Raw genomic sequence first — 72,089 nt, forward strand, 5'->3', positions numbered from 1 at the left:
AGCAAAATATAAGAAAACCCAAAAGAAGGAGGAAAAGGACCCATAAAATCAATACCCCAAATATCAAATACCTCACAATATAGCATGGGTTGTTGAGGCATTTCATCCCTTCTTGTAATGGATCTGACTGCCCTTTGGCACTGCTCACAATTTTCATATACCCTCTGTGCATCTTTAAAAATGGTAGGCCAATATAATCCACAATCCAACACCTTCCTACCTGTTCTTTGTGTGCCATAATGTCCACCAAAAGGAGACGAATGACAGAACTCAAGCACATGAGGTATCTCGATATCTAGAACACACCTCCTTATGACTTGGTCACTACCAATGCGCCATAAGATTGGATCTTCCCAGATATAGTATTTTGCCTCACTTTTTAGCTTGATTCTTTCATATTTGGAGAAGGAAGGAGGAATAGTAGAAACAACCAAATAATTAACAATGTCAGCAAACCAAGGTTCAGGAAACATACCTTTCACAGCAGTCAATGCTAGGAGGACTTCATCAGGAAAGTCATCCTTAATAGGAATGTTATCTTCTCCATTTTCAATCCTGCTAAGATGATCAGCTACCAAGTTATGTGCTCCACTTCTGTCTAGAATCTCAATGTCAAACTCTTGGAGCAGTAGCATCCATCTGATCAACCTTGGTTTTGAATCTGCTTTCTTCAGAAGGAATTTTAATGCTGCATGATCAGTATAAACAATTACCTTGGAACCAAGTATATACGGTCTGAATTTGTCCAAGGCAAACACAACAGCCAATAATTCCTTCTCAGTCGTGGTGTAGTTAGCCTGCGCTATATCCAACGTTCTGGAAGCATAATATATCACATGTGATAGCTTCCCATCTTTTTGTGCAAGCACCGCTCCTACTGCAAAGTTTGATGCATCACACATAAACTCGAATGGTAATGTCCAATCAGGTGGCTGGATGATAGGAGTGGTGGTAAGCGCCTTTTTCAATGTATCAAACGCATCTTTGCATCTCTCTCCAAAGTCAAATACTACATCCTTTTGCAACAAGTTGGAGAGAGGGTTGGCTATCTTGCTGAAGTCCTTGATAAACCTCCTGTAAAATCCTGCATGTCCAAGAAAAGATCGAACCTCTTTCACAGAAGAGGGGTAAGGCAATTGTGAAATAATATCAATTTTAGCAGGATCTACAGATATACCATTCTTGGAAACAACGTGACCTAAAACTATACCTTGTTCCACCATAAAATGACATTTTTCAAAATTTAGAACAAGGTTAGTTTCTTCACATCTCTCCAAGACTCTAGCAAGATTAGACAAGCAATGATCAAAAGATGAACCATATACACTAAAATCATCCATAAAAACCTCAATACAATGCTCCAACAAATCTGTAAAAATACTCATCATACATCGCTGAAATGTTCCAGGAGCATTGCAAAGGCCAAATGGCATTTTCCTATAAGCATATGTACCGAATGGACAAGTAAAAGTAGTCTTATGTTGATCCTCTGGGGCAATACAAATCTGAAAATACCCAGAGAATCCATCAAGAAAACAGTAATGAGACTTACCTGCCAATCGGTCTAACATCTGGTCCATGAATGGTAAAGGAAAGTGGTCCTTCCTGGTGGCCTGGTTTAGTCTTCTATAATCAATACAGACCCTCCAGCTATTCTGAATACGAGTAGGAATCAACTCGTTCTTCTCATTCTTGACCACGGTGATCCCAAATTTCTTGGGGACCACATGTACAGGACTCACCCAAGTGCTGTCAGAAATGGGATATATAATACCTGCTTGTAGCAACTTGGTGACTTCTTTCTTCACAACCTCCATCAGCTGAGGATTCAGTCTCCTCTGAGGTTGCCTCACTGGCTTAGCATCCTCCTCCAAGAGTATTCTGTGCATGCAGAAAGAAGGGCTAATACCAGGAATATCTGCCAAAGTCCAGCCTATTGCTCGCTTGTGATCTTTGATAACCTGCAATAGCTTTTGTTCCTGCTCGTCAGTAAGCAAGGCAGATATAATAACAGGGAGTTTCCCATCCCTTTCAAGATAAACATATTTCAAATGAGATGGTAAAGGTTTCAACTCCAAAGTGGGTGGCTGTTCCACAGATGGCAACATTTTACTGCCTAAGGTAATTTCAGCCACCTCAGCATCACACTTGGATGCCACAGAGGTATCAAATAGTGACACCGCGTCCTCAACATCATCTGTTTTAAAATTTTCTCTTTCGTCTAAAATTGAGCCCGAAACATTCGAAAAAGAAAAATCCAAAGAAGAAGAAAAACCAGATAAAACGTCCAAAAGTCCAAAAGCATAATTGTTCACTACATTACTCAATAAATCAATGCAAAACAAAGAATGGTCTTCAATTGGGTGCTTCATGGCTTCTAGCACGTTGAACTGCACCTTCTCATCTCCTATCTCCATAGTCAAGGATCCTGCATGCACGTCTATCTTGGTACGTGCTGTCATCATGAATGGTCTTCCCAAGATGATTGTGGTTGAACTCATTCCTTCATCATCCTTCATGTCCAAGATATAGAAATCTGCAGGAAAAATTAACTTGTCCACACGGACAAGCACATCTTCTGGCACACCTGCAGGGTTAACTGTGCTACGGTTGGCCAACTGAATGACCACACCAGTAGACTTAAGAGGTCCAAGATGAAGTGAAGTAAAAACAGATAAAGGCATTACATTAATGGAAGCTCCTAAATCTAACATAGCATTGTCAAACTTAGTACTTCCTATAATGCAGGGAACAGAAAACATACCTGGATCCTTACACTTTTGCGGCATTCTGACTGCAGGCTTCTTGATTAAGCTAGAGACATTTCTTCCCATGTTCACTACCTCTTTGTCCATAATACGCCTTTTATGTGTACATAATTCTTTGAGAAACTTGGCGTATTTAGGAATTTGTCTCACAGCATCCAACAAAGGAATGTTTATCTCCACTTTCTTGAAAGTATTCAGGATTTCTTTGTCTAACTCCTTCATCTTTTTAGTTTTTGGTTTCAAACGGTTTGGATAGGGAGGAGGAGGAGAATAAGGAGAAGGATTTTCAGAGGAAGTATTAGGGGATACCAACCTGGAGTTATCACTGGGTGCAGGCATCTCAGATGTTGCTTGTGTTGTTTCATCTGATCTTCCTCTTTCATCATTAGGTACAACTTCATTGTCCTTATCTTCATCTTCTTGGGCATCCCCAAGGCCTTGTATTTGCTTACCCGATCTTAAAGTAATAGCACTTACATTTCTCGGGTTGATTACAGTTTGTGCAGGCAAATTGCTTGAGCCTTGTTGAGACTTCATCTGATTTAACTCATTTGCCATTTGTCCAATCTGATTTTGCAAATTTTGATTGGTTGCTTCCATCGTCTGTTTCAACTCATTGATTTGTCCCTTCATCATGTCAGCCATCATTTTCATCATTGCCTCCATGTTTGAATCACCAGAGGTTGCAGTTGGTTGTGGTTGTTGCCTCTGTTGAGGTGGAACATAGACTTGTTGGTGTTGAGGCTGTTGATTTCCCCATTTCTGGCTGGGATATTCCTTCCAATCTGGGTTGTACTTGTTGGAGGACAAATCATGGTTGTATTGCTGCCGAGGTGGTCTATTATTGCCATAGATGTTTGCAGCATATGCCTGAGGTTGTTCATTGTCTAACGTCCCTGTCTCTTTTAACATAGAACAAGCCTCTATAGGATGATTAGTAGAAGCACAAATTCCACATAAAGTAGAAGGGATAGGCTTTTTCTGTAAGTCTGTCAAGGTCCTTACCATGACTGCTAAGTCATCCAACTTCCCTTCTAATTTCTTGTGATCTGCAACATATGAAGCTTCTACTCCATGGGTTCCCTTCAATAGAGTTATAGAATTACTCCTTGTGGAAAATTGTTGATGGTTCGATGCCATAGTTTCAATCAATTGTCTTGCATTTGTTGGCGTTTTATCCACCAATGACCCTCCACTTGCAGCATCTATCATTTGTCTATCCATGATACTCAATCCCTCATAAAAGTATTGAATGAGGAGATGCTCGTTTATTTGGTGATGAGGACATGAAGCACATAACTTTTTGAATCTTTCCCAATACTCGTGAAGACTTTCTCTTTCTTGTTGCCTTATCCCATAAATATCTTTGCGAATAGCAGCAACTCTAGATGCTGGAAAAAACTTTTCCAGAAATAATCTTTTCAGAGTCTCCCAGGTATTGATGGATCCTGGCGGAAGGCAGTATAACCCATTCTTAGCGGCATCTTGCAATGAGAATGGAAAAGCCTTAAGCTTGATATGTTCCTCTGTCACTGTTGTAGGTCTCATGGACGAACAAACAACATGAAATTCCTTCAAGTGATGGTATGGGTCTTCTCCTGCTAATCCATGGAATTTGGGTAAAAGATGGATTAACCCAGACTTAAGCTCACATTCTCCATCTGGATATTGGATGCACATGTTTTGTGTAATTGCTGCATCCGGTGAAGCCAACTCTCTTATTGTTCTTTCTTCCATTCTATCTTCTTGAATTTCTGGTTTAGGTGATGGATCAGAAGATATGTTAATCACCGGAGGTGATTCTAGTGGTACACTTTCAGTGGTAGGTTCAGATGATGATGGTGCTCTTTCAGTAGAACACCTGAGATCAAGTCTCCTACGTGATTTACGCAAGTTCCTTTCAAGTTCTGAATCAAGTTGATAAAATTGACCCGGATTGGCCCGAGTCATGCACTATGCAAGTCCACCTGAAAGTGTTTCCCTGTGTGTTTTTTTTTTCTTCCTATTCTTGTTTTGGAGAAAGATTTCAAGAAAGAAATGAGTTAAGATGTCGTTGGATCTACTCCCAGGAAAGAGAGGTGCGTCACAATGGACAACTTAAATACCAAGTCTTTCCTAGACAGAGTTTTCCAAACTAGTCTCAAAAATTTCTTAAAAGAAATTCTTAATCAAAACAAAAATAGAACTTTGCTTGGAGTATATTAACAGAAAACTAGATACTACAAAATAACAAACTATATCAAACGTATATGCGTAAAATAAATAATAAAGAAAAATAAAAAATAAAAAATAAAATAAAATAAAATAAATAAAATAAATAAAAACAGAATCAAAATAAAAGAAATACTAACCGTATTCCCCGGCAACGGCGCCAAATTTGATATCGCTGTCGTTAGGCGATCAAATTACCACTACTTTAGCAACTTCAGTATTGCCAGTTTGTAGTGAAGAAAATAGTTAGGGCTAAGATAACCCTGAGTCGTCTCACAACGAATACGGAATTGATCTCAAATATTTGATTCTCAAAAATGCAATTTAAAACTAGCAACTATAAAAATAGGGGGTTTTGATATGCAAAAGAAAATGACACGGAAGATTGTAAACACAGTAATAGTAAATAGGTCAATTCCACTGCTTTTTCTAAATCAGATTCTTCATTGGTTATCTAGAGATTATTGTTAAATTAATTATTGTTGTTGATTTACAAATAAATCAATGTAAAGACTCAATTCATTTGTTAGCATCCTCACTTTTAATCAAAGTACAGTCTCAATCAAAAGTGAGAATTGTTAGATTATCCATAGTAAATTCAATCAAAGTACAGTCTCAATTAATTTTACTATGCCTAATCATGTCTATTCCTTTGTTTCTTTACCAAATAGAAAACTTAATTAATCAAAGTAAAGTCTTGACTAATTTTAGTTAAAGTAATTACCTCTAATCAAATTAAAGTCTCAATTATTGGCAAAAACTTATTTAATCAAATGAAAGTTTCTAAACAAAATCAAAGTAAAGTCTCAATTTAATTTAAAAACCTTTTAACTCATATGATTAGCATGCATGTAGATTTAAAATCATTATTTTCTATTCGATTAAGAAGCAAAGGACATAGATAAACAAAAAACCACAACAATAATCAAAATAACAAAACATATTAATTCATCTAACCTCAGAACCCATTTAAGAAATTACAGTGGAATCAACCCTTAAAGCTTAGCCCTCCATGGCTTTGATGAAATACATGATGATATGAATGAAAGAAAATAAAAGAAAGAATGAGAGATGTGGTGGAGATGGTATCTGCCAAAACCAGAGAGTTCTAAGTGTCTAAGCTGTCAGCTGTAAATCGTCAGTTCCCCCTCTTCTGCTCCCTTAAGTCTCTTTATATAGGCTTCCACTGGACTTTGGGCTTTATCTGTCAGTTGCTAAAATCTTTTATTTTTATTTAATTAATTAGCAACTTAATTCCTGTCTAATTTCCAATTCTGCCCTTCTCATTTAACCATATTTGCAGTTTTGACCAGAGTTGACTGCTGACTTTGACTAGTTGACCAGAGTTGACCAGTTGACCAGTTTGACTGTCTAATAGCAGCCTGACACGTGGCGCGTCTCTCTCCAGAACTAGGGTTTCTCTCTCACACTCTTCCTTGGCTGCGCGGCTGACGGCGGCTGCTGCCGTTTTCCGGCGTGGTGGCGCGAATGAAGGTTGCAGGCGCGCTCCTCCTTCTCCGACGAGTGCTGCTGTGCGTGACGGGGCTGCTGCCATGGTTGTGCGGATTAAGCTTCACGGTGTGCGATGCGAAACGGTGAGGAAGATGGTGGCGCAAGGTGCAGAGGCGTTGCTGTTCGTGGTGGTGGTCTGCGCGAGAAGATGGAGGTGTGGTTGCCGTGGTTTCTGGTGCGTCGCCGGCGAAGTGAGGAGGTGAACTGGTTCGTGCAGTGCAGCAGCGTGAGGTGCAGAGAAGACGGAGGCGCGATGGTGGTTCGTGACGGCGCGGTGGCTGGCTGCGGGATGGCGCTGGTTCGCGAACTGTGGCGGCCGGAGGTGCACTGCGGTGGTGCTCCGGCGAAGTGAGGAGGTGCGGCGGCAGCGTGAAGGATTCGCAGGTGCAGGCGCGGTGGTTGCAGCTTCTCTTCTCCTCTGGTGGTGGCGCGCCGCGGTGGCCGGCGAGATTGGCGGCGGCGGCTGTGTGGAGGGTGGTCATGGTGGTTGAAATTAGGGTTAGGGTTTTGGGGAGATGAAGATGATGACGTGGCAAGATCTGAGTGGTCAATTGGATGAGTGGAGGATTATGACACGTGGCGGCTTATGGTTGGCTAATTTTAAAAGGTGAGGATTGCCACATGGCATGATCTGGTTGAGTGGAGTTTAAGTGGTAGGAGGGGTGCAACTTAGTGAAAACTGGGGGTGCAGAACAGGTTTTTTGTGGTCCACTTGAGGGAGGAGTGTGCAAATAAAATCTGGGGGTGCATTTAGCTCCTGATTTATTCTTTTTCAGAATTTCTTGATTTTGGACTTATTTTGTAACTTTGAATATTTCAAAATCACATTATTAATTGACTAAAAATAAATTCCAGCTGCATTAACAAACGTTAAAATATCCAATAATATTTTATGCAACTAAAATCAATTTTTACGCCACTTTTACCAAACTTAGTCAATAAATCCAATAATCACAAATCCTAATTAAAACCGCACCTACTCCAACCCCAGAAGCATCACATTCTAGCTCAAAAGTTTTCTCAAAGTTTGGAAGAGCTAGAACTGGTGCTTGGGTGAGTTTAGCTTTAATATCCTCAAAGGCTTGTTGTTGCTTATCACCCCACACAAAAGGTGTGTCTTTCTTGACAAGTTCATTGAGGGGTGAGGCAATTGTGGAAAAGTGGGGTACAAACCGTCTATAGAAGCTAGCTAGCCCATGAAAGCTACGGATGTCCCCTACATTCTTTGGCACAGGCCATTCTTGGATGGCTTTGATTTTGTCGGGGTCAACATGTACCCCACTTTTATTGACCACAAACCCAAGAAAGATGACACTCTCTACACAGAAAATGCACTTGTCTATGTTGGCATAGAGTTGATGGTCTCGAAGGAGAGACAGGACTACCCTAAGGTGTCCTAGATGAACTTTGAAGCTGTGGCTATAAATTAAAATGTCATCAAAATAAACAACCACAAACTTCCCCAAACAATCCCGTAGGGCATGATTCATTAGTCGCATGAATGTGCTAGGAGCATTGGTTAGGCCAAAAGGCATGACTAACCATTCATATAGACCAAATTTAGTTTTGAAAGCGGTTTTCCACTCATCACCTTTGGCAATTCGAATTTGGTGATAACCACTTTTAAGGTCTATTTTTGAAAACATTTGGGCCCCATGCAATTCATCCAACATATCATCTAGTCTAGGGATGGGGTGCCTATACTTTATGGTAATGTTGTTGATGGCCCTACAATCACAACACATGCGCCATTTGCCATCTTTTTTGGGCACCAACAACACGGGAACAGCACAAGGACTAAGACTCTTTTGGACCCATCCTTTGTCTAACAACTCGATCACTTGAGTCTCTATCTCTTTAGTCTCAATTGGATTTGTCCTATAGGCTGGTCTATTAGGTAGACTGGCCCTTGGGATAAAATCAATTTTGTGCTCTATTCCTCTAAAAGGTGGGAGGCCTTGGGGACCATCCTTAGGGAAAAGATCCGCAAATTCATGGAGAAGAGCACGGACAGAAGGAGATAGGTCCTTAAGTGAAGGATGTTGGAGACATGTAAGGACAGCATGACACAGCAAAAGGTAGGAAGGGTGTTCAACATGAAGAGTTTGTAAAAGAGTTTTATGAGTGAGAAGCACTTCATGATGAACATCCTTAGAAGGAGAGACCTCCTCTACCTTTTTCTTAGAAGCCTTGGATAATTTAGTAGAGTTGGTGGAACTCTCTTCCTCCCTCCTAGCTTTCATTTGAGCTTGGTCACTAGCAACTTGAGTAGGAGTGAGGGGATGTAACACAAAAGTTTTCGAATGATGTTGGAGGGTGATCTCATTGGTATGGCCATGGTGGGTGGTTTTGCGGTCAAATTGCCACGGCCTACCTAAGAGAATATGGCAAGCTTTCATTGGAATTACATCACATAAAACTTTGTCTTTGTACTTTCCAATAGAGAACTTAACCAACACTTGATGCTTGACTTCGAGATCCCCATCTTCATTAAGCCAATGAAGTTTGTAAGGTTTGGGATGGGGTAACAAAGTCAAGTTCAACTTCTCAACCATTCTTGTGCTACAACAGTTGCAACAATACCCACTATCAATGATCAAAGAACAAGTATTGTTCAAAACGTCACAGCGAGTGTGAAAAATGTTTTCTCTTTGATCATTAAGAGGAAGGGTTGGTTGGTTATTGAGAAGCCTCCTAATCATTAAGAGAGACCCTTCTTGAGGGTAAGAATGATGTTTATCTTTGGAGGACTTGTCACTGTGGGAGTCACTAGAAGAGGAAGATTCCTCAGAAGACTCCTCTTGACTGCTGTAGAGGTCTTAGCCCTTTAGCACAATGGTGCGCTTGGTAGGACACTGTGATGCCACATGACCTCTACCTAAACACTTAAAACACTTGATCTCACTACCTCGCTTGGAGGCCTCACCCTTATCTTGACCTTTTGCTGGGTGTCTATGAGCGGTCTCCTTGACATGAGAAAAATCTTTCTTTTGAAAATCAGATTTTGAAAAAGAGAGTGAAGAATCCTTGCGAATAGGTTTCCTCAAGAGTTGTTGCTCCACTTTGATGCACATTTGAACAAGTTCATTTAAATTTTGATATGGGAGCAACTCAACTCTATCTCTTATGTTGTAGTTTAGACCACTCAAGAACCTAGCAATGGTTAGATCTTCTTCCTCATCTATCTCAGCCCGCAAGATGTATAACTCCATCTTTTGCCTATATTCCTCCACAGACATGGTTCTTTGTTGGAGCCGTTGGAGTTTATCCATAAGCTCTCTTTTGTAGTACGAAGGAGCATGACGAGCATGGAGTGCCTCTTTGAGATCAAACCAATATTCAATCTCGAGAAGGCCTTTTTTTCGCTTTTGGAGGACAAGGGCTGTCCACCAATTTAAGGCATGACCTTGGAAGCTGAGGACAGCAAGAGAGACATGTCTCTCTTCCTCAACCACGTGGCTGTCAAACAGTTGTTCAACTTTTGCCACCCAATCTAGATATGCCTCAACATTGTCTTTTCCATGGAAAGGAGGCAAATCTATTCTTGTTTCTTTGGGGTGAGGAGGAACACGCCTTTGTCTCCTAGTGTGAGGAGATTGCCTTGGAAAGGGGCGTTGTAAATCCTCCTCCTCGCCACTAAGATCATGATGATGTCTTGATGGGGGCGAGAAGATCTAGGAGAAGCACGGTGAGTGTGTGGAGGATTCCTTAATTGCTCAGATATGAAGTGCAAATTGGCTTGCATGGCAGCCATTTGAGCCTTGATGTCACTCACCTCTTTGGTGAGTTTGTGAAGCATACGAGGGGAAACATCACCCTCATCATCCGCACTAGTGTTATGTTGTGTTGGTTGTGGTGAATTTTGTTGGGTTTGCACCCTTGCACGTGTAACCCTTCTAGTGCTCATGATTGACACGATATAGCACTTGAGACAAAGTGTGAATAAAAGTTTTAAGAACACAAATGAACCTCCAGGTAGGCGAGGTGAGTCGAAAAAGACCACTTAATAACCAAAGCCAATCCTAGCCAAGGCACACTTGGGCAAGTTTGAAAGAATTTCACACAATGGCTAAGTGCTAAATGATGAGAATCACTAGACACTAGTTGTCAACAAAGAACAAAGAACAAAGAACAAATAAATCTATAAAACACTAAAGACGGACCCCTAATTGGCCAAAAATATGTAGAGACTTTGGTCTCAAAATTTTAAGCCACTAAACAACGTGAAAACTTGAATATAAGCTATGCGGCCTAATGTAAAGGAAAGCTAGTAAAATATGTGAACCATAGCAAGCAAGGAAATCTACAAATAGAGTGTAGAACACTCTTGTAGTCTCATAGTTGCATGGAATCAATGGAGAAACACAATATAATAGACAATGAATGGTAAATGTGAAAGAAAAACAAAGAAGAAGAAGAAGAAGATGAGAACAAGACGGAAAATGAAGGAAACACAAGACTAGGAAAGAACCTTACCAAACCTTGAGAGACCATGGTTTGATGGCTCTTGATACCATTATGGTGGAGCTCCAAAGGTGCATGAAGAGCTCCATGGGCAGCGAAAATGGATGAAGGAATGGAGGCAAGTTGGAAGGCACTTGCAAGCAATGGAAGGTGAAAGAGGTGATAGGATTTCCTAATCTATGCTAGCCTAAGGAAGGTGGCTAGAGGTAGAGAGAGGAAATCTCTAGAAAGTGGTGACTCTCAAAGGCAATAGAGGGAGGAGTGCTCTCAACTCAAGTTGCATCTATTGCATAAAATTTCAAGAGTGTCTACAAATGAGTGAAATTTTGGCTTTTATATGAAGCCATTTACACATGAGAAAGGAGAGCCATTGGATGGAGTGGGCCTTGATCTTGGCCCTTAGATCAAGCTAGGAGAAGGAGATAAGATCATGCCCCTTGGATCTTGGCTTGAAGAACAAGAAGGATTCTTAGCCTTTAGATGTGATGACCAACTTTAGTCAAACTATGAAGCAAAGGAGCCTCCTTGTCTTGAAAATCTTGGCCATGTATGAAGAGAATTGGGCCGAGCCCAATTTTAACCCATCCTATGTTCCTTTCATGTCTTATGTATTATTGGAAAGCAAAGCCCAAACAATGGCCCAATTTAAATCTACACTACTAGATTTACATGCACTTCTTCAAGTCTTTGTGATCTCTTTGGCCCATGTAAAGAATGTGAGAAGCCCATTGATTTTGTGATCATCTAATGGGAGGCCCTTTTGAATCTTTTTCATCATTGATCTTGTAATTGGGCCTTTTAATGGGCTTGGGCTTGGGCTTGGGCTTGAAGGTGCAATTGGGCTTGGTGGGGTCACATCATCTGGAGTTATTTCGAAATATTGGGGTCTCTTAAGGAAATGGGGTATCATAGCGTAAAGGGATTATGTTATTGTGTGGAGATGTTGTTGCACCCTTTGAATGATGACAGGGGTGCACTTAATATGCTTCATATTGCAAGACATTACGGTGAAGTGCATATGTTTGTTGTGCATGGAGTTGATGAGGCCCAGGTAGATGATAATATAGTGGAACCTGAAGGAGATGATGGGAGACCTGTAGAGAGTGGAGAAAACAGTCATGCTGTTAGTGAATTTAAGGTACTAGGAACTGAGATTGTAGTCTGGTCTGCTCCATCTGAAGATGTAACTTCTGCTCCAGTTGATGATGCTAGGAACGAAGACACTGAAATTGGATCAGATGAAGGTGAAGTGGTTGACAGTTTAAGGAGGTGTGGTGAAGAAGAAGTGGGAGTTAAGAATGTGGGCACAGGTGAAGAAGAAGTTGGAGGTGAGAATGTGGGCACAGGTGAAGAAGAAGCTGGAGTTGAGAATCTGGGTACAGATGAAGCAGAAGTTGGAGGTGAGAATCTGGGTACAGGTGAAGCAGAAGTTGGTGTTGAGAATGTGGGTACAGGTGAAGCAGAAGTTGGAGTTGAGAATTTGGGTACAGTTGAAGCAGAAGTTGGAGTTGATAAAGGGCTAGATAATGAAAGGGATTGTGATGATGAAAGGGTTGAGGTTGATAGTTGGATTGATTCTGATGCAGACTGTATAGGAGATAGTGATGGAGACGAATGGGGTTGTGGTAATGGAGGTACTGAAGGCGTAATTGATGTAGAAATAGATGTTGATTATGGTCAAGGCGAAGTTGGTCCTAGTTCATAAAACCATGATAGTGAAGACAGTGCAAGTCAATCAGAAAATGATGGTAGGAGTAGAGATAGAGGACTGTCTGATAATAGTTGGGAGTCAGAAGAGTTATGTAGCATTGAAGGCAGTGGTAGTGAGACAGAACATGATGGGATGAGTGGTTATTTTGGTACATTTAAGAAGCCTAAGTCCATGGCTGATTACAAATGGGAGGTGGGGACAACCTTTGTGGACAAGGAACAATTTGTTGATGGGGTACGAACGTATGCTGTTCATGCTGGTAGGAACTTGAAGTTTGACAAAAATGACAAGGAAAGAGTGCGGGTGAGATGTTTAGGGGCGCAAGGAAAGTGCGACTGGTCCCTTTATTGTGGATTTCTGGTTTCTTGTCAAACATGGCAGCTTAGGAAAGTTCAAAACCATCATAAGTGCAACAGAGAATTTAGTATAAATTTGATGAATTCAAAATGGTTGAGTAAAACCTTAGACAACACATTAATAGAGAATCCTAATTTGAAGCTGGTTGATATACGTAATAAAGCTGCAAGGAAATGGAATACAAAGGTGTTAGTTTCAATGGCTCATAGGGCAAAGCAACTAGCAGCGAAGGTGGTTGAAGGATCTTTTAAAGATCAGTATAGAAGGATTTATGATTATGCTCATGAGATAATCAGATCAAATCCCGGATCTACAGTTAAAGTTAAAGTGGAAGATGTTAATGATGAGAAGATTTTCATGCGAATTTACACATGTCTAAAGGCATGCAAGGACAGCTTTGTCAGCTGTCGACCCATCATAGGCCTTGATGGTTGTTTTTTGAAAGGACAATATGGGGGTGAGCTACTCACTGCTGTAGGTCGTGACGCAAATGACCAAATGCTTCCTATAGCCTCCGCAGTAGTTGAAGTTGAGAACAAAGACACATGGACCTGGTTTCTGGAGTTGCTGATTGAGGACCTGGGAGGTGATGATGTATGTAGGTTCTGCACATTTATGTCCGACCAGCAAAAGGTTATATGTTTCCATATTTTTTTGTGTTCATTGTTCTTCTATTTCTGTAATATGAAAACTAACTGACTAGTATATACACAGGGTTTGCTTCCTGCCATACAAGACCTACTGCCTGGCGCTGAGCAAAGGTTTTGTATGCGCCATTTGTACAGCAATTTCAGAAAGAAGTTTGGAAGCAAGCAACTAAAAAGCTTGATGTGGAAGGCTGCAACCTGCACGCACCCAAGAGCATGGGAAAGAGAAATGCATAACATTAAAGAAGTGAACGAGGAAGCCTTCAAATATCTAATAGCAATACCACCAAGGTTAGTTAGCAATATCACTGATTCTCCACATTAACAATGGATTAACAAATTTGTATTCGCAGATATTGGTCCAGGTCTAGGTTTACCATGCAAGCCAAATGTGACACGTTGGTAAACAACATGAGTGAAGCCTTCAACAGCGTAATTGTGGATGCAAGGTCCAAGCCAATCATCTCAATGCTGGAAGACATCCGTTTGTATATTATGAAAAGGTGGTCCAAGAATAGATCCAAGGTGCAGAAGTACGAGGGAGATATATGCCCTAAAATACGCGCCAGATTGTCCAAAGAATCTGAACAAACTAAGTATTGGATACCAAGGTACTTTCGAATGTGGTCCTACTTTAGGTTTAAAATTTTTCAATTTGGTCCTAGTTTAAGGTTAAGTTCTTTTCAATATGGTCCTAGTTTAGGTTTAAAATTTTTCACTTTGGTCCTAGTTTAGGGTTAAGTTCTTTTCAATATGGTCCTACTTTTGGTTTAAAATTTTTCACTTTGATCATCCTGCAGTTGGTCAGGTCAGAAGCTGTTTGAAGTTAGGCATGTCTCATTAATTGGAGACAAGTTCACTGTCAACATAGAAAGCCAGGAGTGCAACTGCAGGAAATGGCTCATTAGTGGGATCCCATGCTACCATGCAATTGTTGCACTGAACTTCCTCAACTTGAAGGCAGAAGATTACATTCCACATTGGTTCAGACGTACAACATATGAAGAGATATACAACTCCATAGTTCTTCCTGCCAATGGCCAACTTTTCTGGGAAACAACTGCCTTCCCTGATGTTCTACCACCACTTAAAAGAAGGCTGTCAAGGAGACCAAAGAAGAAGAGAAGGCTGGAAGCTTGGGAACTTACAAAAGATAACACTCAAATGAGGCCAGGTGGTCATAGAAAGAGATGTTCAGTTTGTCGTGCACTTGGGCACAAGAGGAACAATTGTCCAGCACTTCCTGTCCATGGCTGTGCAGAACGTCCCACTGAAGCTGCAGCAACACAACCAACTCAACCCACACAAAGTGAACCACAACCAACTCAACCCACACAAAGTGAACCACCACCAAGTCAACCACCTACAACACCCACTCCACCTGCAACACCAACCCCACCAATTGCAGCACCAACCCCACCAGCACCAAGACCACCACCCAACACTGCAGTACAACAGCCAAGCCAACCATCTTATGGAATTAGAAAGATGAGGCCAAAAATGCAAATAAGAAGGCCAGCACGTCCATCATGAGATTAATGAATGTATTTTGGGAGAGGGAATATTTTGTTATGTATTGTCAATGTGATAATTGGAAATGATGATGTACTTTAACAATTTCTGGATTTTGATCACTGATATTTTGATGGAATGCTTAAAAGCCTTAATTAGTAATGCATTATGATTTGCACTTTTCATAATTTTATCAACTTTTCAGAATTGTTCGTTTAGGAGTTCATTGAAATTAAACTATTTTCAACAGCTCAGAATATGTAATTAGAGATAAAGGAATATCATTCATTCATTGAAGTAATTATTCAACATAGTCAACGACAATTACAACCCATAAAACTAACTACAATCATTACAATAAGAACACCTATCACAGCTAATGACAGTTGCATCCGTTTTCTCCAAACAGTCAATGCATTTTCAATATAAGCAATCTTCTGCCTTTGCCTAGCGATAATGGCATCTCGCTCATCAGCACCCTCTTCGTAACACCACTTGAAAAAGTTGCATCCCAACACATCTTCACCACATCTCTGCAACACAAAAAAACCATGAAGATGAAAGTGAAAGACTGAAAGTGATAGAAACACCCAAACCCGAACAATGGAAAACAAACCTTAAAGTTCGCACAGCCCCAAAATTGTTTACCCAAATTCTTTGTAGTTCTAGCTGTGCGCACCACTGCAATGTCTCCACAATCGCAAATTGGGGGTGACCCTGAAACCCTAGAACCACCATGGCAGGAATTGCAACTCCGATGAACCCAGCTGTTGCAAGAAGACAAAGATGCCCCACGAGACATTGGTTTTCAGCTGAAATGGAACCCTAAACTACAATGAACACATAAACCCTAAAATTCAATTTAAAATCTGGGCAATGACAGTGCAAACGTCCAACTCACTGAACAGTATCCACGTCACACAACATCACCACGCTGGCACTGTTCCGTTAACGATTTTGACGGAGTTAACGAAAAGGAGTTGATTGAAAACAAATTACGAAAAGTAGGACCAAACTGAAAACATTTTCAAAGGTAGGACCAAAGTGAAAAAAGTGGTCCTAAACTAGGACCAAAAGACCATTTAAGCTTTTTCTTTTATGTATTGAAAAGCCTGCCAGACTGCAGGGCTATAGTTTGTTTTTGGAGCGGGATCGGGAACTGAGTTAATTTTTTATAATCCATTGTGGCACGTTGATTTTATAAGTTTTATTGAATTTGGTATTGATTGCATGTGCCCCATAGACTTATCATATGTCAAAATTAAATTGGAGATGAGCATGTTAGTGGCCCTACCTATTTCTTTCTCTTTCCACGTCTAATATTTTGTTAACGCATAGACCGAAACTTTTGTATACCTTTAATAAAATATTCATGATATATCCTGCACACCTGGGTTTATTAGAAACATAAATCCACACTCTTTTCTCTCTTTTTTTTTTTTTCTTTTCTTTGTAGTAAAATTTTAAAAAATATATATAATAGATAAAAGTAGTTACTTTTTTAAAATAGGTACAATCGCACACATGGTTGGGCTTTTAACTTATTTCCGAAAAAATAATTTTCAAAATAACAAGAATGCAGTAGAATAAAAGTATGGGTATTCATGCAACCGTAATCTTACTACTTAATATTTCTCATTTGTTTCAAAGTCATTCAAAAATACACTTTTTTTTTTATTTTTTTTAAAGATATAAGTGTTTATGTGACCGTTCACATCGTTTAAGTACTTTTTTTCCCATAAAATTATTAAAATATACAAAGTTTTATGTTTCTGCAAAAATAATAATAGATTATCATAAGACATAAATCTTGCATTATCCAATCTTGGAATCTCTCACACGAGTACTCTTCGATCTTGTTTGATATGTCTTCATATCTTGTTGTCGAATTAGACATTTTAGGAGTTACATGCAAAAAAGACTCTAACTACCAAAGTTAACATGAGCTCTTAAAAGTCAAATCTCAGAGTTTTAAGTATTAATGAATTGCGTACCTTTAATTGTTGAGGTCCACCTATATTTATAGAGTATTAATTACAATTTACCTTGTTTATGGGTTGGGCCCTTATCTGGGTTTGTATGGGCTTGGTTTAAGGCCCAAGCTTTAGGTTTGGCACATGGGTCTGGACGACTTAGCTGTTTTATTCCAAGTGGGGCCTTTTTTTGGGTAAGCGATCCTTTTTTAGTAAGCGACCTTTTCTGAGTAAGCAGCCTTTTCTGAGTAGAAGGGTTACAAGATCTATACACTTTAGTTGTTAAGCAAGTGTCCTTTGTACTTGATCTGTACTTCCAGCAATATTAGCCAACGACCAAGTTCAAGTATTATTTCATATCGGTCTTGTCCGAGTTTTGTATAGTACACTTTCAAAATAAAAAAATTAAATCAACAAATTTTCAAAAATGATCTTAAAGAACTATGTGACCTAATTCTCCATTATAAATGGAGATACAGATTAATCCTTGTCGGACAAAAAAAATGTTTGTTTCTTTTGAGTTTTTTTTTAATATTTTAGGGGAAAATAAACATTTTAAAAAAACCACTTCCATTTGTACGTTTAATTAAGAATATTGTCTTTAGGACGAACATTATAGGTACTAACACCTTCCTTATGTGTAATCGACTCACGAACTCAAAATCTGTATTCATAGACCTTGTTCTTATCTTTATAATTTTTTTAATCTTCTAAAATAATTATGGTGTTAACTCCAAACTCTTTTTTTATTATATTTTTATTTTTTGTTCATCGTCCCGTCGCGATTTTGGTTGTAATAATCTTCAACTTGACACTAAATACTTATCATTTGTTTCTTTGCTTTTAGAGATTGTATATATATTTATCAAGTCGCACGCTTTCACTTTTTGTTTGACAAAGTCTCAATACAATTAGTCGTTTGAGAGAATATTGATAGATCCATTTTGGTAGACCCTTTTGAAAGAATGTTATGCGTATATAACATATTTGTAATAATATACAATTCCCTATATTTATTTGTTTTCGAATTGATACTAAAATTCTAATTCGCATAGTTGACAAAAATTATTTCAACGGATAATTCTTCTTTTTCTATTGTATCCATCTTTGAAGGCGTTTGAGATTGAAACACCAAGTAATGGAAACCCTACGCAAAACCTTTTAACGTTCTCAAACTCAATAATTTACGATAAATTTTTTCTTATTGAAAAAAAATCTTATAATAGTAATTAATTAATAAAAAAAGAATTCAGTGTACAACATAAAAGAACGACATTCACCAAATGGATAAAAAAATACATGCTGTCCGATAGAGGACAAAGATCCTTATTCTACACAAACTACAAAGAATACAATACACGAAACTAACAATGACAAAAAATTTGGTGCGATGATTGAATCAGAAGCAACAATCCAGGATCCAGCAGCAACATAAAGCAGCACAACTACAGGTAAAGAAGGAAAAGAGGTTAAAAGAAAGATTTGATTTCCTGAAATGACAGAACTAGTTGAAGGGTTTAGTGATTTTGGCTATGAACTTACCATCCTTTCCAAAATCCATCTCCTCTGCTCGTAGTTTCCTCTGGAATCCTTTGTTGAGGGTACCCCACAGCTGCAGGTTCATCCTTGGAAGGATATCCCATAGGTGGTGGGGCACTAACATATGGAGCTGAAGAATAGGCCTGAACCTGAGGTGGATATGATACTGCAGCATCATAATAACATTCATTTCATTAATCCCATTAAGAATGATCTTCAACTTAAGCTTTATGTAAAAACTTAGAGGAAAAACCACGGATTAAGGTGCCAAAATACAACATTATGCTGAATGACACAATGAAACTTACCTGGGGCCTCTTGCTGATTGTTGAAGTGATTCATGATGAAGATGATGAAGTTACTGTTTTGTTATACTACGTAAGAGATTGTGAAGTTGGAAATATATGGAATGAAATATGCATGTGGTTGTAGTATATATAGATTATCTGGGCCATGGTTGCTTAATGCAGTGGAAAACGAAATTACGTGTGGGAAATATACAAACGCGTTGATGTTATTATCATTATAGACAACAGAACGAAGTCGGTGTTTGGATATGAATCTTCTGTGCCAGATGGGTTCTTTTCTGGTTGCCACGAATTGTGGCAAGTCTTTTTCATTCTATGTTGTTCCACATTCTCAACTTCCACGCGTATGCGTAATTCTTGACTGCGTCCTCATTGGTACTTTTCTTTATGCACACATTTTGAACCACATAAACCTATATGACTCAAAGAATGTGCCTTTTTTTAAAGCAACTCAATATTTATGGGTAACTCGGCTTCTTTATAAAGTTTGCTTATAATATTTTTATGGTATGTTTGATTGGATGGGAAAGGGAGACATAACAAAGTTCTTTTCTATTGAAGACGATGGAAAGAGAGTCGAGAGAAATTTTTTTTTTTCTTAATGAGATTCAGAACGTGAACCTTTAGAATAAATATGGTAAGATTCAAGTGGTGATGCTGAAATTGAATTTCTCATTATTTAAAAGAAAAGATTTATTTGCAAAAAAATCTTTGATATTGAAGTCAGTAAAAGAGTTTTAAAATTTATAAGTATAATAAGAGAGGGTGAGAAAATTGTGTGTTTATTTCCGGATGAATTACGGTAAGATTCAGTAAAATAATTAATATTCCAGGATATAGGTTAAACGTGAATGATATTATTTGAATTAATAAATAATAACTTATATTGGAGTGAAGATGAATAGTAGTACAATTGGTTACTGTAAAACAAAGGAAAAATTATTATCATTTCAAGGTATTAATTGGACGGGAGGTGTATTAATTAAATTAATAGTTAAACACATAAATAGAGATGAAAGGTAACATAAGTTAAAGCATTAGCTATGGGTTGTTAGAATTTTATAATTTATTTGGTCTGCTTTATTGTGAGGGTATTAGTTGTAATGTATGTGTGCGTGTAGTTGACAAGAAGTGGTGCTCATGGAAAGTTAAAAATAGATTATTGAATGTTGATTATTATTAGAGTTAAGTGGAATTAATCTTGAAAAGGGAGAGTAAAAGGTGTATTTTTAAAGTGGATTATTAGAATTAAGTGGAACTAGTGCTCATAATTTTTTTTAAGACTAGGAGAGCAAAGAAGGAGAGTCATCTTATGGTGCAGAAAGATTCTATTAGAAGAAAGAACCTCTGATCAGGAAAATTCAAGAGATTCAATAGGTAAGAGAAGCTAAACCTTTTATTTATTATTATTTTATGATGATTATGAATGGAGAATTGGTTACATTTGAAATTCAACGTTGAATCGAGATTCAAAAGCCCAAAGTTAGATACCGGATGGAAGAAAGATGGATTGCAGCTGCACACATTTATCATTATTCAAACAAAATACAATGAACCACGAGCCAAAATACAAGTCCAATTAAAGTTACTAATTACACCAGAAACTAAACCTATACAATTTTACATTTATTTATATATTTAAAAACAAGAAAACTAAAGTTGAACCTAGTTGTAAGTTCCTAAGATGATTGTCATCAAATTAAGTTGCATATTATAAAATTAATTAAAAACTAATTTATAATCAATATAAAATATTTGGATATCAATTTATAATTTAAAATAGGCTTAATTAAGTTTCAAACCTTAGTTTTGGAAAGTTTAAATTGAATCCTTCTGTTAAGTGGGTGTGACTGATATATTATTCTATTACCTAATCCATATTAATTTTATAATTATATAATTCAAAAGTGCATTATAAAGTTATAAATTTATAAACTTAAGAATTTGAGTTATAGCTATCGAGAGAGTTATGAAGTTATAGAATTTCTAGATTGTTAAATCATAGATTTATAGAATTATAAAATTAAAGGATTCTAAGATTTTAAGATTTATATAATTATAAAATTATAATTTATCATCCACTTAACAAAAAATTAAAATTAAAAAATATAATATTTTTTTAGTACAATAAATCATTAAAAATTTAATAGAAACTCAATTAAAAATCTATAAATTTATATGAAATTGAATAGTAATTGAAGTTAGAAATATATCTATAAAATAGAGTTAAGATTAATGAAAGTCTTATGAGTCAAATCCTAATTGACCCTTAACCTAACCCATTTTATATTGTGATTTTAGGGTGAGATTTTTTGAGCTCACTCATCTAATGAGTCGATATAAAAATTTATTTCAAGAATGAATTAGAATTAGCCCAGAGGTCATGAGTCAAAATAATGGATGTCCTCTATTTTGAGACGTTGGAAGCGGTTTAGCTTTTGTAGAGCTTGGGCTAATAGTTCGTATCCAAAGTCCTGTAGGACAAGCTTCCCAGATTTCATGATGTAAAATAGTGTATATATATATATATATATATATATATGTGTCAGAGATAGTATGCACTTTTGAGGATTTGATAACACTCTTCTAACTTAACAAATTATTTACTTTTTGTATTTTCTAAATTATATTATTTTAATATAAGAGAAATACATACAATCAATGAGATAATGCCTCTTGATATGCACAGCCTCTAATTTCACAATTATAATTGTGCAAAATAAGTAAACAGGTCAAGCTATAGCTGAACATAGCTCCATGACGAAATACAGCTCTACAACGAAAAGAAAAGGCTACAGTGTTATCTCACCACAACACTATCCTGTCTGCATTTCCTGGTAGCTTGACATAAATCAGGGATAGAAAGTTACGCCTGAACTTGTTGCGATTTGATAGCCATTGCATTCCTCCAGGTTGAAATAGTTCTATTGACCTGTAAAATGTATTCTTCATTTTATACATGGTTGATTGATAGTGGCCAGCAACACCTCCATCACCTTTAGAGCTGAGTCTACCCTTCATTTTGATTGGATTGGCGTCTAATAATCCAAAGAGTCTAAGAAATGTACAACAAACATCTATGAAATTCAAAACAGCACGTTTCTTTCAATCAACTGTTTCAAAAGTTGCATATATAGACAGCAGGCATAAAAGTCTAAAACCTAGCAACTAATAGGTTCAGAGCCCTCTTGAGTATAGGCCCATCTTCACAACCTGATCATATGTTGCCCATATGTTGGAAATCAGGGGGACTGATTCCTGCAGACACCAAAATATGAACATATTATGTTAAACTTAATTTGTCAAATTAATCATAAATTAACATAGAGAGTGAACTCCGTAGATGCTAGAGGATCTATTACCTGACAAATGAATCAGAATAGTACTACTCTACAAAATCCTAGAATCAAGGCAATGCATATCATTATATCTAAGTTACCCAACCACAACATTTTTTTGGGCTCTTCTCTCAGCCACTGAATCATTATATAACTAGATTTCATGTGCCCATCAACAAGCTTCAGCTTCAGGTTTTTTTATTTTTGACATTAAATAGCCAACGTATTTTATGTCTTAAACATTGCTATGTAACATAAGGCAATTTGGTTCACTCCAATTTTAGTAACTAAGTAAACACAACAGGAAGTTTAGTGTAAAGAACCACAGCCTCGCAGTCTTTGAACAAAAGGATATTTCAAAGTATCAGCAATCTCCATGGTTCTTTTCATGTGTAATTTAAAGAGCTTAACATTCTCCATGTTGCTAATCATAGCATTGAACACGTTGAAAGGGTAACAAGGAGACTTGGCTATAAACTACAATTATGTAAATTAATCATTTATGTTAAGCTTCAGCTTTCCTTAACCATTTCATCACTATGAAAAAATTATGCGTATTTTAGGCTTTAGATACACTACAACTATTTTACCAGACAATTTTAGATGAAATGAAGAATATGAATAGTCATATGGACATGAAACTTGTAAAAGGAGTTACAATTAAAGTTAGCCGAGTGTTGACTTGCCTGTCTGAGTTTAGATGGGCTTCTGTCCAACCAGGTTCATATGCTTCAAGAAAACCCAGCTTTGCCTTGTTAGGTAAATCATGAGGATGGACAAAAGGAACACCAAGAGGCCACCCTATCTCCATTCGTATATTTGCACATGGGCTGTCTACACTGTGAATGTGACTTTCACATTCCTTGAGATTACAGAACCGCAGCTTGATGCCTTTCTTGTCTGCAATATCCTGGACCCTTTCTTTCAAAACTCTCTGCGCCTCAAGCCTTAACCTCTTGGAAGGTGGCAAAGGCTTGCTTTTGGGAGTTTGCTTCCTTCTCCTCATCAAAGTCTTCATAGATCCTGTACCAGCATTTCATCGACCCAAGGACCTGCTGTTAAAAACTTTCCACTAAGGACTACTCTCAAAGTAGAATTGACACTAACTCAATTCAATACAGTCATACTCATGAAACAGAAAAATTCTCAAGAAAAACTAAATAAGGAAATTTTTGTTTAAACCTCAAACCATCAGGAAGCTGAAAAGGTACAGTTCTTCCAGAAAATTAATCCAAGTGCAAACTTTATGAATTCTTGACCTTTATCTTACTAATAAGCAAATAAGCATTTTCCCAAAAGCTCAACGTAGAATTCACACTAATTCAATCACAACAATATAGTCATACTCATGAAACAGAAAAATTCTTATGAAACACCAAATACTGAAATTTCTGTTTATGCTTCAAAGAATCAGGATGCCAAAAAGGTACAGTTCTGCCAGAAAAATAATCTAAGAACAAACTTAATGAATTATGGACTTTTTCCTTGTTCTTAAGCAAATAAGCATTATCCCAAAAGCAAATGAACATGTTACCAGCTCGTCACCTAACTTGTGTCGGGAGCTGATAAACAACAAAAGATAAAGTAATGCCATATTTGAGAGGCTTGGATATGATATAAAGAAAATGAAGTTGTACCAACTAATTTTATTTTCCTATTTTCTCTAATATAGTAATATTCCTAAGAATCAAGCAATATTGGGATTTTCAATTAAAGGAAAATTAAGGAAACCAACATGCACTCGTCTGGTGTGTAAGATACCTACATTCTTCACACAAGAAAGAGGATAAATGTTCTGCACATTCTTCTAGCAGTCAAATAATTTGCTGTGACATTAATTCCCCACCCCCAGGGAAAAAGAAAGCTTTAAAATTCATTCTAGTTCCTTGAATGATTAGGAGAGAACAGAATATAATGTGTTTCCTCACAATCTCAGTTGATAATAGAAAAAGGAATGGTAACTTTCCTCCAAATTATTATCAGAACTCTTGAAAGCTTACAGATATCACTAATTAACACAGGCATTATACAAAATTAAGCATGTTCCTAAATGAAGTTTTGAAAAGTACCATCATGAGTTGGTTGGAAATTGAAGCACTGGAAACTAGGCCGGTTAAAGAGATGATCTGTTGGATGAGATCTTTGCATAAAATCATCCACAGGGACAGGAAGCTGGAACTGAGCTTCAATTCCAAAACCTGCCGCTCGCATTTCAGAACAATCCAAGCTGGTCATTGATTTAGGCAAAAGCTTGAAGGCTAAAGAACATCGTCCATACATATTAGCCTCCATATTAATTTCGGTTTTGTGCAATGCAGGGTTTACATATCCTGCAGTTGCTTGATAAAGAGCAAGCCCTGGATAAACAATAGCTTCTTGAGGTCCCAGATCTCCATCCACAAGAATCCACCGCCCTTGAAAGTCTCTTACATGTAGACCTGCCCTGTCAGACTTGACAAGCGATAGCATGCTTTTATCAACCTGGTGATCATGGTCAGGATACATAATCAATTGACCATCCTCTTGAGTAGTTATATTATGATGCTGTGGCCCCTGGAATGATGGCCTTGCATGACAGCAAACAGACAAGACTGAAGATGAAATTTCCCTATTTCTCAGGGGAACATTATCCAGTATTTCTACAAATGGAGAGCTACGCAAATTCAAATGGTAGCTAATTGCATCCAGAATATCCCTTGCTGCTTTCCCAAATAAGGCAAATATGTCTGCCAAACCTGCCGGGGGTAACTCAATGGAATTATTAGGTTCTGAAGGCGTCAATCCAGGTCTATAGTCATACGTTTCTTGCCACCAATGAGGATCTGCGTAATAACCAGATGTTTTGCACCACTCACGAGATTCACTATTATGGATTATATCTTCAGGTGGGTATGTTTCCCTTTGATGAAAATAAAGGCGAGCAGATTCTAAACCAGATCTCAGAAGGGCACCTTCACTTGCCGGAAACTGGATGATGACTGCAGAAAACTGAGCCAGAGATTGTGACAGAATAGAAACGGATATTTTATAAGAATCAGACGGTAAACCGTCGGAAGGGACTAAATCAGTAAGCTTCACACGACCCAAAGATTGCAGGCCACTGCCTGCCATGAAATGCCTTACTCTGTGCCTGCTACCTTAATCTAGACAGGAACGAACCAAGCAAACTGTCAGCAGAGGAAAAAAAAACAGCAAATTTGACAAATTCATGTGCAATGCTTCAGCTGGAAATTTAATCTTGTGAGTAAAACAACAGCACACAAAAATTTATGATCAAGGGAAATTCAGGATAAACTGGGAGTCAAACCATAATGAGTCTTCAAATTCTGAAACGACAATGCAAACAGAAAACAGTAAATTGAGTTCACATAAGGGCAAAAAACAATAGCAGGTTCAAAGCTCTAGCTGGGACCCGAATTACCAACTCTTCTACTACATTAATAATACAGGAGACACTAATATGATCATACCCAAACTGCATAAGCATAGGAACTTGACTATATCAATAATAGCCCAATGAATATTTGAAATTGAAACAATTTCAGTAAAATTGGAGATTAATGAGGCTCTAAGACATTGACCAAAAACAAAATTAAAGCTTCAAGATATTGAATAAAATAATGTCAGAAGAAAGTAAAAGCTTTTTTGTATAATTATGTGATGACCCAAATGTTACCTCGCTGTATCTTCCTTCTTTAACATTCTGCAAATTTTCAACTTGTTCAGTTTCGGAAGCAGCGATCGCGAAGAGAAAAGCCAATTTGGGAATGAATGTTCTTCGAACGAAGCTTCCAAATGGAAAACCTAAACAGAAATTGCAGGGAAAACTGAAACATAGAGAGAGAAAGAGATACCGGTGGCACTGGCAGATGAGGAAATGGATTGGGCCGAAATATAGTTCCAAGTCTAGATTTGGGTCTTTCTTCCTACACCTCCAAGCATTTTTTTCTCCACCTCCAAACTTTTTTTAAATTTCTAAAAAACTCTTTAACCATTTAAAAAAACCCATGAACATCACACTCCCAAAATTTCATCAACTTCCAAAAATCAAAATATGTGACTTCTGAAAGTCAAAATATATAACCAAAAGTCGAATTCCGAAAGTCAAAATATATCACCGAAAGTTAAAATATATTACTGAAAGTCGACTTCCGGAAGTCAAAATGTTTCACCGGAAGTCGACTTTCGGAAGTCAAAAATTATTACCAGAAATTGACTTCCGAAAGTCAAAAAACATTACCGAAAGTCGACTTTCAAAAGTCAAAAAATATTTCCGAAAGTCGACTTTCGGAAGTCAAAAAATTAATTCTATTTTAAATATTTTTAATTCTTTTTAAAATTGAAATTAAAAAATAAAATTGAAATTATTATAATTTTACTATTTTAATTTAAATTATTTTTCAATTTTATTTTATTTTTTATTTTATTTATTTTATTGATATTATTATAATTATTTTATTTACATATTTAATTTGTATAGTATTTTATATTTTATTTGAATTTTTTGAATTTTATTTAAAATTTAAATATTTAATTTTAATCATACTTTTAAAATGTTTTCAATTATATTATTTTTTATATTTTTAAATTTAAATTTATTTTAATATAATTTATAAAAAATTTAATAAAAATAAAAAAAGAATAAAAAAATCATATTTAAAATTGTGTGTGTGTGTGTGCGTGCGTGCGTGCATGCGTGTGTGTTTGTGTGTGTTTTTAAAAAAAACGAATATATATATATATATATATATATATATATATTTTTTTTTTTCTTTTTTTTCATTTAAAGTTTTATTATTTTAAAATCAATTTAAATATTAAATAAAATTAAATGAAACAGAATAAATTTTTTATTTTTTGTTTTTTTTTATTTAAAGTTTAATATTATTTTAATTTTTCTTACTTTTATATTTATATTTTTTTTCAGTATATTAAATAAAAATAAAATTATATATATAGATATTAATATTTTTTTATTTTTAAAATATATATTAAAAAGTATGAAAACATAATAAATAAATAAAACAATAAATAATAAACTAAAAAAACAATTAAAAATTAGAAAACATAAATTTTAAAAAGAAGTAAAAATATTTAAAATAGAATTAATTTTTTCGCTTTCTAAATTCGATTTCGGTTGATATTTTGAATTTCAGAATTCGATTACGAATAATAATACGAGAGGGTGAGACTGCCAAAGGGGAAGCTTTTGCAAACAGAGGAGGAGAAAGAAACGTGCCAAAGCTGAAAAAGGAAGAAGGTGATTGGTGCATTGGGTTTCATCATTGAGGTAAGTGTGCCTAAATTCTGATAGCTTTCACCCATGGCCTAAAACTGATGATGCATATGTATGAGCTGAATTTATGTTGAGTTGAGCATTGTTCATGGTGTTTTTTATTTTGTTTAAATCTACTTAAGCTCATCATCATATATATCTTATGGACTCGGTCTACTTATTGGACCAATGTTCAACTTGGTAATATTTGCTCATTTCCTTATCATCTTCACCTTGCCGGAACTAGGAACTCCATCACTCACCAAAACTATTTTTTACCTCCAGTAAAAATAACTCAGAGAAGACACCACCAATAGTTTTAATCACCATACCCACATGCGGCTTCTTCGTTTTTTCTTGTCATCTCCAAAAGAAAAAATAGAATAGAAGCACAACAACCATCATCACTTCACTACTACCTCCATATTCTTCATCTTCAGAAACACATGTCCATAAGCATTCACGCCCCTATTACAACATATCCAAAGGACTTACTCAATGCAGTTTCTTAATTCTATAACACTCTTTGGTTCCGCCTTCGCATTCCATCCACTCATGATGAAGGATTCACCCCAACCAAGGATGGAGGCACATGCTTAAGAAGACTAAGCATGTTTAGAAAGGAAGTTCACTAATCCTTCATCCCTTTCATTTGTGTTTGTTATTTTTGATTCCCAAAGTTGACTTAGTTGAATCAACTTTAGTTGACTTGTTGACCTTTGACTAGGTTTGACTTGTTAACTATAGTTGACTTGACTTAAGTCAACATGCTAATCTATGTTTATTTGCTTTGTAGGTTAATTAGGAGTAAGAAAGCAATGCTAGGTGGTGCATGGTGATTGGGAAGCATAAATGATGTGGAGGAGAGAGTAAAGCAAAGGCATAAAGCATAAAGTAAAAGGCATGAAGCAAGTGTACCTATGTACCTTTGGTCTCCTTTGTTTTTAGCACACTTTGGCCACTTTTTGGATACATATGAGACACATTCTTTATCTCCTTTTGTGCTAGAACGAAATTAGCCTTGCACACACCATAGTTGGCTCTTTTGTCTCTCATTTTTGTAACCTTATTTGACCTAGTTTCTAGAAGCTAGGGTTAGGTTTTTTGTAGATACATCCTTAGGTATCTTTTATTTGCTTAGAGGCCCCTAAACTCTTTTATATAAAAGGTGCTCCTAGACATGTAAAAGGGTTGAACATTTTGAAGTAAAAACACTCTTGTGTCTCAACCATTTGTGAGAGTTTCCTCCCTTGGGAGTGAATACTTTTAAGCCTTATCTTGCATAACAAGTGGCGGCACACATCCACTCATCTTCAAGGTTGCCATGGCTTCTAGCCTAGCCTTGTAGTGGCGTGCTTCTCACATTTTTTACCATTTCTTTCCTTTCCATTTTATGTTTTCTTCTTCCTTTAATTGTTCTTGGTTTTCTACGGTTTATGTGCTTTCCATTTCCTTTTCATTTTTGAATAAATCCTTCATCTTCTTCTCTTGAGCTTTGTGAAAGGAACCTTCACATCTAGATAGCATGCTATCTTAATGTCCATTGGGGATTTCACTTAGCTTTCTTAATCAACTCACACCATATTCAATAATCTTAAAAAGGAACAAGATAATCCTTCATCAACTCATAATCACCATAACCATCTTCTTTTTCTTCCTCATTCCTGCTTGTTCATGACTACCTCCATCTCCATTTCCTTTCATCACATTAACTGCCCAAGCCTCATTTTTCACATTCCAAACCACTGACTCCATTCTCCTTCCTCATTCATAACCCATCAACACTTTCACCATTGAACGAGCCGTGAATACAACATAGAACAACCCTCTTAATTCGGTCTCAACACAATCATATAGAGAATCACTCGTGGTCCTCCATTCATCAACCCACGTGCAAAACAAAAATAACAAAACAGAGAAACCACAGGAGGAAGAGAAAATATCGTCAACGACAGGTCGAAGCTTGAGCGGAGAAACGTCTTCACGACAATGGTGCTGTGGTGGCGGTCTCGGTCACGGCTGTCTGAGCAGTGGCTCGAGGCTGATCAACGTAGTCAATGGCGGCCACAGGGTTAGTTTCAATGTTTTTTTGTGCAATAGAGGAAGAAGAAAGGGCCTCGCACATAGGAAGAAAAAACAAGAAAAAGAAGAGAAAGTGGGAGGCAGCGACGCTGGTGACCGACGACACCATCAACGGTGGCAGGTTCGACGATTGTGGTTCGTGGGTGCGTTGGTTGGCCTTGTGAGGAGGAACAACTGTTGTGCTTCATCACCAAAGAAGAACTGAAACCCTATTTGATTGGGCTCTAAAATGAATTTGGGTCTGACCATGTTATTTACTTGCACACCCTTTTTTAATCTCTGTGCACCCCTATGTCTCTTCTTAGTTTTGGACCTTCTTTTTACTTTTATGTTGCGTGTATAACGTGATGTTTACTAATCTTACACTCCTGCACACACCCCACATTAGTAAGTTTTGTTTATTTAATTTGGACTTGTTTTTTTATTTGACTCACTGCACACCTCCCATTCTCATGTACACCACACCTTTTATTTATGGGCTAGACGTTCATTTACTCATTGTAGTGCATCTTTCACTACACATATCTCCAATGGCTATCTCCTGCACCACCTTTTTACTATTTTGCACACCGTTTTTTTTATTTCTTTTGTCTTGCTTTTTGTTTTGGGCTTTTATTTTATTTTATTTTTTTTAAAATTCTTTTCATACTTTCACCTCACTTTCTTTTTAATAACTCACTTTTCTTACACTAAACTTTTGTTTTCATAATATAAAAATCACAAAATTATAAAATAAAAATAAATAATACTTTTCTTTTCTGTCTCTTTTGGGCTGCTTGTGTCGTGTGACATTGATTTTCAAATAATTCAAAAATACCAAAAAATATAAAATTTTTAAAATACAAAAATATCAACATTTTCAACCAAAAATTCTTTCTTAAGAACTACATTATTCTTGATTCTCCATTGTGAGCTACATAGAAGCAAGACCAATCTTTGTCAGGTTCACCTCCCAAAAATCCAAAATCATTTTCAAAATACTTTTCCAAATATCGTAAAGAACTACATAACCGTAATTTCTCATTTTCAATGAGAATATGTAGGACCAAAGTAAATCCTTATTGGGCCCAAAAACCAAAAAAAATATTTTTTCTTTTAGTATTATTGTCTTACTTTTAGGGAAAATTAACATTTTGAAAATCACATCAAATTTGCATGTTTAATTAAAGGTCTTGTCCTTGGGCGTGTTGTAGGGTGCTAACACCTTCCCCATGTGTAATCGACTCCCGAACTTAAAAATCTGGTTTTTCACAGACTTGTTTTATTTTCATGGTTTTCCATAGTTTTCCAGAAATAACTATGGTGACGACTCCAAAATCTCTTTTCAAACTTGTTTCTTTTTTGATTCGTCATCTCATCGCGATTTCGGTTACGACAATGATATAATTAATATTATATGTGATGTTTATTTGGTTAGCTCACTGTTAATTTTGTGTGTTGTTTATGTTTATGCTATGATCGTATAGTATGTGTGTGTGTGTTATACAGGAGCATATGTTGATGCAGATGTTAGTGGATATGTATAGTTGTGAGTAGCTTGTGGGAAAGCTTTTGGGAGTTTTTGTGAAAAGCATTTGGAAAATGTTTACTTTTGAATAAGATAAATGTAATAGTTGATTGGTTTTTAGTTTTGAACTTGGAAGAAATTGTCTTTATGTTTTCTTTTTATGAATTAAATTGGTTTGGTTTATTTTATTAATGTTTTATTTTGAATAATAAAGTTTTGTTCAAATGCCCTTTTTGGCAAGTGTTTTTTTGGAAAAAACAATGTTGTGAACTTTCCTATTTAATAGGTGGTATCAAAGTTTTATATTTTGGAAGTTTGGTGATTATAAAATTACACGTGATGTAAGATCCGTGAAAATTAATTAATTAATTAATTAATTAATTAATTAATGCGGATAATGGGAGCCTTTAAGGCATTTAATTAATACTTGTATGACGTGGAAAAGTACTAGTTCAAGTGATTGTGAGTACTTAATTGTGTGAGAGGACTTGGGTTTAAGTTCTATGTAAGCAAATTGTGTGTTATTTATTTGTTATTATCTTTAAATATATGTTGATCATGTTGAGAGATAATATAATCATTTAATTTATTAGTCATCACGAAAAATGAATTGGTTGAATGGTTGTGTATTGATTTGACATTAGCATGGTTTTGGGTTCAAACCTTGGAGACCCCAAATTAAACTTTGTTTTTGCTAAACTTAGTTTTGGCTTGAATATGAAAGGGTAGTGGAAACCCTAGCTGAAATAGCCCCCAAGAGGGGCTGGAAATTAGTCCATAATGAATCATTGAATGGCAATTATCATATACATTAAGCCATTTTCGTTTTGGACCAATCAATCCCAATTAAGGTGCAATTAAAGAGGGAAAAAATGAGTGAGAGAAGGGTTTTGTGAGCTGCCATTGATCTACAATTTTTTAGAGAGAGAACTAGCCCCCAAGAGGGGCTGGAAATGAGTCCACAATGAATCATTGAATGGCAATTATCATATACACTAAGCCATTTTCGTTTTGGGCTAATTAATCCCAATTAAGGTGCAATTAAAGAGGGAAAAAGGAGTGAGAGAAGGGTTTTGTGAGCTGCCATTGAACTACAATTTTTTAGAGAGAGAATTCAGAGTGGAAATTGGTGTTTAAAGTGAAGTTTAAAGGCTAATTTGGAGAGGACCAAGGCAAACCATTTGGGGAACAAGGAAGAATTGAAGAATATTCAATTTTTGCAAGGAAAATCCAGGTTAGGGGAGTTACTCACGTTAGTTTTATGTTAATCATGAATTGTATGCAATATGTATATGATTTTTATCCATGAACCTCTGTTGTCTATGCATTTTTGCGTTTTTGGAAAATTTGCAGAAACCGCCTAGCGGGCTATTCATAGCCGCCAGGCAGCACATGCATTTTATCCTATTACTGGGTTCTTGAAGAGGAACTTCTTGGCGGTAAAATCCCGACCGTCAGGCGACGCATAGCTGTTCACCCCGTTTTCTAGGGTTTGATGAAGGGCCTGGCGGTGGGGAATCGACCCACTAGGCGACGCAAGCCTTTTGGTTCAATTTTGACGTTTTGTGCACTCTGGGATGATTCTGATCGAAGGGAGAGTTGGTTTCAATTGAATTGTGAGATCAATTGGAGGTGAAATTCTAGCAGAAATTGGTAAGGTTTGAGTGTGGGTTGTACGTCAATCTAAATATAGGGAAAATCGTGTGAGAACTGAAGGAATTGGACAGAGAGAAGACAAACTGGTGAATTTTTGGGAGTCTCTCAAAATGGAGCAAATTCTGAGTTACCCAGAAATCTTATGCATCGCCAGGTGCCATCGCAGAGGTAGCTATCTTGGCGTGGCTGCGGGGTTGTGATGGCTCTGTGATTCTGGAAGGTTAGGGGCTTAATAAGCGCAAAGTTGGAGACAATATTTAGATATAGGCCTTGGAGATATCTTGTACAATTGCAAAGGGGGAATTAAATTCAGTATTTGGTGAAGTGTAAATGGTGATTTTGAGTGACTAGTTAGATAATATAGGGAATTCATTGCAAAGGTGCTAATGATATGGGAAGTAAGAGCTCATACAAGTATATATATAATAAATAGGATGAATCCAAGTAAACTTGTCAGACCTTAGAGGAGATTAATACCTTGAGATAAATCTGACCCATGGAGAACTGGGTTGATATCAGTAGTGGTTCAATTCTAAGGCAAGTGGGGTTCAAATCATTGATAGAAGGCATATGAGCGAGTTGGGAATAAGTGATACTAATGATTACCATTAACACAATTGGAATTGAGGAACTTTTGGATTGGTAATCCTGTTGGTGATAGAGTACTGTAGGCACTCATGATGTGCGCAATACATGACGATGGAACTAGTTAAGTGAAATTGTGAGAGAGTGTGTGAGAAAGTAAGTCAAAACCTAAACCAGAAATCATATTTTCTGCAACTACTGATATGGCGTCTGTCGGTGGTGTGCGAATCGCCAGGTGATAGCTTGGATTCAGAGAGCAACATGTATGCGTGGTGCCTAGCGGTAGAGAGTGTCCCGCCAGGCGATAGATGCAGGGCAGTGAGGGATGAGGTGCTTGGAGCTTGGCGGTACGTGTTCTCCGCCAAGCGGTTTGGAGGCATGATGCGCCTGGCGCTTGAGGTGCTGCGCTAGGCGGTATCGTGAAGCAATGGTGGTTGTTTGTTTTGGTGTACGTGATCTACAAGGCTTCTGGGATATCTTAAAGGTCGACCTGCTGGTGTTCCTTAAGTTGTGGCTCAGAACGTATCCCTTGAGTTGAGCTCGGGATAGGGGTTAAACATGTGGCGTTTCTAGAGTTGTGGCTCGGAATGACATCCCTCGAGTTAAGCTCGGGATGGCGGATGAACACAAGGAACCCTTGAGCTGAGCTCGGGTTGGCAAGTGTTGCTGGTGTGAGTGTGCTGGTTGTGGCCAGTACGGATGGGTCCAGATAGATTGCCCTCCTCAGTAATTAGTTGACGAGTTTGGTAGTCTTGGGACGTTACGAACTATTTTCGTATTTGAGAACTCCACTTGGCGTTACGATGTATGATCCGTAGCGTGGTTTCCTGCACATGCTCTATCGGCTGTGGCTGATAGGTATGACAACAAGACATCTTGAGATACTCACTAGAAGACGTAGAACACGATTAACATAGTGGTGGCCATGTGGTATGGAATCAAAGAATGGAAATCCTCGGGTGTGATTGTGATATATATATATATATATATATATATATATATATATATATATATATATATATATATATATATATATATATATATATATATATATCAGTGTGTGTCTGGTGAGACTTAGCGACAAAGCGGGGATAGCTTGGGAGTTTTATGTTTTATGATTTTGGAATAAATTGTAAACATCTATGGATGTTTTTATCATACTTCTAGTTTTATAATTTATGGATTTTGGACTATTTATTTATTTATTTAATAAAGTTATAATAAATGGAGCATATTTATTGTTTTCTTTATTTCATTATTTAAATCCGTAATATCCAGTCGGGATGTCGCACGTGACATCTTGAAAGGGGTATTACAATTTTGGGTACAACTCAACTAATACCATTTAGATAGTTTCTAGTTAAAACAATTGATTTAAATAAACAACATCAATAATATATTTTTTTCTTGGAAATTTTCATGAAGAGGTATATATGCAATTTCCACTAGGTCTTTGATAAGTCTCAATTTGATGAAATTTTTCTAGACCATTTGCACTTTTTTAGGATTGTTTTAGTGTCTAATTCATAGTTTTCAGTGTAGGTTTTTAGAGTGTCATTTTGCTAATTAGCTCTTTTTAGATCCTTTAGTTAGATATATTGTAGTTTAGTATAGGTTTTTATCTAGTCTACTTAGTTCTTATTTCAATTTTGGTTTGCATATTAACCTTTATGATTAAACTAATTGCATCTCAGAAGTTTTACATTTTATTTTTGGAAACTTTAATATCTTTCATAGAACATATTTGCACTTAGGTAGATTGTTAAATAAATTCTAGTGTGTAGTTTAATGGTTTTGGTTTTGTATTGATATTGATATTGAATTATGTAAAGGTGTAGCTGATGTGAAGTGATTAACTAGTGAACGATAAAGACGTTTGTCAAGTTAATTTGTCTATCCAAAGCTTGTTGAAGTACTTTAAGGTAACCAACTACTAAGTTGGAAATCAATGTGCATTTGTTCCATGCTAGAGTTAAAATGCCACACGTGAGTTGGACAAGTGACATGCAATTTGAGTCATTTGGCGTGCTTACCTATTGTTAGCACAAGTGACCTTGGTGCATGGATTTGATGAAGCAAGTGCATGATATCATGTGTGGTTGATGAAGAATTGATGAGATTCGTTATGATCAATCTAGGGGTCTGTTAAATCTGGACATGACTTGAAGATCACAAAGCTTGGAGTTTGATTGTATTTGTAGAGTGTATGACATAGTGTAGATGTCGTTTTGTCTTATGTGTGCCCTTTTCAATTTGATAAAAATGTTTTTAATGGGTTAAAAGGCTTGTTGCATTTATCTACTATAACTATAAGAAAACAAACTGGTAGGGATAATACCTAAATACCCCTATTTAAATTTTTGACAGTTGTCCTTTTTTCTGGTTTTTTCGTCATTTCACAATTTTGTTTTCCATTAATGTCCTCATTGCAAAAGCTGTAGGTTCGAGTTTTTCGTCATTTAAGCTTTCTTTAGTTAATTTACTATCTTACCCTTCATTTTACTCTTTGAAGAATTCAATTTTTTGGTTTTTCGGTCTTTCTCCTTACAAAGTAATAAATGCAACACTGTAACGTATCTGAGACGATGTTACAGAATTTTCAAATTCAAACTAGCATGAGACCCATGCGTACGCACGAGTCGTGTTTTTGTTTTTTAAAACTTTTGTTTAGAAAACAGATTTTAATATTATTATCAATAAATCAATAATTTAATTTAAAAGTTATAGATGTTTTAATTGTCAATTTAAATATATTCAAACGATAAATTCATCTAACAATGATATAATTATATATTTACGTATAATTAATTATTGATATGTATTATGTGTTATATGTTATGTGTTTTTAAGTAATTTGGAATAATCTATTTGTGATGACATAGATTGTTATTTTGTTTAGATTAAGAAATGTCAGTATCATGTTTTTTAGAAGTTTAATTACAAAACATTGTTTGTGATAATAAGTTTAGAGTTTTAGTCAAGATTAAAGAGTAAAAAACAGGTGTTAATTTTTTTGTTTTGGATTTTCTTGTCAGATTTCAAAGTTATTTTTTATAAACGAATTACTATTTATATTTACATGATTATAAAGAATATGTAATAATTATATTCCTTAAATAAATATAATTTTGATATAATTTCTTAGAATTAATTACGGTTATATATTAGTGTTGTTATATTTGTAATATTATTCTCTTATTGCTTTATTAATTTGACAATTAATTTGAATTTAAGGTCAATTTCGGTTAATTGTTTTATGTTTTGGTATTATGGTTTCTTGTTTGACCTAATAGTACATCATTAAAGTGCTATGGTAAACGTTTTTACTACCAATTTAATATCATTAAAATAAATATAATATTTCTATCAGAATACGAAAAGATAGCGGCAATATGAACTTATTACATGTCTTATCGGGGTGATATTTATTTTGCACGTTGATTGGTTTCGTCAAGGGGTTTCATTTCGTGCAGACGTTACGTTTTGTTTCTTTAAAAGGTAAGTTGGATCAGTGTGCGTGTGTTTGGTCAGAAACGAAGAAAGAAACCATCATCCCTCTCGCAGTTACAACAGCGTCCAAACCTGAAAATGTCTTCATCAAGGGCTATCAGCTTCACAAACTTTTACCAGAACTTAGTCATGGTGATGGAGCCCGCAGAGGTTGGTGCATTATTTTGTTTCGTTTATTTAAAGTTTGGTTTTTTGGATAGGAATACCTAGGTTCTGGCGTAAAGTTCATATTTTTTTGTACAATGGTGTTGTGGTTGAAGTGTTTGTAAAATTTTTTGTTCAAAGTTTTGATTTTTATGAATGCTTCTGGTTTTGTATATGTCAGGAGTGTCTCGAGTTCGAAGTTGGTTTTTATGAACAATGGGGTAAATTCTACTGTTGGGGACCAACTTTTTTAGTGATCTGAAAGGAAATACAATAAATATAGAGTTTGAGGAAGGTCTTTTGGGTCAGAGACAGATTCATGGTGTTGAGAAGATTCAGTCCTTTTATAACCTCAACGATGTTTACTATGTCTGTACTGTTTATTGTGGAGACCGTTATTTTCGTATAAGGCTTTTTGATTTGGACTGGACCGAGTTTGAGTATCCTGGTAAAGCAAAGAATTCCCTTAGATGTAACCCTTTGTCTTCAATAAGGTTTTTTCAAGCGTTTAGGGTGCAGTTCATCCCAACCATGGTATGCAATATTAATCCATTTTTATTACATTTACAACTGCATTTGTATGGCATTGATTCTAATATAGTTCATATGTTGATTGTTGTCTTAGATGTTGATTATTGTCCCAGATTACTTCCAAATATTCTGTCAGGATAAACTTGCGTTTAATTATGCGGTCAAGTTGTATGACCCTCTGTCGAAGATGTTTGAAATATATGTGGATACAGATGAGTCTTTGAGGATGGTTCTGTTTGGTTTTAGTATGTACATTCCATATTATGGGTTGACTGGTTCGTGTTACTTACATTTAAACTATGTAGGAAACAATGTATTTCTTCATAGGATATTCTCGGCCGAAGGAGTAGAAATGGATTATAACAGAGATTCGGGCAATGCTGCAAACAACCAAGTTCCAGTTGCTGCTCCTGATTTTGAGAAAGTATTAAGCAATTATGATGTTAAAGCATCTTCTTTGGTAAGACTGATATGTATAGTCCTGTTTTTATACTTGAATTCATATCTATGATGGCTTAACATATTTTCTTCGAATGTAGTATCTGAATTCCAAATTTGCAAAAGAATGCTTGATCAAGGGACGCAAGAGCTACACACTGACGAATGGTCAATCTCAATTCTGGGACTGTAAAATACGTTGGACGGGCAGAAGTTCCTATGAGTGTTACTTGACCTGTGGTTGGAAGAAGTTTTGCAAAGAAAATGGATTGGCTGCTGGTGATCGGATAAGATTTGTTGTAGAGGATGAAGAAAATAGCGTAATCCATATATTGAAGAATTAGCTTATTGTAATCTTTTGAATATTTTGTCTGTCGAAGTATTACGTAGGACCTATGAACACTTAGTTTAAGTTTCTTTTTTATGAACTGTAGATGTTAAATATTTAGTATATCAACATTAATGTATTTTGGAATGTTGATATACATGTTTATATAGAACTGCTTATTTATATTGACTATGTCTACTTAATCATAAATATGTACATGTGCCTTGTGATTATTATACCAAGTTTCAACTTTCGTTATGTACATTTTTTTATTAAGTTAAAAATTTGAATTAATATAAATTTAATTTAGCGAAAACTTTGAATAAATATAAAGTATTATTACCAAATATTAAATTATTTTATAATTAGTAAAACTATATTTAAACCTTAGTATTCTTATTGCTAATATGATTTCATAAACAACATTATTTACCTATATAACTTTTACTCGATAAAAATGGTTCCAAGTGAAAATTAATATAAGTATTCCAGTTTGGAATAATATTACCTAAGAACAATTGACTTCATATATTATTGTTATTATGTATAACAAATTAACCATTTGTTTCTAGCATTTAACTTACTATAATATTACGTTAATATAAAAAACAAAATAACTTCTATATTTGTTTCTATATAATATTACTTATATTTATGTTTAAAAAGTCAATTTTATAAATAATTATAATGTTCATAATTTGTTGGATTTAATATAGTATGGATAGTTGTTAATAAATGAACACGGATCTTCATTTGCATCAGCATATTTGATTAATAATATTAGACATCTGGGAGGTGCGTTTGATAATTATGGTAGTGTGTTTAGTTAAATATTCAGTATTACTTGGGCTGCTCATATGACGTTGCAAGGTCTTGTTGGGGTTCAAAACATTATTAAACTGAAAATTGTGGGAGGTCAACTACATATTTAAGGTGGTGTGTCAAGTAAAGAGATTCAATATCAATTGGGCTAATTATATGGCTGCAAAGTAATACTCTATATAAGGAATTGCTATATCAACCTACATCAGGAGTTATTTGAGAATATTATCCCAAGGGTACCGAAGAATTAGGATGTTTTCCGTAATAAGTACAAACATCAGTTGGTTGAATGTTTGCATATAATTAATTCTTGTTTTCTTGTTGGTGTATGGCAGTTTGCATATTTAATGCACTATGCCCAATACGATTTTACCATAATGTAATTGTCAGTTCAGACATGATAAATGCAAGGGATAACATCAAAGTACCACATCTTCATTTATTACTGCAAGGCATTGTGACAAAAAATTTATACATTACGCCAGAACATCATATTTAAGCACATCAGTTAAGCATTCTTACTCTGTAACTTTTCCACATATGCATGCTTAGCAAAAAAAAGAACAGGTATGCAATCGTTAATTACACATTGTTGAAAACTTCTTTGAAAACTACATTTGTGGTAGCAGTCATAGGGTTATTCTCGGTGTCATGGATTAAAATCTTTAATCCTGACTTGCTTTTAACTCTGGAAGCTGCAACATATAACTGACCATGACTAAAAATTGGTGTAGGCAGATACAATCCAACACAATCTAAAGATTGACCTTGAGATTTGTTTATGGTCATAACATAGGATAGCATGACTGGGAATTGTCTTCTAATCATCTTGAATGGCCACGGTGACTGAGATGGGGACATAGACATACGCGGGATGTAAACTTCTGTTCCTTTGTTTTTCCCAGTTATAATTTTTGCACTAATTACATGCTTTGCTAGTCTAGTGACTATTAATCTGCTTCCATTACAAAGACCTTCAGATTGATCTAATCTCAAAAGCATTATTGGTGTCCTAACTTTGAGTGTTATACTATGGTTTGGTAATCCTGATGTTCTCAATGAATTTAAAAATTCTGGTGTAATACCGTCATATACATCAACGTCCATGGTATCTGAAGTATCAATGCAGTCTGTGTTGAGGTATTCTTTTACTTCACCTAAAGTTTAAGAATAACAGTTGTTAAACTTTTAAAATATGACAAATGTATGAAAAAATGATAAGTATGAGTTAAGCATCACCTGGAATAGAATCCAAAACAAATTTATTGATTTCATCCACTATTTCAATTCGACTGGCTAGAATAGCTCTTGATATAGAAAACATCTCATCATTGAATTTTTGGTGTAGTTGTGGATAAGTGCTATTGATTATAGCTTGGATAGGGTCTTTGTAGTTCTTGATTAGAAATTCTGGAGGGATTTCTATATCTACTAAGCCGTCATTAGGTTCATTCAGTAAACCATCACCAATTTTGATTATCCAGGAAGAAAACTCTTCAATTTCAGCAATAGTAGAGCTGTGCAATCATTGTTGTAACAGTCGCATGTTTTTGGTCAAGTTCAGGATCTGGCAATGCTCCCAAAGATAGGATGAGTTGATAGTTGCATGAACAATATCAGATATGCTTCCTTGAGGGATAACAGGAAGAATTTGTCTAAAATCCCCTCCAAATACTATTACTTTGGCACCAAAAACGAAATCTGATTTGTTGTGTTCTTTCATGATATCTTTTAAAATTCGGTCCAGTGCCTCAAAATAAAACTTGTGTGCCATTGGTGCTTCATCCAAATTATGAGGTTGGTCAATTTCATGAAATCTGATAGTTCACTACCTTTTGTAATGTTGCAGACAGAGTGTTCAAGTGTTGGAACTGGAATTTTAAATTTTGAATGAGCTGTTCTACCTCCAGGCAATAACAAAGAAGCCATACCACTTGATGCAACTGTTAGAACTATTTTTCCTTCAGAACGAAGAGCAGAAGATAATGTGTTCCACATAAATGTTTTTCCAGTTCCTCCATATCCATATAAAAAGAACATACCCCCTTTTTCATCATGCACCGCATTTATAATCTTTTGGAAAATATGTCTTTGTTCATCTGCATATCAATAATAATTTAGATAAATTGCAATGAGTTGTATTGCAAAAATATTTAGAAGAAATGACTAACCTGTCATACTTGTAAAATTTGATTGAAAGATATGTAGTTCATGATCCTTGTTATAATCAAGTTCATCATACATTAATCGGTTGCCACAGTAATTTACTGCAAAATCATTAGGATAAGGCATGGAGGGAAATTCCTTTAATGATCTCTTATTGTTCTATAAAAGCTTCTCAATTTCAATCAAAGTCAAATTTTTCAACAATTCCAAATTCAGGTTGAGGCCTGCAACAAACAACTTAAGTTAACATACTTTCATATCCAAAATTGAGATTAATATTGTTAAAAACTATTTCACCTGGATTTCGTGCAATAATTCTTTCATTATATAGAATTCCATTAGAAAGCATTTCCCATGTTTTCTTCCAAACTTCTTCAGGTTTGTTGATACTATTTGACATGAGCATAATTACGAATAATCTCCTCAAGAAGTTTCCAAATCCCCATTCATTGGCTTCCTTGATAGCTTCGACATATTGATAACGATGTCGTTGACGCGATCAAATTAATACTACTTATCTATAACAACTTCAGTATTGTTAAGAAAGTAGTCAATAGAATAGTAAGGGTAAAGTAACCCAAAGTCATCTCCCAACGAACACGAAATTGATTTTTAACAAATTAGTTCTTATAATCTCTATACAAAAGAGTTAGTCAAATAAAATAATAAAAATATAGGGGATTAAGATAAGCAAAGATAGAAATAAAATTTAAAAGATAAAAAGAAATAAAAACAATAGTAAAGAAAATATATTGATTCCATTGCTTTTTCAAAATAGATTCATCATTGGTTATCTAAAGATTATTGCTCAATTAATTATTGTTATAGATTTACAAATTAATCAATGTAAAGTCTCAATTAATTTGTTGGCGTTCTCACTTTTAACCAAAGTACAGTCTCAATTAAAAGTGAGAACTTTTAGATTATCCATAGTAAATTCAACCAAAGTACAGTCTCAATCAAATTTACTATGCCTAATCATGTCTATTCTTTTATCTCCTCACCAAATAAAAAGCTTAATTAATCAAAGTAAAGTCTCAATTAATTTTAGTTAGAGTAAATACCTTTAATCAAAGTAAAGTCTCAATTATTGGTAAAAACTCATTCAATCACATGAAAGTTTCTAAATAAAATCAAAGTAAAGTCTCAATTAAATTTAAAAACCCTCGAACTCATATGATCAACATGCATATAGATTTAAAATCATTACTTTTTACGTGATTCAAAGATAAAAGACATAGATGAATTAAAACCTCAACAATAATAAAAAGAACAGAGAAATTATTTCATTCTAACCTCAGAATCCATAATGAAATTACAATGGAATCAACCCAAGAAGTTTAGCACTCCATGAAATACAAAATAGAAATAAAAGAAGAATAGAGAGAGAAAGGAAACGAAATTAGGCCCCCTTAAGGGTTCCTAAACTCCGAAGTCTCAAGCTCTTTCTTCTACTTCTCCCATGGTCTCTTTATATAGGAATTGGACTGGGCTTTTCTGTTGCTAAAACCTCTCAAATATCTTTTAAAATAAAGATAAAAATAAATATTCAAAGATATTTCGAGAGATATAGACTATTTAACAAATATAGTTGGTTAATAATTTATGATATAATTAAATAAATAAATTATTTAAATATATCTTATAAATTATCACCAAATAATATTTGTATTAATTTTCTAAATAGCCCATTTTCAATTCTGTAGTCCAATTTTGCAGAGACATCCAAAAATATCAATATTTGCAGTTAAACCCCTCTCCTTTGACTAGTCTTTGACCAGAGTTGACGGTTTGACCAGCTTTGACCACATTTGACCAACTTTGACCATTTCAGTGTCCATTGGGAGAATGACACGTGGCAGCTCCTTCTCTCTTCCAAATTAGGGTTTCCGCTTCCAATGTTGTTGTTGTCGCAGGTGATGGTTTTGTGTGGCTGCCGATCTGTTGGTGCACTATGTTAGAGGTTCAAACTGGCCTCGTGATGACGCAATTTCAGGTGCGCTGCAATGACGTTCATGGTGCGTGGATGACGGTGGTTCTAGTGAGGTGCGCTGCTGCGGTGGCTCGCTATGCAAGTGGTGCAGATCTGGTGCGCTAATGGTGGATGCGACGCAGTTGCAGGTGTTGTAGTGGCCGACGATTGACGAACAGATGCGGTGATAGTTGACGGTAATGGTGCAGGTTCGAACTGCCATTGCGGGCTTCACGGAAGCTGTAGGAACTCGCGTTGCGGAAATGGTTGTGTGAAGGTGGGAGAACTCCTACGAGTTGACGGTGGAAAGGCGTTGCAGATGCAGTGTGAAGGATTCGCAGTGCAGATGCGCTCTGATTTGCGAATCTAGTGCGTGCTGGAGCTGCGGTGGCTGCTGGTTCTGCAATGGCTGGTGGAGCGTGAACCTGCTGCTGTCGAGATTGGCGGTTGCCGGCGAGATCCATGGTGGCTGCCGTGATGGAATGTGAGGCTAGGGTTTCTGGTTGTGTGGAGATGAAAATGATGACGTGGCAACATGTTATTGGCTCAGATTCTTTAGTGGAGATTAAACCCACGTGGAATGTTTTAATTGGACAGATTTAGAAGTTAGGGATTGCCACATGGCCTGATCTGAGTGAGTTGGATTTAAGTGGTAGGAAGTGTGTAAATAGAAATATTAGGGGTGTAGAAATATTAGGAGTGCATATGTAATTTAAGGGGTACAGAAGTGATTTTTCCAAAACTTGCTAATTTCAGTCTTATTTAAAGGTGGTTTGCAACTTTAATCAATTTATTTTCCCATCTTGAATGAGCTTAATCTTAACTTCAGCTGCATCAACAAACGTTAAAATATCCAAAAATAATTTATGCAACTAAAAATCACCTTTTAAGACATTTTTATCACACAAGCTCAAACAGCCTAATTATCAAAATTATCAATTAAATCACTCTTTAAGCACACAAATTCAATTAAATACCCAGAATTAAACATTAAATGAGGGCAAAAATACACACTCATCACATATTCTCTATCATCTGCCAAGAATCCAGAAGCTTCACATGCTTCTCTAAATGTAGGATAAGTTATGTTTTCAACAGTTCGCAGATCAATGTAGGATATTGGACCTTTAACAATGTTTAGCATCCTCCTTAGGTAGAAAAGTTCACCAGTTGCTGGGGGAACCCAAATAAGTCTTCCAATGGTATTTCCTTTTGTCCTTGGTTTCCAACACCTTTGATTCTTATTATATACATACTTAGTAACAAATTGTTGATATGTTAGTTCCCTTGCATATGAATATTTCTTATTGGACTCCATCCAACTCGTAAACATGGACTCCCTAACTGTCGGTTTTGCCATGATTTCATCAATGACATCATCATCCTTGAAGTACACTGATTGCTCGCCTGGTAGATGAAAAAACAATCGTTCAACAACTGGATTTCTTCCATGAATTGGAAATGAAAATATTCTCCAACATGCTTCGCATGGAGATATATATCTGTAATCAATATATTATTTGATTCCATCCCTTGGAATATCAGTTGAAAAATCTTGCTTCTCATTAGAAACAATGGCAGCAGTAATTCTATCATAGCCCTTATTGATGTACTTAAATAAGTACTTGATTGAATTAGAACAGTTGCACCATTATACATTGACATGAGCCTGATATTTGACTAATATGGTAGGATTGTAAGCAACCACAAATTGGTTGTCTAGTGCAATATCATTCTTCAGAATGCTAAGACCATTGTTTCTTCAACGATAATGAGGAAAACCATCTTCTGAAATTGTTGTAGTATCTTCAAATTTCTTTGGATAAAATCGAGAACATGATCCATTTTTCATGCATGGAGATGATGTCTTAGAGATTCCACATGGGCCGTGAATCATATGTTCTTTTACACAGTTATACAATTCTACATCTTCTTTGGCACATGGTATTTCAACTAAGATTACTTTGTCAATATCCATGGCTGTCGGGTACTTGCTTGATGGATGCAAAAATAACAACAAATGAGCATGTGGCAAACCACGTTTCTGGAATTCAATACTATACATGTCTGCAATCACAAATTAGTTACATGATTAGAATAATCAATTAAATGAAATAAGTAAATAGTTAAGTATATGAAGTATACAGACATGTTATGACCCTTCCCAATATGTTCTTTTTTGTTAAATATGATAATAGTTGGTCAAATTTGATTCTGAAAACTCTTGCAATGATATCTGGCCTATCTGAAGGAGTTAATTTTAAAGGGTTCAATATTCTGGAAATCTCTGGCCATTTTGGATTGCAAGTAAAAGTTACAAAAAGATCTGGGAATCCTACATGACCACATATTGCCATCCCATCAAAATATAATTGATCCATAAATCTCCTACCACCAACAAAGCTAGATGGAAGCACAAAACGTTTTCCTTTCTGTGAAGCTTCTGTGTAGCTATCATTGCTTGGTTGGCAGAGTTTACTGTATTTGTCAACCCTGAGCTTGGACTGATTGTTTCTGATGAATGATAGCCTTTCAGACTCAATCATTGTATATCCATCTACAACAAATTGTTGGAATAATCTTCTTGATTTAAGGATGGTCATTGGCTCACATTGTCGGGTTTGAATTCTGAAACAAAATCATTCCCTAATTGTTAAGCGGTTACGTTTGAGTGCCAAAGAATCACGATGACTAATATCATGCCTATATTCATCTTCACCATAGGGAAACAGCAGCGGATACTGATATCCCAAGTAGCTTGTGTGCAACTCGTTTATTCTTTGTAATTTTCCTGTTTTGCTTTCCATAATAATATCCCTAGGAGATGCAGTGTCAACATCTCCTACTATTAATGCAACAACCTCTGAAACGGTGGGGATGTTGTATATACGTCCATCGTTTTGCCTATCAGCAATAAGTTTCAATTTAAGATCATGACATGGCTGCTTCGCATATTTGTCCCTTGTCATACGAAAAGATTTAGCGTGCACATTGTACTTATCTAGCATGTTTGTTAGTGTTATAACAATTTCAGCATCAATATCATTGTTGTTCATACATTGAATTTCAGATCAATACAAACATGCAACATAATATAATAACAATTGTTAAGACGAATGAATTGTACCTCAGAGATTGAATTCTTTTGTGTATCTCGTTTTCAGTATCATAAATATATAATTGAGCAAACTTTGGCTGTTGTCCAATTGCTGGAAGAAGACTACCAATTTTGTGGCATGATTGTTCTTGGATTCTCAAATTTGGTGGACCACCTCCATTGTTGTATTTATTGTCAATTTTTGCTCCAGGTGATGTAAATGCAAACATCATGTTGTATGTTCTAATATTCTTCTGATAAGTTCTGCTCTGTTTTGAATCTGATTGAATTAAAAGTTGACTTAGCTCATCCGGGGTTTTTTCAACATTGGCAATTCAACTTTTCCATTTGAGCAACATAGCTGAAAGTTCGGATTAATCATATGATGAGATTTGCCAATGCGTTCTTGATACCACATATATGCTTTGCAATGCTGACAAAAATAGATCAGATCTCCTATATCTCCATACAATTTGAAAATTAATATAATTATTAGTTCAACTTCCCATATATCATAACAATTAAGTTCATGAAAAACTTTTTAGATTACTTATCTTGCATTAGCCTCCGTGCTTTGATGGTTCCTATCATGTACTTCATCAATGACTGCTTAATTAATAATAATGAACATATCAGTAATAATGATGAACTGTTAATTTGATTTCCAAAATAAAATTACCTTCTATTGTTTGACCAAGCGATTCAGACTTATCTGAATCTGATTCTAGTTCATCAACATCTTCCAATACAAATGATTGACTTGGTATATTCCCTTGACAAATGATTGACTTGGTATGTTAGTCACATTATTCACAGTGCTTTCAAACTTGTCAAGCAAACTTTGAGGCTTCTTTCGTGAGGCTGTAACATTTCTTTGAACATTCCTGAATCTAATATCAGAAGATTGAAGTTGTGATTCCATATGCAATGTATCTTGATTAACAAAATCAGTTGTTACATCAGCTAATGGTGTACGATCTGGCATTTTGTTTTCAATGCGCTTCTGATGTTTGTATGTAGCTTTCATCCTCTTCTACTGCATTATCAGTTTTCTTTTTATTCTTGCACTTGAACTGCAGATTCTATTTTCATCGGCCATCATTCTACATTAAACAGCGCACACAATGATAATTATTTCAGAAATAACAACATTTGCATAATATATAAAGGTTATATTTGAAGATGATAGAAAAACTTCTACACGAAATTTTCAGAACATTACAGATATAGTTCATAATACTGCTTTGTGAACAGATAAATGAAACAATTCCAATTAATGAATAACAATAGTATGATGTGCTTCAACTATTTACAACAGATTTGATTTACCAAATTCTCATCTGCTTAACCATTAAAGGTTGTCTTAACATAAGCTAATCTAAAGATTTTGGCAGTTGCATGATACTCGATAGATGAATCGTGAAATTTTTACCGCCAAAATTAACACCACTATAAAGTCATGTCAATGGGAAGCATGATTTGGGGTTCTTAAATGCAAGTCTTTTCATCTTAATGTGTCTAATCTGCCAGCTTTATACAATTACATTTCATTATATTATATATAATATTGTACATGCACATTGCTCTTACACATTGCTTGTAGCGCAGGAAACAATTATCAAATTCATTGGTTTAATGGAATACAATATTGTACCATCAACTTTAACTATTGCACGTTTTTGGCTTTATTAAATGCCGGTCTGATGATTGCTTTAATGAATTATGATATCCTACTGCTCTATAAACTTTTACGTATCTTTATTAAATGCATGTCTAATCAATCTAGAGAACATGTTATAAAAAAGATATGAAAATGTTAAACTGAATGCATAGGTTGGAATGTAACAAAAGTTCGAATTAATATACATGTTAAGGATCATATATCAACGCGTATCATGGTAGTATACTTAAAAGAATATTCATAACACGGTCTGATGTTAGTCTTCTTTAATTTTGATTATGGTAGTATACTTAAAACAATGGATAACATGTTGAATTCTGATTATAAATACATAAATGTATCGACGGTTACAATTTTTTTTTATAATAGAGCTTAGTGCTTAGTATTAATATACATGTTATGATTTATGAATTGCTAAATATGATCCCTAAATATATCATTGAATTAAACATTTAAAGGACACAACATAAAAAAAGTGTACAAACTTTCTTCTAGGTAATCACAACCAAAACTATTTAAAATACTAAAGAAGTTTCCCCAGTACAATTTATCAAAACAGGATCAACGAATGTAGCCTTTGAAGGAGCCAAAACATTTCTAACAAAACTAACATAAAGTCTTAAGCAACATTTACTACAATAATTTCCATAGCTTTTATAAATTAAATATCATTTCTCCTTCTTGATAGTCTTCATTTTCTTTGTAGCTGACAATTAGGCTAATGGCAGGTCCTCCAAAAGATCAAAATCCATGAAATTTTCTGGAATATACTATATGTCTTCATTGTTTCTGGTAGTACAAAGATCTTTTCTGGACGTGACACATAAAACAACATCCGGATCAAGATCAGCAGTCCTAGAAAGGCACATCTGCTTTGAATCATATGTTTAGTCAAATTACATCTTTAAACTGTCCAGTAAAATTAGGACACTAAATGTATCTACTTATATACTTACAAATGAACTATCAGTATCAGCAGATAAGTCGCATGCTGCATTATCACCACATTCAGCAAGTTCCATTGCCTGAAAATTTAACATTTAAAATTATAAATTTTGATCACACCACAAATCAGACCGACTTTAAAGTACTTACTAAAGAACTCCCAGTATGAGTATAGACATCAGACTCACTGACACTCATACGTTTCCCAACCTCAATTGCCTACATTACTCAATATACATTAAAACATACAATACATCAAAATGGGTATTAATAAAACCAACCAATTTAATAAGTACTCACTATGGACTTGTCTTTATGAAGCTCTAATTCATCAGAACAATTTTCCTTAGCTTCAACAATTTCCATTACCTGCAAAATTTGATTTGTTTAGTTCCATCTCAAAATACATGACATAATCAATACACAATAATTAAAATTACGACCTGAGTTTGTCCAAGAAGACTACTAATGTGACCTATAATTTCACGATCAGTTGAAACTCTCATTACTGAAGCAGGTCGGTTATTTCCTTGTGGCTTGACCTTGAAAGCCAAAGTACAACCCAAAAGAACGTCTAGATCCTCTGGAAAACACTTAGGATCCTCCTCACCATCATTATATATTTTGAAAAACAAAGATGAAATGAAATGAGTACTATTATGCCACTATTATATTACTAATGGAAAAGTAAACATGTACAACCTTAATCATTTTCTTTCGCAAATCACCAGCAGAAAGACTAATTAAATTGATGTAGTCTTGGTCCCAAAGCATGAAGTTAGCAACCTTTTTTCCATCAGTCACTTGAATTTCAAGCTTGTACTTGAAAACATATATTGAATCATAAATAAGATTATAACATACGTAATCTACTAAGCATTCATTACTAATTAGTAAAATAATTTGACTACACAGCTATTACTAACCTCATTTTTGGATACTCATTATAACCATCACAATTCAAACACTTAAAAGAACCAACTTCATATGTTCTTTTTGCGCATAAGTTACAAACCGAGTAACTCCATCCATCATTTCCTAAGTTAAATTTAAGTGTATGTGCAACAGTAACACATGAAATCTCTTACAACAATAAACGAAGGGTTAATAATAACAAAAATCGATTATAAAAGTATACAAAATCAAAACTACCTCTATCACAGTCAGGATCTCTGAAACACTTTTAACAATAGTTTTATACATAAACCTATCAACATGAATAATCTGGGAAGATCCACTATATTGGCTTCCCTCCTCGAAAATTTCATGAGCAGTAGTTCTACACAATAAACATTAGTTAGTACTTATCAAATACAAAGAGTTATAGAATAACATAGTCGTAATATAAAACTATTACTTTGAAAATTCCTTCCTAAATTCAATCAGTTCAGATATATCATCTCCCATAATCAACTTCGATCCATTCCAACAATTAGACAATGACACCGGCCATGGACCTATATACAAAATAATTGAAATAAATTTCCAAATAACGTAGACTAATAAATATAACAAACATTTCGAAATACAATGAAACCTGAGGCAACCTTTATCTTTGCCTTAGTAAGAATAATAGCCGGATAAGGTGTTTCACGACTTTCCCTCCAATAACTAACCAACCGCATACAATATGAATCCCAAAGAGTGCAACAGATTGACGCACCACTGCAATATAGAAAAAAAAACAAATTCAAAACAGCATTAAAATGAAATAATAAACTTAATCTGTGACAAATAATAACATTACAATCAATTGTACCTCAAGTCCTTTAGGTCAAAGACAACATTTTTGGAACTTGGTTTCTCCTCCACATTATCCACCACACTAATGACATCTAAAATGAAAAAAAAATAGTAAGTAAACACAACAAAAAAATAGCAAACAAATATGAATCAAGGACAAAAAACTTACCAACCAACAAATCTACAGAATAGTTTCCATCAATGATATCTTTTATACTCTTGAACTTCCAAACTTTTGTAGGAATACTGGCAATTGGTTGTCGTCGTACAAACGTTGCTCCAATAAATAATAGCTTAAAGGGGTGGTCGCAAACTCTATATTGAGCTCTGTTGTTAAGAATTTTGAAGTTATGCATTATATAACTTTCTCCCTCCTTTAGCTTGTCTTCCCACGTAGCAATGTCTTCCTTCTTAATCATAGTAGGGATAACATCACCCTGACTAGCATAATCATCCATAAACATCAAATATATACACATAGACAATACACTGATATAATGACAATACAATCATGCATTACCTTTTGATCTGTCAGAATCATCTCCATATTTCGTTTGGAATCCCATGACTCAACAAACCACAAATCCACAATTCGGACAGCAAGTTTCAAAGTCTCCCTTTTTCCATCAATATCCTTGATCATATCAAATTTCCTTGCCATCTAATACATAAAAATAAAATAGGTCAACTACTTTACAGGAAAAAAAAACTATACAACTTCAAAATAACAAAACACATGAACAAAAAAGAAGAACGGCTTCAAATAAAAGTTGTGCATCGAGTAAGAAGAAGAACAAAAAAAAAGAACAACAACAACAACAACAACAAAATTATAAAAAAATAACTACAACGAAAACGACTTCTGCAAACCTTCAAAAACAAAAATCACAAAAAAATAAAAAACACGAATAAAAAAATTTTAAACTTAAACAACTGTTGGTACGAAGAAGAAGAAAGATGAAGAAGAACAAAGAACATGCAATGAACTCGAAGAAGAAGAAAAAAGAAAGCAAATATTTGTTCGAACAAAGCTAACGTAAGAACAAAAAAATAAAAAAAAAAGGAAAAATGAGGCTTACGTTGGTATGAAGAAGCTTCTGCAAACCTTCAACAAAAAAAACAGCAGAAGAAGAAGAAAGCATAAGAAGAAGAAGAAGAAGAAGAAACAACCATCAAACAACAACAAAAAAACAGCCAAAAAAAATTAAAACTTACGTTGGTATGAAGAAGAAAACAGCTTCTGCAAACCTTCAACAACAATAATCACAAAGCAATAAAAAATAAACAGCAGAAGAAGAAGAAAGTAGAAGAAAGAAAAAGAAGAAGAAGAAGAAGAAGAAGAAGAAACAACCATCAACCAACAAAAATAAACAACCAATAAAAAATTAAACTTACGTTTTTATGAAGAAGAAGAAAGAAGATGCAATGAAGTGTCGAAGAAGAAGACAAAAGAAACGCAATATGTTTTTGGACAAAGCTAACGGAAGAAGAAAAATTGAAATGCCTCCGCCAAATGCAATGCCTTGAAGAAGAAGCTTTCGTATGTCAGCAACCATCAATCAACAATTAATGCTTTCAGCGGGAAAAAAAATAACCCAAAAGAGGAAAATACCCTCTATTTGAGACACATGTCAGTAAGTTAAGATGTCCAATTCAGTAATTTACCTATACTAAGAATTTCTTAGATATATAGTAGATTTCAAAATTTCAAATTGCAAAATACATTCTAAAATTTTCCTCATTTAAAAATTTTCTCTGCATCTCAAACCCTTTACGACTCCTCCTATTTCCAATCTTTTTGGGTGCTAAAGTTTAGATTTCTTTTATTTGTAAGTTTGGGTTCTTCTTCTTCTTCTCTATCGAAAGTCCTATTCTTCTTCATCATCAAAGGTTTTTCCTTTACATCTTCTTCATCAAAGGTTAGGGTTTCTTGATTTTGTTTTCGTCTCTTCATTCGGAAATAAGTTTTTTTTTTTTGTATGTTTTCTTCTTCTTGTTCTTCATTGAAGGCTTTATTCCTGTTCATCATCAAAGGTTCTTGCTTTACATCTTCTTCATCAAAGTTTAGGTTTTCTTGATTTAGTTTTTGTCGTCTCTTCATTTGGGAAAAAAATTGTATGTATGTAATAAGAACATTCAAATTATTTTTTCTTCTCCATTGTTCAGGCCAAAATGCAAGTAACTTTTTTTGTCGTTTTATTTTCTTTTTCTGAATTATTAGTTCTTTGTTGATTATTTTACTGTGATTGTTTTGTTTGCATGTCCTATTATCGTTTGTCCTTTCATCTTCGAAATGGGTTTTTGATTTGTGATTTGTGGTTTTTTTTTTATTTGGACATTGTTTATTTAGCTTGATGGGTTTTGTTGTTAAGGTTTTGTTTTTGTTCATGGGATGATAGTTTTCTTTCCATTTCCGCCATTGTTTTGGCTTGATGGTTGTTATGGTTTAATGGTAAAGTTTTCTTAAAATGTTTTTGTGTTATCATATCTCCTCTGAATCTTTGAAATGACTTTGTTGTTTGTTAATTTTTTTTTTACTTTTGTAAACTATTGATGGTTTTCTAAAGTATGGTTTGTTTACTTTTTTGTAATTTTTTATTTTCTTTTGTATATTTGAAATGACTTCAATTTTTATATGGTTTTTAAAGTTTCAGTTTTTATTTTTCTTATTTTTTGAAGGTTGTAATAGCTTAACTTTGTAGAGATTGTTGTGATCTTTTCAGGGCTGAATTTTTGTTATTAGAAATATAGGAAATTAATTTGTGTTCCTGTTACTAGAAATATAAAAAAATTTATGATTTGTGAGAAAGAAAACAAAATTTTCTGTACTACTAATGTCATGTGGTATTATGATTTCTGACATTGCTAGATCTTTTTCCATTTTCTACTTAGTTCTCCTTCTTTGGTCTCAAGCACGAATGTGATAGCTGATTGATGTCATGTTAGGCTCAAGTGCAAAGTTTTTTTAAACTTTCATCAAGTAAGATTTTAGTGTTTGATTCGAGTGCATGACTATTACATTGAATTTTAGTATTAGTTCCTTCAAATACCGGCTAAGTTGTGTTCCTTTGCTACGTATATTCCCTCCCAGATCTTCATTGCAGATGAAGATGAAAGTGAAGGTTGTGTTTAATTTTTTTTCATTTGGTTCATAAATCAACCTCAAATACTCTTTATTTCCTTGATTGAAGAATTAACAAATGTATAGTAATAAAGAAACAAAGCATCTGTTATCTGTTGTTAACATAGTGTGGCGATGAGTGCAGAAGTGGTTTAATTTCTATGTTGAAATAGTCAGCCACACTCATCCATGGAAGTTGAAATAGTCCCATCAGAAGCCAAAGTTTTGCTCCTCAAGCCAAAGTTTGAGGCTTTGAAACCTCATGAGATTAAAAGCTTCATATTAGATCAGATTAAAAGTTTGGGTATGTGTCGCTAATTTTTTTTAAGGTGTGAGATTTAATCTTTTACATTGAATTTGTTTAAGGTGTGAGATTTAATCTTTAAGGTATTAGCTTCACTCTTTTAGTCATATTATTGTCAAGGTGTGAGATTTAATCTTTTACATTGAATTTGTTTACTTTTTGTTGTAGTGACAGGAGCTCCTCACTATTATGTTTTTCCTTGAATTTGAAACTGAAAGGTATATGAAACTAGCATATATGGCGTTGTAAAATTGTTTAATTTTTAGTTTATGAAAGCAACATTTTATGACTCCACAACAAATTAGAACAGACCATTTTGAATGTTTAATTTTGAGAAAAAATAATATAGTGTAGGTTTCATATATGTTTTACACTCTTTTACACTCCACCATTTTGAATTGAAATGTTTTTTTTACTGTTATATCGCGAGTACTAATAATTGGAAGCAAGCATCGTAGAATCAAGAAAATGTTATTGTACTCCAACATTATCTACTTTATTGCGAGAATGCTTAATACAATTATTGTGTTAAGTTAACAAATACTGTTATTAGCTATATTAATATTGTTATTTACTTCCAATTTTATTCACCTTTTAATTATGCATATTAATTTTAAATATTTTTAATGACGTTGATATTAATATTTTGTACGCATTTAGTTTATTTATCTAAAAATGTACATGCATTTAAATTTTTTAGAGTTATTTGGGATTCTAAAATTGTAGTTTATTTATCTAGAAATGTGTACGCATTCAAATTTTTTAAATTTATTTAGATTCTAAAATTGTTTCTAAGTTGAATGCATTTTTAATAGTATAAGTTTTTCTTTTTATTTAAATATGATTTGTCAGCTGATGTTTTGATGATTTGGAAAGTTTGGCAGGTTTGTTAAGACAATTTATTCAAATTGGTGAGGCATACATTTTTTTGTCTTTATTATATACTAATAGGCCTTTTGTTCAAGATAATTATATATGTTAAGATTATCTACGAGTATTCTTTCTCCATATCTTTCTTTAAACTATTCAATTTTTATTGAGGTGTTGGTTGATAATGACATTTCTTTATTTCACATACATCCATAGCCTTATTTCTTGCATAGTTCTCTGATTTCATTGTTAAAATATATAAATTTGAAACGATACAAATAATCATAGTAATTAATGTGTTGAATATCTTGAGTTGTCATTTTAAGGTTGAGATAATCTTTCTACATCACATCATGGAACTGCATAATACTATGGATTGTGATGATGAAACAAGGTTTTAGCATTCAATTTGCTTTATAATTTTAATATGGATTTTGATCCACATTAATTTTAATATGGATTTTTTAAGCAAGCAAAGATAAGAGCAATTGTTGGTTTTAGCCTGCCATATTTATCTAAAATTTTGTATGACTTGACCATGCCTAAATAAGGTGTTCATTTTTTTCAAGTATATTTATTGATCTTTAACGATTAACATATAATTATTTGAACATTGTTTTTTCAGACTGTATTCAAGACATCAGAAACCATTGGAAAGCCTGTTGATGAGCAAATACCACAATATAAAATTGATTCCTTGCTACCAACATTTTAAGGTTAGTTTACGGGGTTGTGATGCCATTTTTAAAGATTATGTGTAGTAACATATGCTTGCATTTTTTCAACAAGAAAATCATTTCTTATATGGTGTTAAGTTCTTCATTAATATAGAAGACATTTCACAAGCTTAAATTATATTATTAGGTTAGTCATAGAAATTTTCTTTAGTACTGTGGTACGTTGTGGTACGTTGTGTAGTGAATCGTTCTTTTTGTTAGCAGGACATTGGAAAGTGTTTGGAGTAGGTGTGGCCATTTTGGGCAACATGGAAATGAATTTAGTAAACACCTAATCTTGAATTTTTTTTTGCTCATTGGAAAAGACAATTTCTGTGTCAGTGTTGTCCAGGTGTAATTAAAGCAATGTATAAATGGATTTGGGGTGTACTGATTATTTAAATGTTTTTAAAATTTGAATTTAATCCCTGTTATTTTCATCTTTATTGCAATTGAGCTATTGACAACAAACAAATTGTTTGAATTGGCGTGCTTGGCATTATATCTTATGTATGAGAAAAAACAGGGGAAGAAGTCTTTTTGGTATCCATACATTAGGGAGCTTGATCATGAACGAGGTAGGGACCAGCTTTCGGTGGAATCACCTCTTCTTTGGTCAAAATCTAAGCTGGACTACCTGTTAGGTAGTCCAGTCAAGGTTAGCCCCCTTGGTGGAGCTCCAAAGGTGCATGAAGAGCTCCATGGGCAGCAAAAATGGATGAAGGAATGGAGGCAAGTTGGAAGGCACTTGCAAGCAATGGAAGGTGAAAGAGGTGATAGGATTTCCTAATCTATGCTAGCCTAAGGAAGGTGGCTAGAGGTAGAGAGAGAAAATCTCTAGAAAGTGGTGACTCTCAAAGGCAATAGAGGGAGGAGTGCTCTCAACTCAAGTTGCATCTATTGCTTAAAATTTCAAGAGTGTCTACAAATGAGTGAAATTTTGGCTTTTATATGAAGCCATTAACACATGAGAAAGGAGAGCCATTGGATGGAGTGGGCCTTGATCTTGGCCCTTAGATTAAGCTTGGAGAAGGAGGCTTGATCTTGGCCATTGGATGATGCCTTGGAAAAGGAGGAAGCATTCCTAACCCTTGGATGCTTTAGATCCATGAGGTGTAGGAAGAAGTGTTGACTTTCACTTAGTGCACCTTGGCTCTTTTGATAGTTCATGGCCAAATCTCCTATTAGGCTTAGTCAAGCCCAATTTTATCAATTGAACTACTCATACTTTGACTTATTATTCTAGAAAGCAAGGCCTAAACAATGGGCCAATCTTATTGTTATTCTATTGCTCTTTGATACACCTCTTCAAATCTTCATATCTTCTTTGGCCAATGTGAAGAGTGAGAAAAGCCCAAGTGGGTTTAGGCCATCTTGAATGAAGCCTAATTGGATCTTTTTGAGCATGCTCCTTGTTATTGGGCCTCTTGATGGGCTTGGGCTTGAAGATGAATGTGGGCCATGTATTGGGCCTTGAGCATGATTTGGGCCTAGGCGTTGACCCAAGCTATAAGCCTTGTTGGGATCACATCACCCCTCTCTCCTGATTAGGTTAGTTCAATGCTTGATATTTTTCAAATATAATCAGTCTAAATTATGTTTGATATAGCTTATATGTTTAAGTTATTTTTGTTGTCCTGATCAATCGCTTACAAATATGATTCATGATTAAAAAATTTGTTTGGTAATTCACAAGTTGAATGTTGATTTGATAACCTGCATTCCATCATATAAGTATACTTTTGGAAACACTAATAAGTATCTTTCGCAAGTTAATAATTCACATCAACAATTGTATTTGTAGGTTGATATAAGTGGTCTGGCCTTTGTGTATCATTATACAAGCTCACTGAAAACACAAATTAATTTTATTTTCTTACTTTATGTGTTTGTAGAAAAGACATTTATCATCAGTAGAATGCAGAAGTTGTCTGAGGAGGGAAATTTCTATGGACTTTTATGTTATTAATATTCAATGAAAAACTGATAATTTGTTCGAACTCACTACTTTCTCTGTTGTTTTGGCAGTCATGCAAAGTTAGGTCTCTATAAAATGCTCCTTCATCGAGCACCAAAGGCGTTGAATAGATACCATGGTAACTTTGATTGCACTTTAAGGTTACTCTGCATTGTTTAATTTCATTCTAAAGTTTTTATCAATGTGCCGATGGGAGATGTATGCGCAGCCAAAGATTGTTGTCAAAATTGAAAGTGAAGAAGATATGTTGGCTTTGTAGGTGATTGTTGCTTAGGACAGTTCGAGCATTAGTCATGTTTTTGTGTAATCTATTAAAAATTGCATTGGCTACTTGGCAGCTACAATGCATCTAGAAAAATGTTAGTAGGAAATTTTTTTTACACGGATACTAGCGATTGAATTTATGAAAATCACAATTTTTGGATGTCTTCTTATTTTTTGAATCCCAATCATTCTAAAGTTTCAATGAGTTTTGTGTTTGATTTATCTTGTCTGTTCTCTGCGGAACCATCGGAATAAAGGATGTCTTAGAAAGAGTGTGTTGTTAACATTCTTTATACCTTCATCACGTATTGGATTACAATGAATTTTAAATTTTGATTGGAAACCAATTCCATATTAACGAATGTTAACTTCGAACAATGATTGTAGCAGACAAAGGATGAGTAAGAAGAGGAACTATAATGATAACACACGAGTTGATTGAAGATATTATCATGTGAGAAATTGCAATGAAATTTTATTAATTTAGATTTTTTTTTCAAGGATGAAGGAATAAAGCACATCCGCCTCTCCAATTATATGTAATGTCTTTCTTTTTACTAAGAGATTGTTACAATAAAATAAAATAAATAAAGTTGAATGAGTACACTATGTAATTTCAGCTCCTATTTGGTTTTTTAAGTAATCAATTTTGCTCCTATAACATCCTTTTACTATCATGTTATTTTATGTTTTTAGTTTTACTTCTGCTCTACTTGAACATTCTTCTTATAAACAATGAGTACATTGTTATTACATAACAAAAGGATGTCGGGCAAGAATGGATATATACATAGACAAAAACATGAAAGGTTGTATTTACTTAAAATCATAAAATAAAATAAAACACAATAACAAAATAGAATAAGTTCTCTTCAATACAACAAATATTCATTCACCTGAACATTACATACAACAATTCGTTTACTTATAACCACATATCAATTTAATTATTATTATATATTTTAATATTCCAATAATTACATAAAAAATAATTTAATATATATTATCATATAATTATATAATTATTTAGTTATTTCTTTAAATTATTAAGCTTTTCAAATATATATATATATATATATATATATATATATATATTTAAAACTTATTCATTTAAATATACTAATTATATAATAATTACTATATTATTCAATTAAGAAAGAACATAAAAACTTTACACTTATATGATAATAATAAAAATAATATTAATATTAATAATAAAAACTAATAATATTAAAAATATAAGTTAATAATGATAATAATAATAATAATAATAATATAAATAAGTTTATATTAATAATACAAAAATTAATAATATTAACAGTAATAGTAATAATAATAATATTTTTTTACATACTTTAAAATGATTGTTATTGTTTGTGAATGTTGGGAAGCATGTCTTATTTTTTATTTATGATTTTTAGTGTATCAGTTAATTTTGGAGGGTTCATTCTTCACTTTTAATTGTTATACCATGCATACCGGAGTTTTTATGTACATGTGTGTTGATTTTACTGTATGTTACCTGAAGTACATATTTTAATTTTGGTATTTAAATAAACTTTTTCAATTTCAGAAATAATAATGCTTTATATAATTTTAATTTAGATGTTGTTGAAAAGGCCGGAACAAGAGACTTCAACTATTACTCTGACGTAAAAAATTAATAATGAAATAATATTATTTATTTTTAATTAATTTATTATAAATAGTGATCAAAAATTGTTAGTTATTGTAGTGACGAATTTATATATCAATTTAAAAAATAAAAAAATTATTAGTTACTAAAATAGTTACTATTATAAATAAAAAATTATAATTAATCACTAAATTGATTAGTTATTAATTATTATTATTATTGTTGGTGTTGTTTTGTATTGTATCCATAATGCATATTATGTCTACATTTTATTTTAGTGTGTATATGCATGTCATGTTATTTTAATTTATATATATATATATATATATATATATATATATATATATATATATATATATATATATATATATATATATAACTTTTGATTAGAATAGTTTATGTTAATTAACTTCATATTTTTTATGATTCAATATGGTTGATTTATTTTAAATATTGGTTTAAGTGTTTATCTATGTTTCTGTTTAACAAAATTTAACATAAACTTCGTCTTGTATTTTTGTTTTATACCAGATTATAATTCATAATATGTTTACGTTTTATTTTAACAATAATTCGTGCTACGTATTTTTTTTTTAATTTAATATATAACTCAAAAGTTTAATCATAATTTTTAATTATACACCAATATTGTTTTACTACACCTAAATAATAATATATTACTATTATTATTATTATTAGTATGATTAGTATTAATAACTATTTATTATTATTATTATTACTATAATAATAATTATTATTATTAATATTATTACTATAATAATAATTATTATTATTTGTATTATTATTATTTTGAACATTGTGTATGAAATTCATGATCAACAATATACCTACACTATTCTATTACTATTGTTATTACTTAAATTAATATTACTGTTATTTTTATTAATATTAATAAATATTTTGTATTATTATTAATTACTGTTATTTTATTATTATTTTGCATTATTATTATTCTTAGTAATAATAATAATAAAATTATTATTGTTATTTTATTATTTTTATTATTATTATTATTATTATTATTATTATTATTATTATTATTATTATTATTATTATTATTATTATTATATGGGATCCATGATCTACAATATTGTTATACTATTCTACTGTCATTATTATTATTATTTGAATTATATTATTATTAATATTATTCAATATTTAGTATTATTATTATTATTATTCTTAATAATAATAATATTATTATTATTATTATTAATATTGTTGTTGTTTTGTAGGTTATCCATAATCAATAATATGCTTACATTTTATTTTAGCTATGTAAGACCCATTTTTATTCCTGCCCTAAAAGTTAGTGGGCTGCCCTACAGTATTGGGCCTAAAGGTCGGCCCATAGGATAAAAACCTGTTTCAGTTGCCCTAACACTCACACTTTCTGCATTCTCAGATTCGCAGCCGCCTCCTTCCCTGTTTCCGCACTAGAGCTCTGCTAGGGTTCCAACGTTCTTCAGATTTACGTTTAGCTTGGCCATTGTTCTGCTCACGTAAGTACCCTTAACCCTTACCGCCTCTATTTTGTATAGCTTTCACAGTAACAGTGGAGACTCTTTTATAACTCGTTTTACCCGCTGTTCCAGTTGCGAATTGGGCCCTAGAGCTGTTGTGCTCCTTGGTTACGCGTCGAAGGTCCTGTACGAACCTATTTCCAGGTACGGGAAGTTAGGGTTCTAGTTTCGACTCTTTTAGAACTGTTTTTGTGTTGGTTGTTACATTGTATGGTTGGAATCTGTCGTTTTGATGTGTGAAACGCTTTGTATGTGTTGTTTGGCCGGAAAACATGGCGATACAGCGAAGAACAGTGGCGAGACCTGTTAATCTCGCCCAAGCGAGTCCATCTCGCCTAGGCGAGATGAAACAGGGAGCTCGCCTAAGTTTTTTGCGCGAAAAGTCGCCCAGGCGGCTCGCTCAATTTTTGAGCGAGCAGGCAACTCGCCCAAGCGAGAGGGATCTCGCTTAAGCGAGATCCCGTGTTGCCCATGCCCTAGTTTTTGGCACTCTCGCCTAGGCGAGGGCGAGGCTCGCCTGAGCGAGCACGTCTCGCCTGAGCGAGACCCCTCAGCCTGAGCGAGATGTTGGGCGAGACAGTGCTGTGATTTGGATGTTTAATGCTTCTCGAGTGATCCATGTTGGTTGAGTATGATTGTATGATGATGAACATGTATGTAATGGAACATGAAGTATATTTTTGGCATGATTCATGAATTGTGGATGAATGGGTTGGTATGAGGCTTAACGTGAATTATGAATGTGTGGTTTGAAATTAAAGGAACATGATATTGACATGAGACTAGGCCCCAGACTCATTGGGGTGGTGATGATCGGAGGTATGGATTTGAGATGTGATTGATATGAGGATTAAACTTCAAGGGTTGTTATGGAATTGAAAAATATAATTCAATATTCTCTTATTGCTGATTTTTGACTGTTAGTCCGTGTCAGCGTGTAAATTCCTTGAGGTCTCTAGGTGAGACCTCTGGGGTTGCGCTTCAGTGGTCGGGACGTAATTCCATGGCCCCTGTTAGTGGGTGCCCATGGTGGTGCCCCATCTGTATAACTAGGTAAGGATTCAAGGTAAGGACTGCATCCTGACACTCTAAGGGGCCAGTTAGTCTCACTTAGAGCAGACTGACTCCTGTGGTGAGAGTAGCAGGAGGCCTGAAATTCATTAAGGGCTAACCTTGTGGTGAGGGAGATATGATTCATCGTAACACTTGTAACACATAGCTCAGAGATGAGCAGCTCAGAGTCGAGCAGGAGTATTCACCACAAGTGCGAGCATCCGCTGAATCCGACCAAGTTATACGTATCCGGATGAGTTGAGTCGAGTCGTAGTGTATTGGATGAAGAGTCATAACATGTGTGGTTGCTATGTGGTTATGAGATGAGGAAAAATATATTTGACTGCATGATGAATATGTTGTTGGCTCTAGCTTACCCGTTTTATTGCATGGTTATGATGTATGTGGCTGTTCTCTCTTGCGATGATCATCAATTTGGTTGATGGAAGCAGATGGGCGAGGTTCTCATGGTCAACAGGCGAATGGTGATTCCGCTGCTTAGCCATTTGGGCTGGAGTTTTCCTTGTGTTTTATTTAGGGCTATGGCCCATGTATCTCCTTCTGTATTTCTACGCTACACTCTAAGTTGTATTCGTATTCAGCTATCCCGCTTTTTGGCATCGTGGTGTGCCTAGTTTTGTAGGGGTGATGTTGGGAACCCCAGGACTGCGTTGTTATGCTATCTTATGTGTGGCGTTTCCTTTAATTGCATTTATAAATTAAATGGGACGTTACAAGCTATAGTCCGTGTACAGAGATTTCATGTTATTCTAAATCTTTTAAATATATATATTGATTAATTGTTCTATATGGCCCATTCATTTTAAATCTTGGTTTAAGTTTTGATGTATACGTTTCTGTTAACAAATTTTAATGGTTTTGTATTTTTATTTTGTACGGGATCCATAATGCATAATATACCTACATTTTATTTTCACTATGATTGGTGTATATGCATTTCATTTTAATATAATATATAATTCAAAAATTTGATTATAAATTTTAATCATAGAAAAATATTTATTGGTATTATTAATATTAATAGTAGACTTATTATTAGTATAATAAAAAAATATTATCATTTTTTTAAAATATTATATATATTTATATAAATATAATTATAAACAATTATAACACTTAAATATAATTATATAAATAAATTATTTCTTTAAAATTAATAATAATTATAATAATTTTCTTAATCTAAGTTTAAAAGAAAACAGAAAATAATCTACCCGTGCAATAATACCTTAACAAATACATTTTTTTATTTAATATTGGTCTACTAAACAATAGTAACTCAATTTTAACCATACAATAATAACTAATTAAAAATATTCTAAATACTAAAATATTTAAACACTTCAACTTCTACCTTCCATCAATTAATGTCATTCTTATTAATCAAAAATAAATTAACAAAGTATTGTATTAAGATCAATATGATCTACTACATTAATCAGAGATCAATAATAAAAAATACTACTTATTTATAGTTAAATGATTATTATTATAAAAATATACACAAAATTAAAAAAATTTAAATTTATATGTAATTCTTAACTTAAGTATTATATTTAAATTTCCATAATAAGTATTACAAAATACTTTTACATTCTATATATAACCTCAAATAAATTTTTACACAATCCAAAAAAATTATTCTTACATGAGAAGACATTTTGTATTAGCTGATACAGAGATATTTTATATTTTATTTCCAAAACAATAAATCAATACTAAAATAATAATTAAATAATAAAACTACCTAACAATCAAATATTAATTCATTAAATAATTATATATAAATATCATGTCTAAATTAAAAAAAAAAAAACAAAGACTCATGGTTATGCACGGGTCAAAATCTAGTTTTTTATATGAATGTATTCAATCAGTTGAATTATTATTCAATCGATTGATTTTACCTAAGTCAAGTGAGATCAACAGATTGTACGTACAAATCAACCTGTTAAATTCACTTATAACCAAGCTATATAAGCTGGTTTTCTAGAGAGTGGAGAAACACATGAGATTTCTTAGTGCGAAAACGGTAAAATGAATTTGGAAAACTCTCTCTGTAACACCCCATTAGTATGCTACTAAAATACTTAGAAATTTTTTCATGAACACAAGAAAGACTTTCCTCTATTTCATCAAAATAAACTTCCAATTTAAAAGAATATCCAACATCCAAATCATATGAATTATACATTTTTTCTTCTAAAATAAAATTGTTCCAAAAATATTAGAAATAAAAAAATCATTCAAAATGTTCTTCCCAATACAATCCCCAAACTCCTCACTAGTGTTTAGCCAAATCAACATCATCTGCAATGTCACTCTACTCTCGATAACATTAGTCATATGATCATCACAGGTGGAAGCCACAACCACAAACATCCAAGGGTAAGCTAACCAGATAAAACATCATACCACATTATATTGCCAACATCCAACTCACCTTGCATTATCACAACATATGCATAACCTCAACCAAGATAACAACCCATCACATGTTCTCAAAACCATAACATGCAATCATCAACATATTACCTCCAAGTAATATCAAACGATATGACATTCTCTCATAACCAACTGTTCTACCTTTCTAGCGTAATAATTCCTCTTGGAAAGGGCATTTCCCATGCTTTCCATAGACTTACAAGAAATAACTCTACCTACTCAATAAAGTCTTGGGTAAGAACACTTTTACTAAGCTCAAGCCAAAGACTTATGGCTGAAAGAAACCCTTTTACCCTAACTCAAAAAATCCTTTTGGGTAAAAGAATCATCCTCGTTTTACAGTTCCCAGAGATCAAGACATCATCATCACATCATAGCGCACACATTGTTTATTTGCACTTAAGGATTTTAACATATAATTCACCACAATAATTCTTGCACAAAAATTTCAAAGCAAATTTATCATCACAAAACCAAAATCACTACAATAGTGTGTGACCTATTTCTCAAACTACAGACCTCCAATCAACGATCCCACCAGTCAAACCAAAGAATAGCATGTTACGAACCAAATTTCTAAATTTCAGCTCAATCCAACGATTAACCAATTGGAAAACTTTGTTTTGCCGAAATTGCGTAGACTAGAAAAAACACACTCCCCCAGAATACAAAAAACAACGTTTTGGCATAGTTCGTGACACATTTCTTAGACTACAAACCTTTAAACGAAGATCACATAATTCAAACTTAAGAACATGTTATCAATCAAATATCAAACCTTTAGCTCAATCCAACGGTTAACAAACCAGGAAACTCAATTTTATAGAAACTACACATACTAAAAAAAATGTGTGGTCGTCCAACTACTAGTATATCTCATCCAATGATATAACGTATACAGAACCTACCCCAGATTTAACAAATAACCTTTAGCTTTTTTTTGTATTTAACATCATGCTGATGGTCTATAACACGCTAGCAACACCAATTCCAATTATCTTGTACCGAACAATTTTCAGAAAACATCATTTATTCAAAACTTCCATCTAAGCCGCCAAAATTTAGAACCTATATATCCACTCAATTAATCATCATCCTCATATAACAAAATTTATGAAATTGAAATTCCTCTCTTTTAATTAATTCTTCCCAAAATGTAGCCACTATTTCTTTTGATTATCACCATCATGAATTATTGGCTTCAATTTTTATAGAACAAATCACATCCTCCATATCTAATCACTCTTACCCATCCATAAAAATTTGCAACATTTCATATACTATATAGGCTTAAATACATTTTTGGTCCTCATTTTCGTAGTGTTTGTTACGGATGGTCCTCATTTTGACAGAATGTTTAAAATGGTCCTCATTTTTACCGAATGTTTAAAATGGTCCTCATTTTCGCAATTCGTGTTTTATTTGGTCCTTTTCTGTAACGTCGTTTAAATCATTGACGGAGCATTGTACAGGTGGCACGGTTTGTATTAGGGTGTATTACATGTACTGTACAGGTGTGGTAATTAGATATTTAGGGATAAATAAGTGAGCTAGGGTTTTGGTAAGGAATGTTTAGGTAGTTGGTGAGTTTTGGCAATCTTGTTCCTCCATTCCCAATTGGTGTTGCTGCAATTTTCTTCTTCCTGCAATCCTATTATATAGGTATGTTACGGTCCCAATCTTCTTCCTTACCTCTGGTTGTAATCGTTGGAGGCAACCGTGTTGTATCACTTCGTGCACTGTTGGTGGTTCAACGAGAAATGGATAAGTACACAGTAAATGTGGATGCTCAACAACGCAGCTGTAGGAAATGGCTTCTGACTGTTATCCCTTGTTGCCATGCTATTGCAGCAATGAATTTCATCAATGTTAATGTTGAGGACTTCATACCAATCTGCTTCAAGAGATCCATCTACGAAGAAATATATCAATCCATCATCTTTCCAGTCAATGGTGAAGTCTTATGGGAAAGAACTCCCTACCCTGACGTCCATCCACCACATAAGAGGATCTTACCAGGAAGACCTAAGAAAAGAAGAAGGTTGGAAGAGTGGGAGTTGAGAAAGGATAACACACAAATCAGCAAAGGAAGTCATAGAAAAAAATGTAGCATATGCTGTCAGATTGGACATAACAGGGACAATTGCCCAGATAAGCCTGTGGATGAGCAGACTGCAACACCTGTTGAGACTGCACCAGATGTCCAAACTGCTGAGAATGCACCAACTGCTGAAACTCAAACAACTCAACCACCAAGGAATGAAGTGGAGAGTCAAGCCGCACCACTACCAACACCAGAAGAACCATCTCAGCAGTTTAGAAGAAATTACAGATTAGGAGGAGGCCATGATAGCAGCTACAAACGTCTTAGTTAGTTTTTGGAATTTCTGATGTAGAATTCATTATTGATGTACTGCATTTTGACTTTCCTTAAACTTTGTTTAGTTTCACTTTTGCCAAACATTGATATACTGCATTTTGATGAGGATGAATTAATGTTATGAATTTAACTTCTTCCAGACTTAGATCAATTTAATTTTCCCAAGCTTAGATCAATATCACTTACTTCAATGCTCATATTAAGATGTCATTTTGAACATGTTGGGACTAATATCAACATAATCAAACTAATTCATTTCTTCATTTAACAATAGTACAAAACAGATTGGACTTTAAAAGATTACATACAATAACAGTACGAATAATACAATAACAACACAAGTGAACCCTATTACTAATTGCAGCCTCTTCTCAGCAACCTTCAATGACTTCTTCAAATCATTAATTTGTCTCATTTATGTCATGATGATAACATCCTTTTCATCAACACCACCATTTGAAAAAGTTGCAGCCCACATTATTGGAACCACTACTCTGTAAATCAATAAACCAAAAATTAAAACCAATTTATTATTAACACAAAAATAAAAACAGATTGTACCCAAAATTTTCTACCAATATTTTTTGGAGTTCTTGTCATCCTCAAAGCTGACATCTTTCTGCAACTACAAAACGAGGTTAATCCATTTCTCGTTGAACCAGAGGTAAAGGAAAAAGATTGGAACCTTAACATACCTATATAATGGGATTGCAGCAATACCAATTGGGAATGGAGGAACATGATTGCCAAAACTCACAAACTGCCCAAACATTCCTTACCAAAATCCTAGCTCACTTATTTATCCCCAAATATCTAATCACCACACCTGTACAGTACACGTAACACACCCTAATACAAACCATGCCACCTGTACAATATTTTGTTAATGATTTAAACGGCGTTACAGAAAATGACCAAATAAAACACGAATTGCGAAAATAAGGACCATTTTAAACATTCTGTCAAAATGAGGACCATCCGCAGCAAACACTACGAAAATGAAAACGAAAAAGATATTTAAGCCTACTATATAAAAGCAACAACATAATTAATGTCAAACTCAAATTCCAACTATCGTAATGTCGCAACACACGATCCAAAACACATAAAAACCACGATTAGAAAAATGTATCAACCGCACATCTAATGCTTGGAAAAATTGTTTATTTCTACACATAATAAAATTCTAAAACAGACATACTAAAAGGCATAATAAAACATCAAGAACATTCAAAATTATTCTACAACCAAATAAATAAAGGTAAATTGTCAATACTAAACTACGTCAACATTAAAATACTTTTAAGTATTTTAAAACCAGAAATAGGTTTCGCCTGTTACTAAAAGAATATATATTTAATTCAACATGATATGTACTAAATTAATGTTTACATACAATTTTGTTTTCTTTTTCTTTAGTCTTAATATATGAACATATATAAATACTTATATATTATATATCGTACACTACATTAACAAACTTTTAATTCTAATAATAATAATATATAATTTATAGCCACACCGCATATAATATTCATATATTCAATTCTTTGTATGTGTAATATAATAATATAAAAATCCAATTTCATATATACATATATATATATATATATATATATATATATATATATATATATATATTGTTTCCACATCAAGATTTTTCTACATTGCAAAACTTATAAATATAAAATTACCACAAAAACAAACTGTAAACTTGCCAACTTATTTTAGAAACTATATATATTTATAAAGTTTGTTCCACTTTTATTCCTAATATATAATATACAGAATCATTCATCCCTAAAAAGAAAAATGCACCCTGATCATTACAAAAATAAATTTAAATATCATATAGTCACACACCATAGTTTGAATTTTAAAAAAATAAAATAAAAAATATAGTTAACTTTCCTTGTCTGAATTTTTCAAAATTATGATAATTTTCTAAATCATTTTTTCAATCTTAAACGGCTGTTCTACTATATCTTTTGTCCCCCACCAAGGTGCATACTAAAAGAAAAACTTATTTTTGACCTCTGTCTCCAAAACTACCCCTTTTAAACATAAAAAAACTTATATCTCCTGTTAATTTTGTTTTAAATTTTTTTTACAAAATACTTACAAATTTTGTTATAAAAAAAATTTCAAGAAATTGTTGCTAATTCTTTTACAAAATATTTTGTATAAAACACTTTTCGCAACAAATTTTGTAAAAAGTACTTGCAAATTTCATAATTTTGTAGAAAATAATTACCCATGAAAAAATTATCTGTGGAGTAAAATTCTTAGAAAAAGTAGTAGAAAAAAGTTTTTTCTTACAAATTTGTTTAACAAATTTACGAGAAAATTCCTATAAAATATGAAAATTTTTGTTAATGAGCCCTTCTATCTATTCATCCACGTGCAGTGTTTGTTTACTTTCCCTCAAATTTCAAGTCCCATAAAATCACGTTAATTCCAATTATTGGCCTAATGAAGTTTCATAAATCTCATTAATAGCAACTTTAACTCACTTGAAAAATATCCAAATTCATTGCTCTGTTATACACCTTAACCTTTCGGTTTATATTTAAATTAAATTTTCCTTACCGCACCTTTCAATTTCCCATCCTTATACTGCACCTTTCAGTTTCCCAAGTCCACCTCCAAGTACATGTTGTGGACACCCATTGCTTTTCACGTAATATATAAGAATCCTAGTAGTTGCAACTTTAGTTCACCCAACATCTTCTTTAAACACATCCAATTGCATGAAAAAATAATAATAAATAAATTAAAAAGTGCTATAATAAAATGTTGAACCCAATACCCTCAATGACAAACTAAAGCTTTGATCGATTGAACTACAACACTACTTTGGTCTTTTTAACAACTTAATAATATTAATATCATGTCTTCCAAATCCTAGCAACATATTAAAATTTTGAATATACTTAATAAGTGTTCTAATATAAAATTGAATCCAAGACATCATATAATAAGCTCTAGCCAACTATGCTATTACACCTAACATGCCATTTATTTATTTTACCAAATAAAAATATTTTTCCTTGCATTATCTCTCTGGATTACACATTGTACAACTTTTGATTGAAGATCTTTGAATCTTGAAGAAGGTTTTGCTTGTTTAAAGTATTGAAGAACGTGTTTTGGTTGGTTAGGGAGAGCCTTAACCCAGGTTTGGTTATTCTTGTGCTTTTATGTGTTTCTTAGTGTGGTTTCAGGTCTACAAGTGGAATCTTGTAGCGTAGGGGTTAAAGTTCTTGTGAGATTCAATAATGTTGATGTTTTGCTTTATTCAAAAGTGTAATCTTTAAAGGATTTTGTAATTCTTTTGATATAGTGCATGATCAGGCTTATGTTGTCTTGATAAACTATATATAGCTCAGATCTTGAGTGAACCAGTATAAAAATTAGTGTGTGATCCTCTCTCTCTTATCTTGTTCTCAAGAAAACTCATTAAATCAATCTATGTAAGGTGTGCATGTGTTTTAACGTAATATGGTAATACAACTAAGTTGGATATATTGATTGGAACAAATCTTGTATGATAAAGCATGTTGTTTGAGTGAGTTTAGTGGTTTTTGCATTTCTGCATAATTTTCCAGAATATTAGTTGGTTTATTTTATATTTCAATTTGTTGAATCATACTGCACAAAAAAATTAATCTTTTGTTTCTGTTTTCAATCGACTAAAATGTGGGGTCCTACAACAATGCAACTTTGATTTATTGGTCAATTGATTTCGGATTAAAAAGGTTTTTACAAGTTTTAATTGAGCTTAATTTTTAGTACTCAGTCAATTCAATTCTCCCTTCTTGGCTAAGAAAGACATTTTAAACCTATACCTTTAACATCTAGTCAAGAACTCCAAGGGGTAGATCGGATAAGTTGAGTCAACCTGCATTGACCAATAGCAATTGGAAAAGAAGAACATGTTGACTTCTTACCTTGGTGTTAGTTTAGAGTAACTTAGTTAGTTAAGTCACTTTATACCTATTTTTGAATTTCATACTTGTAATAGGTAGTTAATTTGGGTTAATAGGTATTTAATATAAAAGGTTTTAATTTTCATAATTAGAGCACAAATCATAAATTTTTACATTTTGCATTTTTACAATTTCAAGTTTTCTTAGATGTTTCTTGTAAAATCCCTAAGGAATATTACTAATTTTTAATAAATAAAACAGGAAATGAAAATAAAACCTCATTTAATATAATACCATTTCCCAAAAAATATGGGAAATTAAAAACTTTACTATAACATAATTCATATGCTCGCAATTACAATATTACAAAATCCATCAAAATTTAACATGATAAATTTTACATCAAAAGTCGAAATATAAAAATCCTTTCAAAAACCTAGGTAGCCCCTGCACTCCGCCTCTAAGCATCTCCTGGCCCACTTGTCAAATCATTTGCTCCCGGATAAGAAGTTATCCGATAGCAACCGACGGGAACATAACAGTTCCTTGCCCATCGTGCGCCCGACGCATGTAATCACCATACTAAAGACTCCTCGCCACTTAGCAGCCGATGGGAACTACACAGTTCCATGTCCATCATGAGTCCAACCATCAAGCACATCCCAGACCCCTATTGGACTTAGTCCTTCAAGCCCAACACAACAAACACATGCACATAATTTCCTTATGATGAAGTATTGACCCCAACCAAGGATGGAGGCTCATGCTTAAGAAGACTAAGCATGTTTCGAAAGGAAGTTCACTAATCCTTCATTCCTTTCATTTGTGTTTGTTATTTTTGATTCCCTAAGTTGACTTAGTTGAATCAACTTTAGTTGACTTGTTGACCTTTGACTAGGTTTGACTTGTTGACTATAGTTGACTTGACTTAAGCCAACATGCTAATCTATGTTTATTTGCTTTGTAGGTTAATTAGGAGTAAGAAAGCAATGCTAGGTGGCGCATG

The 72,089-nt window shown here is 34.0% G+C and overlaps 4 protein-coding genes and 1 pseudogene across 4 annotated transcripts; 1 reads left to right on the forward strand and 4 right to left on the reverse strand.

The window, feature by feature from the left end:
* Positions 1-6,403: 6,403 nt before the first annotated feature.
* LOC146886372 (uncharacterized) lies at positions 6,404-9,046 on the reverse strand. Its single transcript, XM_085673416.1, has 2 exons — positions 7,468-9,046; positions 6,404-6,954 (listed from the first exon to the last, which is right to left on the reverse strand). The coding sequence occupies exons 1-2, from the start codon at positions 9,044-9,046 to the stop codon at positions 6,404-6,406; spliced, it is 2,130 nt and encodes a 709-aa protein (XP_085529542.1).
* A 1,799-nt stretch (positions 9,047-10,845) lies between these two features.
* Positions 10,846-15,203, forward strand: LOC146886373 (uncharacterized). Its single transcript, XM_085673417.1, has 6 exons — positions 10,846-10,877; positions 11,787-12,589; positions 12,677-13,656; positions 13,738-13,961; positions 14,024-14,281; positions 14,471-15,203. The coding sequence occupies exons 1-6, from the start codon at positions 10,846-10,848 to the stop codon at positions 15,201-15,203; spliced, it is 3,030 nt and encodes a 1,009-aa protein (XP_085529543.1).
* Positions 15,204-18,370: 3,167 nt separating this feature from the next.
* Positions 18,371-19,161, reverse strand: LOC114185938 (protein CYSTEINE-RICH TRANSMEMBRANE MODULE 9-like). Its single transcript, XM_028073905.2, has 3 exons — positions 19,003-19,161; positions 18,698-18,860; positions 18,371-18,600 (listed from the first exon to the last, which is right to left on the reverse strand). The coding sequence occupies exons 1-3, from the start codon at positions 19,034-19,036 to the stop codon at positions 18,555-18,557; spliced, it is 243 nt and encodes an 80-aa protein (XP_027929706.1). The 5' UTR covers positions 19,037-19,161; the 3' UTR covers positions 18,371-18,554.
* A 2,517-nt stretch (positions 19,162-21,678) lies between these two features.
* On the reverse strand, positions 21,679-26,210 carry LOC114185817 (2-oxoglutarate (2OG) and Fe(II)-dependent oxygenase superfamily protein). Its single transcript, XM_028073744.2, has 4 exons — positions 26,017-26,210; positions 24,410-25,483; positions 23,027-23,363; positions 21,679-22,260 (listed from the first exon to the last, which is right to left on the reverse strand). The coding sequence occupies exons 2-4, from the start codon at positions 25,449-25,451 to the stop codon at positions 22,245-22,247; spliced, it is 1,395 nt and encodes a 464-aa protein (XP_027929545.1). The 5' UTR covers positions 25,452-25,483; positions 26,017-26,210; the 3' UTR covers positions 21,679-22,244.
* A 13,590-nt stretch (positions 26,211-39,800) lies between these two features.
* LOC114184583 (uncharacterized) lies at positions 39,801-47,438 on the reverse strand (annotated as a pseudogene).
* Positions 47,439-72,089: the final 24,651 nt, after the last annotated feature.

The sequence above is a fragment of the Vigna unguiculata genome, chromosome 5, assembly GCF_037176805.1.
Source record: "Vigna unguiculata cultivar grain cowpea cultivar isolate G323 ecotype 2 chromosome 5, ASM3717680v1, whole genome shotgun sequence".
Classification (NCBI taxonomy): Eukaryota; Viridiplantae; Streptophyta; class Magnoliopsida; order Fabales; family Fabaceae; genus Vigna; species Vigna unguiculata.

What these genes read in the sequence shown, in the direction of transcription:
- LOC114185938 (XM_028073905.2), bottom strand. Translation starts at nt 19,036, where the DNA reads ATGAATCACTTCAACAATCAGCAAGAGGCCCCAG. An exon ending in CAATCAGCAAGAGGCCCCAG is followed by an intron (nt 18,861 to 19,002) that starts GTAAGTTTCATT and finishes ATGATGCTGCAG; the next exon opens with TATCATATCCACCTCAGGTT. An exon ending in GATGGATTTTGGAAAGGATG is followed by an intron (nt 18,601 to 18,697) that starts GTAAGTTCATAG and finishes CTTTACCTGTAG; the next exon opens with TTGTGCTGCTTTATGTTGCT.
- LOC146886373 (XM_085673417.1), top strand. Translation starts at nt 10,846, where the DNA reads ATGGAGAAACACAATATAATAGACAATGAATG. An exon ending in AATATAATAGACAATGAATG is followed by an intron (nt 10,878 to 11,786) that starts GTAAATGTGAAA and finishes TTGGGCTTGAAG; the next exon opens with GTGCAATTGGGCTTGGTGGG. An exon ending in ATGGGGTTGTGGTAATGGAG is followed by an intron (nt 12,590 to 12,676) that starts GTACTGAAGGCG and finishes ATGATAGTGAAG; the next exon opens with ACAGTGCAAGTCAATCAGAA.
- LOC114185817 (XM_028073744.2), bottom strand. Translation starts at nt 25,451, where the DNA reads ATGGCAGGCAGTGGCCTGCAATCTTTGGGTCGTGTGAAGCTTACTGAT. An exon ending in TTTCCAACCAACTCATGATG is followed by an intron (nt 23,364 to 24,409) that starts GTACTTTTCAAA and finishes ATGCTGGTACAG; the next exon opens with GATCTATGAAGACTTTGATG.
- LOC146886372 (XM_085673416.1), bottom strand. Translation starts at nt 9,046, where the DNA reads ATGGTTGAGAAGTTGAACTTGACTTTGTTACCCCATCCCAAACCTTAC. An exon ending in TGCTTCTGGGGTTGGAGTAG is followed by an intron (nt 6,955 to 7,467) that starts GTGCGGTTTTAA and finishes CCCTCCACACAG; the next exon opens with CCGCCGCCGCCAATCTCGCC.